Here is a 71,194-nt window from a genome sequence, read left to right as displayed (position 1 = left end):
AAAACTGTGATGTGACTACACTACAGGGAAAGGTAGAAGGTTTACTTGGAAAATTGCAGAGCAGACTCAGAGTGTCTGTCTTCACTGGTAGTTGCCAAATTTCCACTCTTTCCTGTCTTCTTACTGTTCCTTTTCCAGCTGTTCCTCATCAAGTTACACATTAGCACCTCTGCTGCAAGGCACAGAACAGACATGCAATGCACAGCAGAGATGTCAGGGTGCTGGAGGGGGGAGCAGGGCCTCCCTGTGGGCGCCCACGGCCCCTTAGACCACTCCAGCTTCCCTGACTGAGCTGATCTAGGAGTCTAATTTCAGCTCAGCAAAAAGTGTGTCAGAATTCACAGTGCTCTTTCACAACCCAAAGCAGACACAAGTTGGAAATTCTTCTTCTGGTCCTGAAGCTCTCTTTTTCAAACTTCTCTGTAGCGGCACCTACCATTAGACATCAAGGATAGGAGTCCAATCACTGGACTTTGAATGTCTGCAAAGGCAACACCTGCATCTGTGAGACTTCTGTGGAGTGGCTTTGCAGACAGTTGGAGTGACAGATACTCACAAGGCACCTCCAGTAGAGCGCACCATGGGAAGATGGGCTCTTCACAGCCTGGAACTTTTTCATAAAGACAGCAGACTGTGACCAGTTCACCTATGAGCATCTACATCAGCTTTATTCCATGTGCAACCCAATCCATCTCTCTTCTTTTGATCTGGAAGAGGCAAGGCTCCCATGGGGCACAGCCATGAGATCCTGCAGTTACTGTCTATAGCCAATACATATTCACGTAGAACACCCAAATTCGGTCATGTCCTAATTTGGGATGCTTTATTTTGCAATCTTAACAGTTTACTTTAACTAGCGTTTGTTTCTGGGTGCTTTTACAAAGTGATGATAAGAAATCAGGAGATCAAATACCTGACTTCTTTTTGGTTTCTCCTCAGCAGGTCTGCAGCCTTGAGGCTCACAGCATGGAGCAAGTGGGGTAAGTTGGATATAGTGGATATTTCACACAAAAAAGCTGGCAGAAAAGGAAGGCACTTTTCCTTTGTCATATTCTTAGAAATACCTGAACCATTTCGTTTGAAACCATCCCAAAATTTATCCTGAAGCAGATTTTATGCATGGGGTTTTATTGCAAAGACCTGCAGCACAGCATGGAGCAGTGCAGCTGTGAAGTGGGGCAGTCAATACTTGCTTGCTAAATTCCTGTTGGACTACCAGCCTCAATGACATTGTAGGGCAGGAACATCACCCTGAGTTGGGCACTCAGAGAAAAAAGGATTCCCTTTTTGGTTTTGAATTTTGTTCTCTCTAGTTTAATTTGCCTTTTTTTTTTTTTTTCTAATATTGAGAGCCCAGGAGACCAGGAACTGCTCCTCAGGGTGTCCTTTGCACAGAGATACATGAGGCTTTTGTTTGGCTGCATTCTTAACATATTTGTGGAGCACAGTCATTTTAATGTCTAACAAGCTAATAACCAATACCTGCAATGCCCCTCACAGGCCTCCCGAACAACGTCAACCACAGTTCTTGAAGTTCTGGTATTCTTGCTGGTGGCCTAGTCAATAACTAAAATGGATTAAGGAGACATTGTTGGGAAACAATTAAGGAAGACACGTGACAAGACATCCTTGTGAATGGCAGCACACAAACAATAGGACCTGAACACCCAGGTCACCCAGGTGAGGCACAACCCACGCAAGGACACGGCTGCCTGCCCTGTGCCAGCTAATCAGTCACAGAGCAAATCAGCGCAGACTCCTGAGTGACACGGTGGTGATTTTGAGCTTGTTGGTAGTGAGGAAGATGGAAAATCATATCAGTAATCCAGCCCTACTATGACTGTGACACCAGAACAATAGTTCTTAAGCCAGCAAGAGCCAGCAACATGCCCATTCTTCTTTTCACAGCTTGCTTCCATGCCTGAAGGCAGGAGCAGGTTTCTGGGGCAAGGCTTTTCAATCAAGGGATTTTAAGACCTGGAATAGTCTGAAGGATCTGCCACAGACTCAAAGCAGAAGTGAGAGAGAATATAAGGACACTATTTTCCCCCTTGAAATAATTCAAAGTTTGGTTGGGCTTTCAGAAGGCTTCTCCCAGTCAAGGTCATTTTAATTCCAGAACAATGTCAACTGCCATGAGCTGGTATCTGCCTCTAACAAGAGCTGCATTGGGCTAGCACAGGACAAGATATCCTTGCAAAGGAAGTTTCAAAAATAGCTATCAATACAACATCCTTTGATATGGCACTGAGTAAATTTTACATGTGTCATTTTATGTAAAGCAAATATCAGATGTTTTTCTACTAAGGAAAGTTCTTTATAGGGTCACACTAACAGTCATAAAGCAATTCAAGACTCTTGAGTGGAAGGTCCTAAGAAGTGACAAGTGTCCTTATATCATTAACACATTAATAGTGAGATACCTCAGGTAATGTTTAACTGTAGAATGAGGCAGTAGTAATAAAAATGGCACTTAAGCAATCATTAATTATTCTTCTAATCAAGGTACAGTTCCTCTAATTGAAGTATTATCTTCAAAAATTGGAGTGATTAAATAACAGGTATATTTACAAACACTTTGTCTTCAGACAGAGTGTAAGGGTTACCAGCATAGGTGTACATTAATAAATAATGCTTGAGTAAAAATTGTATTTCAGATCAGTTTTCAAATGCTAACTAGGAATAAAAGACTTTAATGGCATTTCATGTCCTATATTCTTAGACTGTCAGGGAAAAATACTATATCTCAATATCATAAAATGTCAATTTATGTAAAAAGAATGGTTTTTAGTGGTCCCAAGAGCCCCAGCTCATTTTCCTGTATGACCAGGCCAGTCTAATCATTGTGTTTGCATTGTTGTTAACTTTGTTTAATGGTTGAATTGGAATTATTTTTAGTGTTCATTTGCATACACATATATATAAATACTCTGGCATAGGCAGACATAGGTACATGTGTGTCCAGGAACTGAGGAGAGAGCTTTACATATTGATTCTTAAGAAAAACAGGGCTTTGTAGCTGCATCAATCAGAGCAGGGTGCCTGGGGTAGTCATCTCTGAATCTCTCCTGCTGAAAATTTAGACATGAATTTGTTGGTGTCTTAAGGAGACAGCCCCTACTCTGCACAAGTAATTTATGCTTTCTACACATTTTGCTGGCACCTCATTCCTCTGCCACAGACATCATGCTCTCATCCTCTCCGAGGAGTTTGGGGTTTTTTTGAGTACAAGGTACATGAGGTCATAGGATGTCACAGATGGTCTTCCACAACCATGTGAAATCTTAGCACTCCATCCTTAGTCCTCCATCAAAGTTTCTCCCCTCTGCACCCCCAGCTGAGTCTCTGGCCCCCATGCTACTTCCACTGCTCCCTAATGGTGGGGACAAAGACAAGGAGGTTGCAGCCATGGTACAGCATGTGCTGGGCTCCTGTTTGCACCCCAGTGTTCCTTCCTGGCAAGGCTCTCCACACTCTCCTGGGGAGGCTGTGGAGGTCAGTTCTCATGTGCCAGCTTTACCAGAATGCTGTGCTGACTGCAGCTCCCTGGGACAAGCCTGGTTCCCCTGCTGTGACTTCACCCTGTGGACCTTCCAAGCTGCTGGCAGGCAGGAGTGCGTGAGAGTGCTGCCATTCTGCAGCTCGGACCCACCAGGGTCTTGCTTACACAACCTGCCTAAATTCCAAACCCTTACCATGGCTTCTGGGATGACTCAAAAGACTGAGTTTAAATATTAACAAAATGCTCTGTGGTGCACAAGGCAGTCAAGGCTGAGTACAATGTTCTGCAATTGGGTTACACCAGTTCGGAAAAATCTTGCCCTTCAATGGCCTCGTGTATACACAACAAAGTTTCATTTTCCAATGTGTAAGCAGTTAGCAAGAGAAGACATGTCTGCTGTCTTGAAGAAATTTTTAAGCTCATATGACTAAATCAAGCCCAAAATCATCTCTTTCCAGCCCAGAACTAGTGCTCAGCTGTTTCTGCTGTCCTGTGGGTTGACAGGAGGAGAAAGGCTAGGAGCAGGGTGGTGGGTACATCTCCCTGCTCCTCTTCTTCAGTGAGGCTGATGGCTGAGCCCTCCAAAGGAGGCTTGCAGAAGGGTCACCCTTCCCCAAGAGCACACAGGCATCTGTGCCATGGTGAGACCTCAGCTGGGGGCACAAGGAAAGTGGTCAGGCCATCCTCCCTGGCCCTGGCCCTCATGCCCTGCTTGCATATGAAGGTGTTGCAGGACCCTGTGGGGGCTGATGCCAGGCTGGGGCTCTGGACTCACCTCCCACACGTGTGCCTGGCTGCAGGTACAGAAAACCCCTCAGGAGCACACAGCCAAGTCCCTCCTTAGGTTAATTCATATTTTCTTGCATCCTATCAGTCTCCCCAGCAAACTGGCTCTCCTGGTTACTTCAGCCATCTCATTCATCTGCATTTCCACCCGCACTCTCCTAAATGTGCCCTGTCTCCTCTGCTTCACCCTGATAATTTATATCAATTGCTGGTATGTCTCATTATAGAGAGTTGGAGTTTAATCATTAGAACAAAACCCAGTCGCTTAGAATTAACTAATACTTACCTTCAGGTGGAAGAAAATTGTTCTAGAAACTTAAAGGAACATCTTAAAGTACATGAGGAAGGCAGAGTGGTTCTTGTGGAGATGGGAATCCTTTTGGTGAAGCCTGTCTTCACACCCAAGAGATGCGGCAGGATGGTTTTCAGGCTTGCCAGCACTAACAGCAGGAGATCTCTTCCCACCCTGGGCTGCTCAGAGCCCATCAGGACCCAGGGTGGTCTGGGTGGTGCAGACTTTCCAACTCAAGCTGCAGCAACACAGCACTTCGGAATATCACGAGGGTCTGCAAAATGTTGTGTGTATCACTTATTTATTGTGATTGCTATTTAGAAGCTGGTACCAATGGGATCAGCAGTGCTGCACCATACCTTGCATCCATAACTCAGGCAACAGGCCCTGCCCCACCTTGCCCTGACGGTGAATCCTGCCGAGCCACAACAAGTTGTAATCTGACTCCCCAGTGCTGTTTAAATCAGGCTCTGAGAACGCAGTTGGGTAAATAAAGGGCTGGATTGGCTAAGGAAACAGAATGATTCAACAAAACAAAGGAATACCCGTGTTTGTGTGGCTTTTTTTCTACAACAGAGGACATTTAATTTGGGTTGTCCTGATTAGGACTTAGACTGGAACCAACTCATCTTTATCAGATGTACTTAGATACATGGGTTTTATTTTAGGCCCATCCCAAGTAATAAATTAAAAAGCCTTTCCAGAAGACCTTGGAAAATATTACATCATGCAAGTGCAGCCAATAGGTAAAAGATAATTAACTTTTGATCATAAAGGGATAATAAAAAGAATACTAACTTTTGAAAGCATTTTTCATTAAAGCCACTATGTTATGAAAGTATACTGAAGTATTTATAATAATAAAGCTTTAAAAGTTAGTTGTAATTATTATTGTAAACTTAAAATGCCTTTGTAAGGGATATGACAGGAATTTCCTCGAACTTGGTGGTACTTTGTAATATTGTTTCAGGACTGAGCTCTAAGCCCCAGAAACACAGAAGTTTTTGGCATTATGGCAAGCAAGCGTTAAATTTCCATTGGCAACTAAACTGCACCATCCAAATACACTCACTCCAAACACATGAACTGCATCACCATTTTTTTCATGAAAACATCTTGAGAAATGAGACAGGTAAGATATTTTCAAGATGGGAAGGAGAGTTTGATGAGGACTGCTTACTTGTCTGCCCATTCTTTGCAAAATCACCTCCCCAGAGCTCCAGCTACACGTTTCCACCCAGCAGACTGTTTGCCCCAGCCAGGAAAACTACGTGGTTGTGCTTGTGGAGACTCCCAGCTGCTGCTGGTTCTCATCTCAAGGGAATTTTTTTCCTCCTCGCCCTTCAAGGAAGAGCCCTGCTACAACTCCTGCTCTTATTCTAGCCTCCTTTTGTTTGCTGTAGATTACCTTCTTCATAGACTTTGATAATTGGCTGGTAAGAATGGGCAGTTCCCCTTTCCCCTCCTCCAATCCGCCAAATGCTTGTTTTCAAGGGACCTGTGTCCAGGATTGTGGTTGTTTTCCCCAATCCCAGTACTGCCCTTCAGACTGACCAGTTTCTTATTGCCTTATTTTTAAGTGTTTTTGCATGAAGCTCAGCATGGCCGAGAATCCCTCTTTATTTTCACCCAAAGGACTTTTTTTTTTATTGCACTTCTGTAGCCCGGCTCTCAGAGCCCAGTGGGTGGTTCACTGGGAATGATGCCAGCTATTGAGAAAGAAGATCATTTCCTGGAGCAACTATCTTTTCCAAGATGGCCTTTATCCTAAACTGTTTAGTCACACTATTTTTAGCTTGTTTGATCTGGCATGATTACAGCCTGAAGCAGCCTGTTGAGGAGCTAAGGGGAGCACCAGCCCTGGCAGCAGGTGCTGTGGCCAGGATCTGTTCCCCAGAGCTTGCTGCAAAAGAAAGTGCCACCACCCAAGTACTGGAGGGTTTTCCCACTGCTGTTACTGCCCACTGTTTGCAAAATGACTTTGCACACCTGGCTTTGGGATTTGTGGCTTCGCAAATTTTTATCCCAGCTGGAGGAAGTGCAGCTCTTTTTACTAATAATGTTGTAGGTAGAAACTACAGTAATGGCCTCTCTGGGGACCAGAGACAACTGTGGGCCTGATTACAGCTCTAGGTGGCCAGATTTCCTCCAGATTTGGCACAGTGAGCTAATAAGCCTCTTTATTTACTGAAAAAACTAGATAAAAAAATAAGAAGTAGGCTGAAACCATAGACTGTATGCAAGTCACAGCTAAGCCCCATAAGCATTGAGGCCTCATACAAGCAGAGGCCAAAGTATGAACTACATTCATTGTGTGGGGCAGGACAAAAATGGGGGTCAGGGCTGGGCTGCCTGAGAGGTGTTGTGGATGAGCCCAGGAGCCCCAGAGCTGGTGGGTTTGGGACTGTGAGCACAGAAATGCAGACATTACTTCAACAAGTGATAAATGAAAATTCATTCAAATGCTGCATTTGTGGTTGTTTGTTTTGTTGTGTTGGTTTTTTTCCCTGCATCTCTCGGTTCTCATACTTGTAAACCTCCTCAAATTAGCACTGTTAATAAGGAGTGCTACGACTGGGATTATATGATATATAACCACTTTCCTACTTCTGCCTTCTCCTGAGCAGACAGCATGCCAGGTCAGGCAGCCTGCTGATCTGCATAAAGATTTCATCATCTTCCTGTGTCGATCTGCAAACAAGCAGATAGGAAGAATATTCAGAGGTGTGAATGCAACAGAGGATACTGTGGGGCTTTTCAACAGCATGAGAGAGATCTCATTTGTAGACTAAGAGGGATGAACAGAATTATGTTTAACTTCTTCTTGCAACTGAACTCACCTCTTGAATTTTACCCTTAATTTGCCCTACTTGTATTTATTATAATAGTATTTAAATATATATATATAAGATTTTATTTGCCACTTAATGCATTATAATATGGTTTTAAAGAATGTGGTACCTGTATGACACAGAGAAGCAAACTTTAAAGAAGTGAAAGTTCGCTAGCACTCATCTGAAAATTAGTCTAAACTACTGATCTTCAGCATGTGGTCTTTGAACCTAGTGTTTTACTTCCAAGGATCTTTGTGACATGAGTAAGAAAGACAGAATTCTCTATGACAGACTTCAATGTATGCCTGGAAGTCTGTATGGAAATGTTTATGAGCCCACAAATGGAAGAAGTTCAGTATGTTAACAGTAAATTGAAAAATAACAAAAATTTCAAAGAATATCAGTGAAATCATTGCAATGTATGAACTGGGGTTCCCTCTCTTAGCAGTTACCAAAATATTCAGGAAAGTGAGGCTCCTTAAATAATCTGAAACTATCCTGATGTAAGCTCAAAAAGACAAAATACTCCATACCCTGTGGCGACTTTTTTGTGCTATTCCAGGGGAAGAGCAGGCTGTTAATAAAAGTGAGTTCAGCTTAAAATTCCCAAATCCAGATGTGATATCAAAGGGGCTATGGACACCTGGATAGCTCTGGAACCAACTCCTGTAAGGGTCTGCAGACCCTAGACCTGTGGAGCCTTGGAGCCTGCAGGTAGGTGAATCCCTTTGCTAGATGAACACAGCAATGTTGCTCCATGAGCAAACCCCAGATCATTTCGTTTTGCACATTCTTGCAAAACAAGCTGATGCTGATAGGAACGCAGGAACTGATAAGGGACCTGGTGAAATATTGGGAAAGACATTTTTCCATGTCACTGTTACCCGAGGGAAACTCCAGGCATAACTCACAGTTTAAGGAATTGCACAGTCTAAAGTATCTGGAGATAGTGGAGTATTTTATTGCAGTGGTATCTGCAAAAGTACATCACACAGGGAGACCTAGAGCACAAACATAAATGATTACAAGGAGATGTCTCTGACAGTGTTTGAGTATATTCTAATGTTCCACCAGCTACCTAGAAATACATTATTTGTTTAGGCTAATTTTAACAGTTTATTTTAAGGTTATTTCAAAATGGATAAGCAAGTAAAAGTGTGCTCAGCTGGACTTTAGAAAAAGAAATTGGGAACAGTGGCCAGGGCTCACCTGTGAAATACGGTGCTGACACCCATTCATGGAAGTTCCTTGGAAGTAATCCATGGAAGTAAAATTCTGCCAGGCAGCATTTTGGCCATTTATAATTAGTTTGGTTTTGCTTTTGCTTTCATGACAATTCAACTTTGTTCCTCTTTAAGAGAAATATTTTGGGATTAATTGAAATTCAGGTAACTGCTGTTGTGGTCTTCAAGGATCATTATCTTGACCCTAGCTTCCCAGAGATGGGATATGCCTAGAGGAGAAATATAAATAGACACTGTATGCAAGCCTGAGGTGGACAGGACACCCTGCAATGCTTCTCCTTTGGCCTGGTGGAACATAGGATGTATTTGCACTCTCACATGGCTGAAAACCCTTGCAAATGGGGGTCCCACAAGCACCTCTGGGGCAGATGTCCCTGTAGCCAGCAGGACATCGGGGTGGAATAGCAGGGCTGAGCCTCCCATTCCAGCACAGCACAAACGAGGCAATCTTTGTCTCTGCTTTATTTCAGATATCTGAACACTCATTACAGTCTGTGTTAAACATAACTCCATGCTCATGTAGTTATGAGTATACACCAGTATCTGTAGCAGTATCTGGCCGTGACACTGAAGATTCCCTGACTCATCTGTGCATCCTCCCAGCCCTGATTCCCAGCCTGGTCGAGTCTCAATGTATTGCTTGATTTCAGCAACTGTAAAAGTAGAGTCAAATGCTGAATCAACAAGTCTAATCTGGTTGGTTGTCTCTGATGTGAGACATTGCTTAATTAATTTTCTTAATGAAATTAAAAGAGACAGCTTTAAATGAAAACAAATTACTTACATCTTAAGCAAAATACGGTAAGTTCATAAGAGGAGAAATAAAATTAACTTTGGATTGAAATATGATACTTTTGTTTTGAGGAATCAAGCACTATTTTTAATGTTGGCAGAGAAGGACGTCAAAACTTTCCTTGTTCTGAAAAGCAATGTGCAGGATTTTGTGTTTGTGCTCTTCATTATGGTGTAATGGAATCATAAAAACACCCAATATTGAGGCCATGATTGCTGGCTTTCAGAGCACAATAACTGTAAAAGGATAATAAAATTACAGAAGTGTAATAAGAGAAGTGTGAATAAAAAGTGAGAGGTATGTGAATATGGCACGAATCTTCTATTGGAAATTTCCGGTTCCACTTTCCCATACACTGGAATAACAGCACTGGGTGCTCCTGCTTATAGTTTGTTCTATACAAAGGAGTGATAACTTTCCATGACCCATATCCTAGCAGGGTGTCAGCTCCTCCTGAAGCACTTAAGCAAAATTCAGACTCTCTTTTTCTACAGGTCTCAATAAATCTGAGCAATCCAGAAATATCATTGTTAATGGAACTGATCTCTTCCCACCTAACCTCACTGCCCTTTCCATTCTTATGTTGTTTGCCTGAAATGTGCATCTTGCCTAAACTTGCTTACTCATCCTCATCCTAATTTTGGTCATCACCACTGAATTTGACCCAGTAATGTGACTGATTTGAATTGGGCTTCAGTGTGCTAGTAGAAGAAACTTTCTGTAAAAAAACAAGGTAGTAGAGACTGTAAGAAGTGAAAAGTGAAATTACATTATGCTTCTTTCTGGCATCAGTGTCCTGAGTGTGTGAGTACAAGGGACAACTCTGCTTTCCATGAAGGTCTCTCAGGGCCAACCAATTTTCCATTTCTTTCCTGGATGTCCCCAGTGGGGGCTTCAAATCTTCCTGAGGATACCATTCAGAGGCTGGGTCCCTGTCCTTTCTCCAAAAGAGGAGAGAGGAATTGGCACCAACCAGAGGTGCATTCCCAAACTGCCTGCTGCACTTACTACTGAGCAAAATATTTTTCTTTTATGTGCTAATCTGCCCAAGCAGAACAGAGCAAAAATTTTTAAATGGTTGGAAGAACTTGAGTTTGGGAGGTTTTGCACCTCTAGCATCACAGCAGATGGTATTGTGAGCAACTTTTGCTTCAGGGTTTTGGGCAGAACCTGGTCAGAAGCTACAGAGGAGAACAGATGGTTTATACAGCACATGGTGAAGGAAAACATTGGGAAACACTAGAAATCTGTATCGGCTGATGCTGTTATCCACCTTCTCAGCCACCTAATCTCCCACTATCGTTACTGGTGTTTATTTAACACTTAAGACAGACGTGGAGCTCTTCACAAGACAAATTCTGCATCTCCAGCAGAACTGTTTTCTTCTTTCTCTGTGAAAAATAGCTTCTTTCTACAGTAAGTCACTGAATTTGTCACTGCTTTATCTCCCTCCAGTCACTTGTTCTTCCCTCTTCATCCTGACCAGGGTGGGAGGCAGCACACGTAAAGCCCTTCAGAGCTCAGCTCACCAAAGGGCTTTCAAGAGCTGTGAGTGTTTTTCAGCTCCCATTAAAACAAAGGGAAGCTGAGAGTGCTTGAGACTTGGTGAAGGATCAGGGTGTGACTGATTTACATCTCTGAACTCTCTGTGTTTACGGGGCTGCCTGGGAGACAGAGCAATCGGGAATTTTCATGTCCTCCTCTGCTCTGCCTAGGCAGAAAAAGCCACACTTCCCCAATTAGTTAGAATTTAGCTGGTTTTTGAGTGTCTGGTATAAAGACATCAAGGATTTGCACAGCTGAACTTCTGCAGTGTGGGACAGAGGTGACCTGCCTCCTGTGTGACCCTTGTGCATTAAACCCCTTCTGCACCATCAGGGGAAAATTATGTTCTTAACAGTAGAAAATTGTGTTCTTAACAGTACTACTGCAAACAGAAAAGCCAAAGTGTTTATTCCCTCTGTCACTCCACATAGCACCTTATTGCTTCAGTGAATTAGTGGAAATAATCCAAGAGTAAAGCACTTACAGGTGGACGTGATGGAGCCAAGGACAAGACCCTACTGACTTCTTCAGAGCCAAGGGTTCCTCCTGCATTTAAACCTAGTCCTTATAAAGCTGTTCTGCTGGTTTATGGTGCAGCTACTTGTGATGCATCCTGAACACAAAGAATTTAAAATTTTAAAGCACTTCCATGATCACACCATGTGAGGAGGGAAACCAAAAGCTGCTAAACTGTTTTGTGGAGGCTTTTTATAATTTATGGTTCCACAGCTTTTTAAATGTTTGTTACTTTAATGGTAAAAATAAAAACCAAAACTGTGTCAGTTTCACAAACTGCAGTTAATCCCTTAAGCCAACAGCAAGTACCAAAACAGGGTCTTACTGACACAGAGAAGGTACAACAGTTTGGGAAGTGACCTGGGATCTCTACTGACTAGATGAGCTTATGGTCTTGGTTAGAAGTGTAGCTCTAACTTTTAAAAGAATTTGAGGTCTCTAATGACTCTCAGGGGGCTAAAGCACAAGAAAGAAATCCTCATTGAATGGTCTAATACAGGTCTCACCTTGTGAGATTGGATATTGGGGTCCTGCTCACTTCATCATTTCTTGGGCTAATAATTGACTGAAATATGGGCAAACCATCTGAGGATAGAATCCCAGGCTCCTCCTACCTCTTCTCCTTCTAGACCCATATGTGTAACAGACCCTGCAGAACACGAAGGGTGCCCATCCTCATGCTGTGACCTTTCACCAGATGAAGAAAACTTTCTTCAAGGACAGGGTCTGTGACTTCAGACCCCTAGAGGTTAAGTCAGAGTAGAGAAGTTCCCTGAGGAGTCTGGCAAACCGTGGTCTTCCTGGTAATATGGATATCAACAGCTAAGCATTTCTCAGTGTTTGTGTCAGTGTGACCTAAGGAAAGGGTTGTAAGGATGGTTTTCATCAGGGTACTTTGGTGCTATGGTGTCCTCAGCACCTCAGCTCTGAAGGTTCACTGCCATCATGAACACAGGCACCTGGAACTGAACTTGCAACCTGAGGACTCAAAATGCTATTTCATGTATCTCCTTAGGTGTTTTTAGGTATCTCAGGGAAATGTTTACAAAGGTTCACTTTGGCCTAGGGAGGATGATCCCCACTGGTTGCTCTATGGGCAGTGGAGGGGAGTAGGAACACCCTGCAGTTCAGTCCAACCCACCCGTGCCATGTCCATGCCCCAGCACACTCGTGTGGCCGCACACATGCTCTGTGCCTTTCCAGTATCTGTCATGGGGTGCCACAGCTGTCAGCTCCACCAAGTCACAGCTGCCCTTTGGAAATCCCTGCAAAGATTATTTTTGGCAATGGTCTGAGAATCCAGAAATTGCTTCTGGAAGGACAGTTTAGGGACTATTAAAGATGCTTTGGAAGAAAGTCAAGGGAGGCACGCTTTGCTCAAACCTGGCATGCCCAGCAGCCCATCTCCCTCATCAATGACTTAGGCTTCTTCAGAAATGAAGGATACCATAGCTGATCTCTGTCCACCACTTCCCACTTCAGCTCAGCAACAACACAGGATTGCAACAGACAGTCCTTCTTATTCATCTCTATTTTCCCATATGAGCTCTGCAGACCAATCAGAAACAGTTCACCAAACAAAGTTAAGCAATATCACAAAGAACTTTAAGAAATTACTCCTTATCACTCCTCCTGAGGATAGGCTCAGTGGTCAAGGCCACAGTGAAATCTTCCTTTTCTTGTAAAAGTTAACTGAAGTTAGTTATTAAAGTGCTGCCAGTATTTAGGGAGGTTCTGAAGAGGAGCACGAGATACCTGCACTAGCTGTGAAAATTTCAGGGATATCTTTATCCAAAAAATCTTGGTCTAGTTTCTTCTGAAGAGCTTCCTGGAAGATTTACCAGGTACAACTTTAAATTGTCATTTTAGGTATGGGATATGTGAAGTAATGCTTGTAAATGAAAGTGCTTCTAGTCATGTGTTTCATTTTGTGTAAAATGTAGAAGTTTCCTTTGTGGAATTTCTTTGAATTTTTCAGATGTTTATATTGTGAAGAAGTTCAATTTGTGAGGGGGTATACACAGATTGAAAAGTGGGATGGACCATGTTAATATTTAATTATTCAATTAAAATTACATATTTTTGTGTACTTCTTAGTCAATATTTAGGATGAATCAATAAAGGGAAAAAAAGTATCCCTTTGTTAATCCTCTCAACAAAATGGCACACGTGAAAATGTGCATTTCCAAAATTTCATAGGGCTGAGGGATTAGCAGTGGAGCTGGAGTTTTTTACATATGAGAGATTGCAATGGTGTTAATTGCTGGCCATGAGAACAGGATCAGAGGCTGTATGGAATAAAACTGAACCAGGATGTTGTCTCTGGGGTTTCAGTTCAGATCTAGTCTTGGTCAATAGTGACTGAAAGTTGCAACCACTCAATAGCTGTGCAGTGTAAGCTTGGTCTGTGCTGGTGTTCCTCGTGAGTGGGTGGACACATTATAGAAGTCATCAGAAGAATTGGTCTTGTCCCCTAAGGAGCCCAAGGCGCTCTAGAGAGGCAGTGTGGGGGTCCTGGAGTACAGACCCATACACTTCTATTTTTATGGCTTATGAACTCTTCGAAGGGTACAAATAGTGCTTCTCGTGCCTTACAGTGTAATGAGCAATACTATTCCACAGGACTTTCAGCAATATTCCTCTTTGTGACATGAAGTATAAAAGGCAGACACACCGACTAGGAAACAGAGCAATTTTAAAACCTTTAATAGATAAAACAACTTCTTGCAAGTCTAAGTAACCATGATTTATCAGGGAATGAAATGAATTAACTAATTTTTTCATTGTAATTTTATCAGCCTCAGTTTTGGAGCTCTGATTCCAACAGAGGGAGGGAGAGTAGTGTAAAATTACAGATCAGAGTATGATTTTAACTGGCTTTGGATCAGTGTTTTGAATAAGCTTAGATTTTGAGCATTTGCCTGCTAGAATAATTACCTGCCGTTTTTTTGGAAAATATTACAGATCTAATTTTTATGTTAAAACAGAGAGTAAAAATGTTTAACCCATTACCAAAATAGTGATTCCTTTGTGAAAGAATAGTATGTCAACAAAACATCTAAGAGGTTCGTTGACATTGTTTGGACTTCTACACACATCTATGAATTTCCACAGAATGAACAACAAGGAAACAAAAATGAAATCACTTCAAATAGGTCAATAATAAGCTCTGAGCTGTAGCAAAGTCTCAAGATGGGATTCACATTTTAATACCAAAATTGTCATGGATTTAAAGCTTTCATCTGTTTGTAACTATGCAAACAGCTTTGTGCCACATTAAAATCTGTACTGTGATATCTCCAAATGTTGAGTACTCACAATTTCTGAATTAGAAATGCATGTCGGGTATTTCAGCAAGAGTCAGGTGATAGACCTGGGCAAGGAACTAGTGCTGGTCAGGCATCTGTCAAGAGACCACCAGCCAGAACCAAGGCAACAAGGAGCATTTTCATTAGGGGAGAGACAACAAGGAGAAAACCCCTATTATCAGTGTCCCAAAAGACTACTTGCTTCCTGCAGTACATCCTCATCTCTGAGTCAAAAGAAAATAGAATAGGATAGAACAGATTAGTTCCAGTTGGAAGGATCCTACAATGATTGTCTAGTCCAACTGTGGCTATGAAGAGCAAGTTCCACAACTTCTGTCTGGGACTAGTACTATATTAAATATTTAATGGTGGCTTCAACTGAGAGAAATGTTAATAGATACTACAGTTTTTAGGTGAATTTAATGTGAGAAGAATGTGTGGCATAATGAGAAATGTAACAGCACCATAAGCAGCACAATAATGGCATCAATTAATTGCTGAAAAGTACCTAGTGGTGTTGACGGAAGTGAATGATGAGCAGATTCATTCTCATGTGTAATGAGGGCTCCAGGGGTCATTTCTGGAGTGACCCAGGACAGTTTCTCTCCAGCACAAACATGCAAATGTCGGTTGGGACAAGGCAATAAGTAGTATTCAGGTAAGACATTGCAACAACTGTTTGTGAACGTGAAGCAGAGGAAAAGCAGTCCAGATGTAGAAATAAATCTTAAAAATAACAAGCAGCAATATCATGCTTTTTTGGTACTGAGCCTGATCCCCTTGTCACACAGATCCAAGACAATGTATTCAGCCTTGTCTCTGAATCCAAGAGAGGATGGCTGAGCCCTGCCTGGGCTCTGCCTTTCCACCCATGTGGGGGTTACAGTGAGCTCCCAGCCCTCCCAGCAGTGCCACAAAGAGAAACTGCTTGGGATCTGCTTGTTTGTTCTTTAGGAAATTAATCTTCTTTGAGGGAGGAAGTTTTTGGTTGTACACGACTGACTCAGAGATAAAGTAACTCAAAAACCATCTTGTCTACTTTTTGGCTGCATCTTTAGAAAGAAATACTTCATGCTCCAGTGAAACGGTGCTCTGCAGTGGGAGGAGGAGCAGGGCAGGAGATCACCTTGGCAAAGTGAAGCGGGTGTCTCAACCATCCCTCTTTTGATCTTCAAAGGTGGTAACGCTCAGTTTGGAGCTCACTCAGCTATGCTATGGCTACTCGCCCCACAGTACATAAAGAGCTAACCCTGTTTTTCATTTCAGGTTTTTAAGTGCCTGGGGCAGAGAGGAGCACACACAAGTCACCATCCTTAGCCTGACATTTCAGCAGAAATGGTTGAACCTGTGGGTAACCATTATGTTATAGCCAGACCCGTGTACTCAGAGAATGCATTCAATGAAGAGCATGAGAAATTGCACAGATACCATAAAACCTTTTGGGATCACCTGAAACTCTATTTTAGGTAAGGAGATACTTTTTTTTTTTTAATAGATCTAAGAAACAGTCCTGACTGCTCTTGGACGGCATGAACTCCATCTTGACAATGCACACCTCCCATTCCAACATAGCAAGTGAAAATTCGTTAACTAAATTCAATGTCAGATTTTTCTAATGGATTTTGACTGCTGTTACCCTTAGAAGTCTTCCTACAGTTGTATCTAAGGTAGCTTCTCTATTTCTGGGTCCCTGGCAGCACAGACTCTAGGAAGACCTTACTGCACCCTTTCAGTACTTAAAGGGGTCTTATAAGAAAGACATACTCAGGCTTTTTACCATGGCCTGTTGCAGCAGGACAAGGGACGATGGTTTTAAACTAAAAGAGGGTAGATTTGGACTGGATAGAAGGAAGAAATTTTTTATGATGAGGGTGGTGAGGCATTGGCACATGTTGCCCAGAGAGGTGGTGGATGCCCTGTCCCTGGAAATGTTCAAGGTCAGAGAAATGTTTAAGGCTCTGAGAAACCTGACCCAATGGATGGCATCCCTGCTTCCTGGGGTGGGGGGTTGGATTAGATGGCCATAGAGGTTCCTTTCCAACCCAAGCTGTTCTATGAGAATTTGGGTAGGACAGAACCTCCAAAGGCCACTGGATATACCTTGAAGCACAGATGGTAGTGCAGGTTGATCAGGGCTGTGTCTGGGTGAGATTTTGATTTCTGGCAGCCAGAACCTGAATCCTTCCCCTTTCCTCACCTCTCTGAAACAGGCTGTGATTCACTGACAAAATTTTGTCCCCTTGTGCCTTTGCAGCTGCTCCCCACAAAGGGTCAAAAAAATTGCTTTGAATTTGTTTCCAGTCATTTCCTGGCTGCCAGCGTATCGCTTCAGGGCGTGGGTCCTGAGTGACATCGTCTCTGGCATCAACACAGGGCTCGTGGCTGTGCTGCAAGGTACCTTTGGGAACTATGTGTCCTGACACAGCCTGCTAAGCCAGGTGCCAAGGCACTGCTGGCTTCAGCCTCCAGCACACACATCACCTTCCCTGGTCTTTACAGGTCTGGCCTTTGCTTTGCTGGTGAATGTCCCCCCCAGTTATGGACTCTATGCAGCATTTTTCCCTGTCCTGGTCTATTTTATCTTCGGCACATCGAGACATATCTCAGTGGGTAAGTTCAGGCACACCACTTACCCTCATCACTGATGAAGAAGTACATGTTGCCCCTTCAGATCTTCTAACAAGTGCCTTGTGCTGCTCAGGTCCCTTCCCCGTCCTGAGCCTCATGGTGGGAGGAGTCGTCACCAGGCTGGTCCCTGATGACAGCATTGGAAATGGAAATTCCACAAATATCTCAGCAATAAATGATGAGAGGGTGATGGTGGCTGCATCTGTAACCTTCCTTTCTGGGATTGTTCAGGTTGGTGAATGTACGTGTGAGTGTACCTGTGTGAACAGATGGATGGTGGCCTGACCTTCCTCTCTGGTTTCTGCTGTTGTAGTCACCAAAGTAATCCTCTTCCACTTTCCATGTAACCGACCCTGGCTCACTGATTAGGAGACATCTGTTCCCTCCAGTGACCAGGCACTCACATGTGCTGTGAAATCCTTGGTTTTGCACAGGCCTGAGCCCACAGCCCACACAGCTGCAACCTCCACCTACAGAATAAAGCAATCTGCTGGATAGGAAAAAAGTAGCTGTGAAAATAATGTGAATGATGCAGATGCACCAAGGGGAGTAAACGCTCTGCCTTGCAGTGGTAAAATATTTGGATTTGTTTTTTAAAAAAAACCAATTTATTCTTACTCCCTAATAACAAATTCCTACAGTTCCTCCCTTCCTAACATACTAATATATTTGTGCTTCGTGAAACACTTGTATCATATGAAAATATATGAACTGAAAACAAGGATGTATATTTTTGCTACGAAATAAAAAGAATGGGTTTTAGTTAAAGCAATTACTCTTTAGTTAAAGCAATTACTCTGACTAGCATTATGCCCTCTGTTGCTAAATCTCAATTTTTATTGCAAGTCTCGTGACAGTACATTCCTTAATCTCTGGATGCATGGGATTAGGTGAAAATCTTTGCTTCCATTTAATATGATTGTCTTTCTTTCAAAGATTGCTTAAAACTGCAAATGAATCCCACTGACCTATGGTCATTTTGTGTTTCAGTTGCTTCTGGGAATTTTCCGGTTTGGATTCATCGTGATTTATCTATCACAATCATTAATCAGTGGTTTCACAACTGCTGCAGCTATCCATGTTTTGGTATCTCAACTGAAATTCATGTTTCAGCTACCTGTCCCCGGATTTAATAAACCATTTGGCATCATCTATGTAAGTGCCACATGTTCATTATTTGCTAATGCTATTGATGTGCCTGCGATGCATTTCTGACTGTGTATCACAAGGCAATAATAACAGAACTCAGCACAAAAACTGCAAGGCAGGAGGAAAAACGAGAGAAAAACAAGACAGATATGTTATTAGTATTTGACCAAATTTTAAATTTATTACCAAGCACCAAGTTACACCCCATTGGGCTAATCAGAAAATAGTAGCTATTTTGTGCTGACGTATTTCAATTAAGCATTCGACTCTGCCTTAAGGATTTAATTATTCATTTTTGCTAGACTGATATTATACATACTTAATTTGCATATGACTCTGGGAGTGCTGTTGGATGAGAAGGGAGAAGAAGGACAGGAAGGAAGGAGTGGAGAGAGGCACCTGCCCAGCAATGCCATTGCTCACATATCCTATCACAGACATGCCTGTTGTTCCAACCGTCCCTCAGGGGAAAATCAGGAGAAGAGGGTCACAAGTTAGCAGAAAGGGTCTGTTGCGGACGCTTCCATCATTTGGCAGATGCAGAAACATTCATGGGGGCTTGCAGTCCACATCATGCCACAGGGAATAAATCCCAGCTAGCACAATCCTTAGAGCCATTCAGATACAGGTTCTTCTGGAAGGGATAGTGCTACTGTGCCAGGGCCCAACTGTTTCTAAAGCACCACATGTTTCTTCCTGGTTCTGCAGACTCTGGAGAGCATTTTCAGCCAGATCACAGAAACAAACGTTGCTGACCTTGTCACATCCCTCGTTGTCTTGCTTATCGTGTTTGTAGTAAAAGAAATGAACGATCGATACAAGGAAAAGTTACCAACTCCCATCCCGATCGAACTCCTCGTGGTGAGTCACTTCCTTTGATTTTGCAATTGCTCCATATTATGACATGGGAAGCAGAGTTTTAACTATTTCTTCTCTGGTTATCCATTAAATGATGTGTTATCATTTTACATATAAGAAAAAATTACAGCATTCAGGAGCTATTGTGAAATGGTTTACCTCCACTTAACTGTTCTTAACTGAACATATCTGTGGTGTGAATTTTTTTCCTTGGACAAATACGGCTCTGACACCAGCCAACTGCATTCTCACTGCTGAGGCCCCTCTGCACCACACCTGCAAGCAACCACTGAAGTCCTGGACATCCATGGCCATGCACAAAATTATTTTGCCCTCCAGCAGCAGAAGGTTTTGCCCACTCTGAGCAGCAGAGGGGTGACGGAAGCCTCACAGGGGCAGTAAGCTCCTAAAATCCTGGACGATGTTATACAGACTCAAGTAGCACTTGTTTTCCCCCAGAGTCATTACAGCATGTTGTTAGAACATACCTGGTTTACTGAGTGGGATGATCTCTGTTGTTAGTAAGATATTCTGTTATAATGTGTAATTTATGAATGTAAACCCATACCTGTAAGGTCATTCAGGAATGACATCTGAACAGCAAAGGGGTGTGAAAACTTGGGGCATAATTCTGCCACTAGTGATAAGGCTGGAGAGTGTGTGGATAAGGCTGGAGAAGGAAGGTAATGGTATTTAATAGATTCTTCACACTCTTGCTTGAATGTGCCTAATGGAGGTGTGGTTTATTATCTTTCAGACAGTCTTAGCAGCACTGGTTTCCCATTTTGTCAACTTTGAAGAAAAATTTAATGTAGCTGTTGTTGGAAAACTAGAGGAAGGGTAAGTGGCTTACCTACAGTTCACCACTGGAGCAAAATGTTCTCTCCAGTTCGGCAGTGTTAAATGAGTTCAGCTATGTTTCTGATTAAAATTATCTGCTTCATCTTCTTTCAGTGGGTAAATAAACATTTTTCGCTCAATGATATGGTACATTTTCAATACACAAAAGTTACTCACTAGAGCACATCTCCTATTCATCAAGGAATACACTGAGACATGAAATAATTGTGTCCTTCACTTTCTGAGACAGCTGTTGAGCAGGAGGTTGATGTTTGTCCTTTTTACTGAACTACTCACCCCTGAACTCCTCCATTTCCCTCACAATACATGCACAGTTCAGCAGCCACCACCAGCCCTGGAAAGCCACCAGGACCCTGCACAATTCTCCTGCCTGATCCCATGACTGGCCACTGGCATATCCTCCAGAGGTCTCAACGTCTGCCCCTCCAGGACTATATCCACATAAAGATTATTTATCCACATATAGAGTATATATCTATATATAGACTTCAGCCGGCTATGCCAGAATTTTGGCATAAAGAATCAGGAGGCACATGTTAAGGTAAAAATAGGGAGGAAGACATTTACTAGGACAGCAGAGTGAGTCTGGGGTGGTCCCTGTAGCCCCAGGGGTGCTAGTAGGTAGAGTTTGCAGAGGAACATCTATTTCTGCTCAAGTCTTCTTTCTTCAGATTTCGGTTCACTGAAAGAAAAGGGGAAAAAAAAGTCCAGAGAGGAATTCTCCCTAGGATCTGCAGAAGACCCTTAGGCGTCTCCTTAATGAATAGAGTTTTTTGTCTCTCAGGTTTCAAACGCCTGTTGCACCTGATGTAGGCATCCTCCAGAACTGCATTGGTGACAGCATTTCCATTGCAATTGTTGGGTTTGCAGTAGCCTTCTCCGTGGCTAAAGTGTATTCCATCAAGCATGACTACCCCTTAGATGGCAACCAGGTAGGTAAATAACGCAGAGATCAACATTTTGCATTTATTAATGGGAGAGAAGTCATTTTAGGAAAGCTTTGCTTTGTGAATAACTGTCATGAACCAGCTTTTAAGAAAAATCTCTTTTTATTTTTATTTCAGGAACTAATTGCTTTTGGGCTGGGTAATATAGTTGGTGGATCATTCAAGGGATTTGCCTCCAGCACTGCTCTGTCAAGATCAGGTGTGCAGGAGAGCACAGGAGGCAAAACACAGGTATAGAAGACAACAGGTCATGATGGCATTTAATGAAAGACAGCTCTTTTTTTCCTCGCTAACCATAATGCCTGTGGGCACCTATTCATTGTGAAATTGTTCTCTCATGCAGATTGCTGGTATTATCTCATCTGTCATTGTTTTGGTTGTGATCTTGGCCATTGGGTTTCTCCTGGCACCATTACAGAAGGTATTCACTGGTTTCATCTAATGCTTCCTCCTGCTTCCCAGAGACAGGGCTGCTCTAGGAGTCATTGGGAGTTTTCATAGACTTCAGTGGGAGCCAAATAGGGTTTGAAAAGCTTGGTTCTTCTTCCCATATTATGCCAGAAAGGACCACTACATCTGGTCACTCAAAGGAAGTATAAGTACCCAAACACCAAAAAACCACAGCTGCATAAGTGGGATTTACAACCTCAAGTCAGACACCTGCACTGCACCACGGCTGGGGATTTTCCAGTAGCAGTGATAAACTGGGAGCAGCTCCCTGGCCTTTCAGCTGCACTTTGGCCCTATTTGTATGATCTTTTAACTCCTAATGTTCAACATTTTCTTTGATTGCTTAAACATGGAGCATGTGTTTTGGTCTTTTTAACAGTCAGTCCTTGCATCCTTGGCTCTTGGCAACTTGAAAGGAATGCTCATGCAGTTCAAGGAAGTAGGCATCCTATGGAGAAAGGACAAGTATGACTGTGTAAGTTGAATTTCACAAGCATCAGAGGTTAAGTGCTCTGAAAAAGTAATCTATTATACAAATTTTCTTTTTTTTTTAATCCCTGTTTTACTTCACTGAACAGAAGTACAATAGTGGCATGCCTTTTTTACTGGTATACCACTTGCTTATGTTTTCCATCTTGTCCCACTTATTTTTGGGTCAATTCTCACTCTTAACTTCATTTTCATCCAATTCCTCAAAATTTATTAAAATAGTGAATTATATAAAGTCAAATAGAGAAGACAGTTACAGAAAATGCTTAAATAACAGAAAATATCCACATAGCTACTGCATTGACTAAGCATTCAGGGACACTTTCTCACAATCACACAATGTGTTATATGGAAGATACACAGCAAAAAACAAATGACAACTGGGACTTGAAGAGTTTACTCCAAATGGTAAAGCTCATGGCTAGAGGGCATGACTGGTTACCTCTAACACTCAGAAAATTTAGGCTCACAAATGGTGCCAGGCCTCAGTTTTCCCAGATATCCAACAGTTATTTGTCCCATGAGAATGCTTTGAGCCCTGTGGCTAAAAGTTATTCAGTATTATCTAGTCATTTATCGATCATGTACATTCACAGCACCTATATTTGAGTATTTACAACTCTCAGCTTTACCAGAATTCTGATTTACTTCTAATCTTGCATTTCTGATGGATTTTTATTGAGCACTTAGTGAACCACCTATCCCATTTCGAGCCTTTATTGTCTAGAAATTGCTATCCCTAGAAACACTCCCTGGTGCTGGAGTGGTGACTCTGGCCCTGTTTCACAAGAAAAAAAACCTCGCCAAAAGCAGATGGAGATCCTGGACCAGACCTGAGATCTGTTTCTGCTTCCACCCTGAGCTCGTGACCCAGGTTCTTGACATGCTCATAATGTCACCATCCACTGGCTCATTACAGGTTATATGGGTGGTGACTTTCTTATCTGCTGTCTTTCTTGGCCTGGACATTGGACTAGCAACAGCTGTGGCATTCCAGCTGCTGACGGTGGTGATCCGCTCCCAGATGTGAGTACTTGTTGAATGCAATGATATCCCAGGGCCTCCTGTTATAGGTTGTCTCCCTCTGTACAGAGAAGGGCAACAGCCCCATCCGTGCCTTGGTCTGTCCAGCAACTGTGTACGGAAAAATTTAGAGGTGTAAATCTTTGGATGTGGGTCTTGCTTCACTCTGCCACCCCAGTTGAGATGGTTTTATTTGATCCTTCCCATCCTCCAAGTTTCGATGTGGGACACCAACAACTGTGTGTATGTTTGTTCACAGTCCAAGCTGCACTGTTTTGGCCAATGTTGGGAGAAGTAACATCTACAGAAACAGGAAGGATTACACTGATGTAAGAAATGTCTCGTTTCTTTTATCATCGGCTTCACATGTGCTTCTACAGCAAACATTGCTACTGACGCTTCTCCTTCGTTTTACAGATCTATGAGCCAGAGGGAGTGAAGATTTTCAGATGCTCCTCTCCAATCTTCTTCGCTAATATTGAATTCTTCAGAGAGAAACTCATCACTGCTGTAAGTGTCTGGGGCTGTCCTGAACATATGAGTTGCTTGACACATTAAGGTGAATATGGTTTCCCAATAATTACTATATATGCAGTCAGTCCACAGTTCAAGGGTGAATTTTCATTAATTATTCAGATATTGTTGCCACTACTGTAATATAATATGTATGCACACACCTCTGAGAACAGCCTGACTCATGCTGAACTTACAACATAGCAATGTTTATACCAGATTTATACTTATAACAATACATATTATGAGAAGAAAGTAGTGCAAACATAGATAATATAAAGGCAAATTATTTGATTTGATTTGATTTGATTTTGTTTTGTTTTTATTTTATTAGCACTTACATTATTTACACACATTGTAAAGAATGTATTGTCTTGGGACACATATTGTCCCAAGAATGTAACCACAACAGTCAGAAGAATGCCAGATGGAATCATTCTATCAAAGAGTTCTTAATGTCTTTCATAACAAACTGGTGAATGCAGCCAGTCTTTCCATAAACAGCACAGAGATCCAGGATTCCCGAGCCCTCACCGTGTGAATGAATGCCCGAACACAACTTGGCACCACACCCTCCCCTTCCCGCTGCTCTTAGTGGGGAGTTGATAAGCAGTGACTATCCCAAGAACTGACAATGAGCAGTTCATTCTTCACATGAGGGACTGAAACTGGCAGAGGAATGAGGGAATCTGATGCATTTGGTTCTCCATGTGCTTGGCTTTCACCTCAGAAGAGCCTGAAGGTTTTTTTTCTGTGAGTGCAGATGTTCACACCACTGTTTCTCTACAAATACAGGTACTTATAATACCTTTCTCCTCTACGCACTAGATGGATGAGGCAGAAGATGTGCAGGAATTTAGTATTTTAGCCTAATTTTATTATTAGCCTAATTTACCTGCCATCTAATTTTGTTAAAACCAGCTCAGAGGTTCAAGAAACATATGCAGCCGACATGACAAAATCTGGCTTTCTTCTTCAGGAAAAACAGTGAGTGAATGACCCTCTCTGCAGTCAGGCGGCACAAAGCAGATACAACCCATGAGCTCTCTGATCTTGATCACCTGGGTGGCCATCACATGATGCAGATGAATAGGACATGCCAGCACTGTGCCAGCCTGCTGGAATTACTGGCCTGTGCTAAGCACTGTCACTGCTATAACGCTGTCCATGTTGGTCTCCTAAAGCAGTACAGATAGCCCTGCCTCATTTGTAGCCATTCCTGTAGCCATCCTTCCAACCAAGAAAGAGCCCTTGTTTGAAATCGTGAAAAGTGGTAGACAACATCAAATTCAAACTATGGTCGTCGTGACTGTAAAGAAAAACCACATGAGATGCTTTGTCTTTCCCCCGGTGTCACAGAGGTATTTCTTGTTTTAATTATTCAAAGTTCTGGTTTTGCAGGTTGGCTTCAACCCACTGAGAGTCCTGAGGAAACGCAATAAAGCTCTGAGGAAGATTAGGAAGATGCTGAAGAAAGGAGAGCTGCGAGTGACACCAGTATGTAAGGCAACCCCTCAGGGTGGGGAGGGAGTTAAGCAACCAAGGTCCCTGGCTTTACATGGCAGAGAAGGCCCTCATAGCCTCCCTTCTTAATTAGATACACTGTTCCCCAAGTTGCCACTTCATGACACAAACACATTTAAAAAACAAGATTTTAAATGGCTCTCACTGTTAGAGACCTACAGATTTACCATGGGCAGAGCTTGTACGTGTCCACTGGAGCTTTGTCTGGCAACAAATAGCAGGCTCAGATCCCACAGAGGTGAATATCATTCTGCATTAATGGTGGGATAAAGAGGGTTTTCTCCCAGCTCAAATCCTGCATGCCTTTTATTGACTTGTTCCAAAATTACTGTATTAAAGTGTATCAGACAACAGACTTCAGGAATAAAAAGCCATCATTAAGTGATTATGATGGTGATTAAATAATTTCCATACTTCTCCAGACAAGGGAGAGACAGAACTTTCCAGGTGGGTCCTGCTCCATCTCATAGGAAGAGCAGTTTTGCATTGCCACTACTCTTGCCCTAGCGTAGGAAGTACCACTACCCTGGCTGGGTCTTACAGAAGAGAACTAACTATGACACTTCTATGTCAACACAGAAAGGCTTGATTTGCATGGCTAACCCTATGTATGAGTCAGATGAAGAATTAGACAACAACAAGATAGAGGAGCTGGACCAGCCCACCATCATGACAGACTTGCCCATTCGGATCAACTGGAGCACTGACCTCCCCCCTGGCATCACTGTACCCCAGGTCAACATCCACAGCATCATTCTGGATTTCTCATCAGTGTCCTTCCTCGATTTTTCTGCCATGACAGTCCTCCGAAAGGTAATCACAATTTGCAAGACAAACAGTGATCATATGAAAGAAAAACTTACAGATGCAGTTACACTTGAGGGATACACATGAGGGAAGGAATGGTGCCCAGAGGGACCTGGACAGGAGTGGGCCCATCTGAACTTCATGTAGTGCAAGGTGCTGCACGCGGATCAGGGCAATCCCCAGTATCAATACAGGCTGGGGAATAAATGGATTGAGAGCAGTTCTGCAGAGGAGGAGACGGGGATACTGGTGGATGAAAAATTGACCCATGCAATGTGCACTCACAGACAAGAAAGCCAATCATATCCTGGGCTGCATAAAAAGAAGTATGACCAGCAGGTCAAGAGAGGTGATTCTTCCCCACTCTCACAAGAGATTCTACTCCACTCTCATGAGACCTCACCCAGGGTACTGTGTCCAGCTCTGGGGTCCCTAGCACAGGAAAGACATGGGCATCTTAGAACAGGTCCAGATGAGAGCCAAGGAAAGGATCAGAGGGCTGGAGCATCTCTCCTATGAGGAAAGGCTGAGAGAGTTGTTCAGCCTAGAAAAGAGAAGGCTATGAGGAGATCTCCATATGGCCTTTCCATACATAAAAGGAGCTTATAAAAAGGCATGGAGAGGGACTTCTTACAGGGATATACAGTGACAGGACAAGATGCAGTGGCATTAAACTGAAGGAGGGCAGGTCTAGATTAGAAGAAATCTTTTACTGTGAGGATGGTGAAATACTGGTTGCCCAGAGAAGCTGTGGATGCTCCATCCCTGAAAGTGTTCAATGGTGAGTTGGATGACACTCTGAGTAACCTGCTCCAGTGTAAAGTGTCCCTGTCCACGGCAGGGTTTGGAAGCAGATGATCTCTCAGGTCCCTTCCAACCAAAATATGATTCTATTCTGTGTTTCTAGTCTGCTTCTTAAAGGCATTGCTATATGGACTGGAAGGCGAGTGGCAAAATTTGAGTTTATGTGAATTTGAATGGACATTTTCTATAGAAAATGTTTAGGAAATTGTTTAAATAATCAATATAAATTGTCTTGGAAATAAAGTGTTGGCTGTGGTACCCTTTCTTCACCTGCTAAGATTTTGGGAAGCTTTACAGAAACATAGATATGAAATATGGCTTTAAACACCCAGCTGGAGTTGGAACATTGGAGTTCCATTTCTGCTCCTGCTGTTGCTTCCCCAGATGACATTGAACAAAGCAAAAGGCACAACATTTTCAAACAGTAGCAGCTACAGTTAACTGTCAGAGACACACAGGGTGTGTAAATCTATTTCCATAGGAACTAAAGACCCACTGTAACAGTGGGAACTGTGGTTCTGCTCAAGTTTCCAGTTATAAAAATCTCCCCAGAAGATTGTGAAGTAATTTTTTTTAGTTTCATCTTGTGCCATGTAAATACAATAAAGCCATACAACCTACGAAATATCACCTACTTCTCTGTGAGCTTAACATTTTCAATTCTGCCCCTTTTCAAAAGGCTTGGCTGTCCCTGTCTGCAGCCATGTGAAGAGACTGTCCTGCCTCTATGTGCAATAGAGTGTGAGTCTAGAGCCACTTACCATCATAGGTCTTAAATATCTTAGAGTGGTCGGTGTACTGGCTGTGGCTAATCACTATAATGGTAATCAGCAAACCCAGCAGTATCTAAATGGTGCCTCCTTCTGGTTTAACAGACTTTGAAAGAATTTGTCCGGCTCAACATTGACGTTTACATTGCTGGGGCACATGGTGAGTACTTGCCTTTGTGTTGGCATCTCCACAGATGCCTTATCCCCTTGCCTCCCCTGTTGATCATTGAGTATGGCTGTGGAGGATCACCCAGTTTTACCTTTGAGTCTTGGATAGCAAAGAGGTCCTGCTGAGTGGAGATGTTGTCCCTTCCATGCTGTCCCCAAAAGGCTGGGACCGTGTGTGATGGCTCCTTTTACCTATGGCCACTGCTGTGCTGTACAGCTCTGGGCTGCAGGACCCACTATCATCCACCCTGGGCATTAAATAAGAAAAGGGGCTCGAATTCCCTCCTGCCTGGCACAGAGCAGGGAACTACTGATAGGCATTTATGTTCCATCCTCTTGACATCTGTAAAGAGGAAGCCATCTGCTCTAATAAATAAAACAGTGCATTATACCAGCAACTCCCATGTTCACTCAGTGGGCATGCTCAGGATACACAATTTCTTCCTTAAGGCCTCCAGGTCTCTTTGTGCTTTGATTTTGTTCCCTCACAGAGGGCCTTCTGGACAAACTGGAGAGAAGCGCATTTTTTGATGAAGAGATTAAACCATCCATGTTTTTCCTGACCATTCATGATGCAGTTTTACACATTTTGCTGAAGAACGACATAGCCAGCTCCCCCAAATTAAAGCTTTCTGAGGTAACACTACAGTCTTCATCTTTCATTACTTTATTGCCTTTCCAGTATTGTCACGCTCCCAAAGTCCCCTGCACAGCTATAGCTGTGTGTGCTACACTGTCTCTATTTTCAAAAAAGATAGTCATTAAAACTCAGCTGGTCTCCAATCAAATTGAAGAGCAAGAGTGGCCCCTGGTTCAGGTGCATGGAAAACTAGTGAAAGGAGTGAATAATTCCCACTGGCAGCTGGCCTGGCTGTGGACTCCAGTTGAGTCCACTCATCTCCTTGGGAAGAACACAGTGTGGGTGAAATTCCAGCCCCTCCACCAGCAGTTCTCTGTGGTCACCCATCTGGCAGAGGCTGCCCCATTTGCTGCAGTGGCTCTTGAAAGGCAGACTTTATGCTGCTTGCATGGAGGCTTTCCAGCCCTGTCCAGCCTCAAAAGGAGTGCTAAAGCAGTGTGGATAAATAAGTACTGCCAGATATGGTGATGGCCTTTCTGGAGTGTTCTTAAATCAAGAGCAAGAGCGGATCCTGCATACAATAAGTGTGTTTAAATGTGAAAGACCCAGAATGCTGCTCACGTGGAAACTGTCTAATCCCGCTTAGCTAAACTGGTCCAGATCTTGGCACTGACCCAGAGATGTGGTGGGGATCATAAAAGGCTGACAAGTGAGAGCTTCCTTCCTTCTATGTCAACTTCCCAGGCATGTTCCAGAGATTTGAAAAGCAAAACCTTCTTTAATGTGAAAGAGGAGAAACAGAAAAAGAGAAGTAATCAATTTCCTAACCCCCAACTTGTTGTGCTCTTTGCAGGAGAAGGGTAGAAGCAATGACAATGTCATCATCCCCAGGAACAGACAGCGCAGCTCGGAGTGCACAGTAAGGCTCTGGCTATGGCCCTCCAGCCCTAGAAAATGCAGCCCAGAGAGCTGCTCCTGGGAATGCCTAGGGCAGATAACAAAAGCATTTTCATCCCTGAGCTCTTGTGTCAGCCCAGGGCAGAAAGCATCCAGAGAGCTTATTGATGGGATTTGACTTAGGCAAAGCCTTATGAGAGTAAGAGGGGTGGGGCTCGGCTCATGAGCCTTGTGGTGTGCACCGAGCAGACGGAAGGCAGGCAAAGGCTGCCTCACCAGGCTGCCTCACCTGCTGTCCTCGCCTGTCCACCACAGCTCCTCCATGATAAAGTCACTGGTACAATGCCCCTGTGGCAGAGAAGTCAACATTAGTCCAGTTTATCTAAATGTCTCAGGCAGAAGGGGAGTCTGGAGACAGAGATAAGAAAGGGACACATGCAGTCTTTTCACCACAGACTTAGAGAGTAGGGTGGTATCCAGCACAGGGCAACCCTTTAAGGAGAAAATGTCAGACCCCAGTCTGTTTTAGAGGATCAAATACTTACACATCATTTACCAGATGACACCTACCCTTACTGTTCCTTACAGAATGTTGATTTTTTTTTTTTAATTCCTTACAGATTCCAACAGAAACAAAATTATAGACAACTTTCTGAGTATAATATCCTCCAGCAACACATCACAGATGAATGTGGATGCTGTGATAAGCATGAAGACAGAAGGATACTTTTAAGTACCTTAAGAAGGATTTACTACGTATAGTTATGTTCCAGGTTTTGGAATGGGCTTGTTAGTTTTAATGTGTCTCTGTATATATAAATGTATTTATGTATATATATGGAGGCTAAAATCACACAGATTTTCTTATTTCATACCACAGTTTGTAGACAACCTGTACAGTTACTTGAGAATCTATAAATATTTGAAATCTTGTATTGTATAACACAGAATAATAGTTAGGACTGATATTTTATCTTCAGAATGTATATAACTTGTATAAAGTTTTCTTGGTGCTTTGTAAGATATTTAGTAGATTGAGTTATTAAACTTGCTCTCAGCTTACTACCACAAGCATGAACAGAGTGTACCTAGTGACTAATGTGTTTAATTATGAAGACACAGGATTTTCAGATCAAAACATGATTCATTGATTTGGATTGGGCTTGTGTAAAGTGCACAAGGTAGGACACATTTATAGTGAACCATTGTATATACATATATAGTGAACCACCACCATTTCAGTGACTCTGTATGGCTGCATTTGTCCAAGCACCACCAGGGTAGCTCATCGTCAGTGAGACCCAGCCTGTGGACAGATGCTGGCCCCACAACTTGGCCAGAGGAGCCATGGGTGTGGAGCTGCCAGGTGGGCAGGCTGAATTGCCTGGATCTATGGACAGATGGGCAGAGGGCTTCAGCTTAAAGAGTCTACTCTGATACCCTGCACAACTGCCATCAATTAACCCCTGCTGGAAGTCTAAGGCTGGAAGATGAGCTGTATCACAGCTTTCAGAGAAAAACACCCAATGCCCAAAGTGACAGAGCTTTTAATTTCACATAACAAGTGCTAGAGGTATAAAAATCTTCAGTCTACAGGAAAATGGAACCATTCCTGGAGTCTGAAAGAAACAGCACTCTGAAATCACACGAGGTGTTAGTTTTCAAAGCCTGGTTTTGACTTTCAGTCAAACTGGGGTGACCAGAAATGTGCATTTGGACTTGAAGTGAAGAAGCGCTGAAGGTAAGGAGAAAGTGTTCTGTGCAAACCAGAATTACAATTTTTATCTTCAGAGTATGCAGGTGTTAAAAACAAAGTCTGTTAAATATTTTCTTTTTTTTTTTTTTCTTTTTTAATCTGGAGTTATCTGATGAACTCTGCTAATGAAACCAAGCTGGAAGTCATTATTAAAAGTGAGGAGATTTTGAATATAGAAAGAATTAGGGGAGCTTGAAGACAGAAGTAGACAAGTTCAGCTTTCAGGAAACACTCATGCATTTGCATATGAGTAACAGGCTGTGATTCTGTGGTGGGTGATGATGTGCCTGACCTGGCATGGGAGATGTGGCCCTTGGTGGCATCACAGAGATGCTGCTTCCTGCAGACACCAGACAAATGGTGAGCAGCTGTGCCAAGTCACTGCTCTTTTGAGTGTGCCACAGCAGATTCACTGTCAAGTACATGTCATGTGCCAGATAATCAGCACAGCAGTACCTGAAGACAGGTACAGTTAGGACACTGCCAAATAGCCCTTCTAATGCAGTCTTCCAAAAAACATAGAGTATAACACAACAGATCTTTCCAGAACAAGAAAGTTATTTGGTCACAACAATATAAGAAAAATACTAAACTATTAGAGAGCATCCAAAGGAGCACAATGAAGATGGTGAAGGGACTTGAGGAGAAGCCATTTGAGGAGTGGCTGAGGTCACTTGGTCTGTTCAGCTTGGAGGAGACTGAGGGGAGACCTCATTGCAGTTACAACTTCCTTATGAGGGGAAGAGCAGGGGCAGGAACCAATCTCTTCTCTGTGGTGACCAGTGACAGGACCCAAGGGAATGGCCTGAAGCTGTGTCAGGGGAGGTTTATGTTGGATATTAGAAAAAGGTTCTTCCCCCAGAGGGTGGTTGGGCACTGGAACAGCTCCCCAGGGCAGCGGTCACAGCACCAGCCTGACAGAGTTCAAGAAGCGTTTGGACAATGCTCTTGAGCACATGGGGTGACTTTCAGGGATGGTGCTGTGCAGGGCAAGGAGTTGGACTTCACAATCCTTGTGGGTCTCTTCCAACTCAGCATATTCTGTGATTCTGTGATACTAATGCTACTGTGCAATGCAGAGGGGAAATTACACTCAAAACACTCTGAACTTCAGGACTGAGCTCTCCAGTTCAAGAAAGATGAAATCAAATGTTAATGAAGAAAATTGCTATGAGGATCTTTGTAAAATGGAGAGCCTGTGTCTAAGGACTGGCAAAAAGAGAAATACATACACGGATTTAACTGAGGAGAGAGGAAAAGTTATGCAAGATAAAAAAAAAATAATATTGTCCTATAAGGGGCAAAAAAATGAACTGGCCAAACTTAAACATGAACAAGATATTAGAAGATGGTTCCTCATTTTTACAATGGTGAGATCCTTTCCAGCTAGAACAAAAGGAGCAAAAAACTAAACTACTTTTAAGATGAGACTTGAACATGTTTATGGAAATCATTATACCACATCATACCAGTGTAATCTGAACTAACTCAAGCTGTTCTTTTCAGTCCTGTGCTCATATGCACCTACACAGACCCAGCCAAACGTTCCTATCAAAAGCAATATATGAAGTACAGTATGTAGTGGTATACCACATACTGCACTTCAAAACCATATGGGATTTGTTGACAGGCTTCAGAACAATTAATTTCGATACTAATGACTCTTCGACACAGCACAGTGTCACAGAGGATAAATCCCCCTTCCAAAACTATTCACCATTTCTTAAATTGACATGGTACATAGACAGCCTTGGCCAGAGAGCTTGACACTCCCATGTCACATGTCCCTACCAGTTACTTGCCATGCTCTTAAATCACCCTACTCCTCATTTGTCAGTGTTGACACCAGCTTTATGAGATATTCCCTTCAGGTACTGGTTATTTCTGCAACTCTCCATTATTCCAGTATTAACATTTTTCTGGGCAGTTTACCCTCGTGCAGATTATAACACAAACATCTTGTGTTATAATCTGCATGAGGTGGTGATGCAGATTTACTGCTTTATTTTGAGACAGGGACCTTCAGAAACCTGGCTATTTAGGTTTCTAAACATCCTGCATTGGGTGCTGTTGCTACTTGGTTAGAGCACTACCATAAAGGGCTTTTTAGTATTTTACTCAGGAATTAAGCAAAAAGGCAAATTCCCTACCTGCTTTATGGAGAGCTGACAGGCATCATGTTAATTCCTTGTCACATATCCTGAGCCTCTCTTCAGCACAGTGCAGATGCTTTGTAACTAAATAACAGACATTTTCCAGCCAGCAAGAGGGATGGAAAATGGAGAAGCCACAGAGCCAGTGATGCTCAAGCCTGGTTACCACTTTGTGGTGCAGTGTGAAATATAGAAACAAAAAATTAAAAAGTGTTTATTCAAGGTCTTAGGCCCAATGGAGAGAGGATTATAACATGCAAATCTGTATTTTTTTCCATTTCAAACAGAGCTCTTATTAAGACAGAAGTATCCTTAAGCACTTTACTGAAATGCTACTCACAGTTCTCTATTCCTCACCCCCATGCTGAATGTGGAGAATTTATTTTCTCAGTCTTTATGCATCTGCTCCCTTCTGCCTCCTAAGATGCCTGAAAGTTTACCTGAGCCAGAAATGGCAAAGAACAAGTTGAGGAACAATCATCAGCACTTACGTGATTTTATTTAGTGGAGGAAATAATTCACCATAAATTGTCTTGGAGGTGCATTCAAGCATTGGTTTTCACAAATAAAACTGAAAAACCTCTTGACGACTGACACATATTCACATCTATTTAGAGTTACTCATTTGTTTGGTTTTTTCAAGAAGTTATGCTGAAGTACTTTTGTGAAACATTACTACACAAAACTGGAAACCTTCCTGTGCACTTGCAGACATTACTCTTCCCATTACCAGAAGTGTATTACAATGAGTCCTAGTGGCACTCGAGCATCACTTGAATTGTATTATCAAAATTACTCACTAAAGTTTCGTAATGACTGAGGTGATTTTCCAGCTTTCTGCTGCTATTCCACCTCACGTTTCTGGATGCTGCATTTTTTTAATATTTTAATCTCTTACACTCATGAACTGAATCTACAATGAAAATGAGTTTTAAAAAGAGAAGAAAATACAACAACAGATTAAGGCCTCATACGTAAGAGAATAAGAAGATCCCATTCAGAGTAGGAAAAGCTAAAACTGGTGTCTTATGGCTAAGTCAAGATTAAAGGGAATTTAAACTCCATTATTTTCATTCACACTGCCCAAACAAATGCAGCCAGTTCAGTTTACAAACTGGTCAGTATGGATCACTAGTGTAATATACCTGAATACAGTGCAAAAGCTCACAATTGCAAAGGCACAATTACTGTATTAAGATGATTTATGAATTGCTAAGAATTGCTTTTAACACCATAAAAACATAAATACAAAGGGAAATACAACTTGTATAGTACTGCTATTTACTTTAGATGTGTAATCAGGATGAAAATTAATCCAAACCTTGCACATTTTTCTGCTGCATTGGACTGTGTCAGATATATATGAAGAGGAAAAGTTCAAATTTATTTCCCATACATTCAATATTCCACTGCAGCTCCAATCCACTGTGCTCCTCCAGTTCCCCAGGCTTGACAGGGCCTTCTGCTGTGAACTTGTGCCGTCTTCTGTCAGCAGCCCAGCAATGGAGAAACACCTCAAAATCAGACAAGTTTTACAGAGCAGAAAACAGTTTAAGAGGAGAGAGGTGTGTTCAGACTTGATCCACAGGGAAAGCGTGTAAATTGCACAATGAGTTTTTGAGAACATCTGACTTTCACCTAAGGGGAAGAGAGTTTTTCTGCCTTGCTATGTGTGCAAATTCTGGAGTTAGGTAATAGTGGAGTTACTTCCACTTCAGTTTTTAACAGCTTTTGACAGTCTTTGAGAGCAGGAACTGAAAAGAAGTGGAAAATCCATCCAGTAAGGTTTTATAATTTTCTTGGACCAGATTTTGAAAAAATAATTCACATTTTTAATTTTTCTTTTATAAAAGGCATGAAAAATATCACTTATCACATGTAAGTAACCAGTCTTTACGTTAATAGCATTAAAAAAACCCCACTGAAAACAGAAAGTATAGTTCACACAATTGGTCCCCTGGTTATAAAGTATGCATGGCTGCAGGCAACCCTTTAAGCAAAGTCAGAGACAGTATCAAGGATAAAGTGTAAGGAGACAAACATCTAAAACACAGATGTTTTCAGGCCATCTGCTGGTGTCCTTTCATTCATTCCATGGTGAACACAAACCATCATCAAACTCTTTTTTGTTGCTTATGTGACATTGTTAGAGGAACCTACAATGGCTGTCAAATTTAAATGTCAGTTCTCTTCCATGTCTGAGATCTCCTTGGCAATGCCTCAGGAAGGAGATCACTGCCACAGACAAGGGTATTTATTCAAAATAAAAGTAATTAATTCAATTCAAATGTTTGTCTTTACAGTAAGAGTTCAGAAGGAATCTAAAGAAATCACAAGTACATCTCACCATTTCTAACACTGTCAATTACACAATTAAATACAACATATGAATTTTGTAACCTCTCAGTAAAATGACCAGGTATTTAAAAAAAAAACAACAACCCAACCAACAAACCAAGGAAAAAAACCACTCTAAAACACACATCAAATGCATAAACAAATTAAAAAGACAGTCAACACAGGGTCTCAACCAATGGAAGCATTTTTAAACTTTGTATATATGAAAACATCAACAGTGCCCTCAGTTACACAAGTATACTCCAGATTTAATAATTAAAAAAATATATTTAGGTCTTCCTCTTACAAGAGGACACAGAAATTTGACTCAAGTCCGAGTTCTGCCTGCATAGGATGACTTTTTGGTTAAGTTCTCCATCACAGACTTTTGGACCATGGTCACTAAACAACTCAGGGGATCCTACTGATTTTTTGGGTAATACATCATTGTCCATGTGACATATGTCACCTCTGTTTCAAATACAGAGAAAAAAATTCTCACATTATCTTCAGTGACAATGTTACAGATACATTCATCTTTTGTGCTTCTTGATAGAGCAAAAACTTCTGTTTTCCCTTAATCAATTCAACTGCCTCAGCATTTTCAGAAAAGCACTTTATCAGTAACTTCAAGAATGGCTTTGAACCCAAAAATATTTTGAACTCTTCATCTGGGTCAAGAGACAGGAGAATACGTAACAGAAGTTTGCAATCCGACTTACTTCAAAAACCCAGCATGATGGAAAGAGTTGCCTCATTTCCTCATCACCTGTGACTGACAGGTAGCGGCTCATTGCAGAATGTCCCATTTTCCCGAACACAGAGCCCTGCTGAAGTGGGTGCTCGGCCCTTCCTCGGGAAGCCGCGCGTGTCCGAGCACAGCGAGCCGGCACCTGGAGCCCTCAGAGAGTCCCTGTAACACAGGAGTGTCGGGCTGAGCCTGGCTGGCAAAGGACAAGAATCAGACATGCAGATTTCCTCCCAGATGAAGTCATGTGCTGTAACGTAAATGTGCCTCCTCCCAGTCAGCTTCACAGTGACAGAAGAGGTCCTCGAAAGTTCCTCCTGTGTTTGTTAGTTACTGAAAGAAAAGAATGCTGGCAGAGCCATTTTTGTCTTCAAATGTATAGAAACAGTAAATTTTCAACCAACCCATTTCATAGCACACTATCACCATCAGCCTCTTTTTCTTCACCACTGTATTTTATTTAAAATTACTTAGTTTTCAGAGCAACCAAACCAATTAACTCTCTCTTAGAAAGAAGTATGTTACAGCTAAGCAGATTTTCAAGCAGTTGACACTTACTGGTCATTTGTATACCCCAGAATTTATTTGTATCCCATCTCTACAGAAGGATTTACTCGAAAGGCAATCTAAAAGATTTGGCTGTGGTCACAAGGAAATCAGTGGCAGTCAAGAACAGAGTAATCTAAAGAGCCCTTGATCAATTAAAAATACGAAGTTTAGACATAAAAATACAAAATTTGGAATGTTGTACTGCCACAGCTCTTTCATAAATTTAACACTTTTGATTCCAGAAAAGAAAGTTTACAAAATAAAAAGTAACACTGAGGCTTTAAGATGGCTCAGATTATTTGAGAACAGTAGGAAACTACAAACTTTAGAATAAACCCAAAGGACTTAATCTAAAAGCACCACTGTCAGAAATGTGGCATTTGGAAAAGCCATGGTTCAGTGCAAATACTGATCAGAAATGCAAAGATAAGGACTCCAACCAACAGATAGTACTGTCTTGTTAGTGCCTGCTTCTGCTACCAGCTACACTAAAAAGGAACCTTCTCATTTTATATTATGTTTCCTCTTTAAAAGTATTCATCTAAAACATAAATTTTGGACAAAAACAGACCTAAAAGCCTGCTTACATTGCTACTTTTTGAGAAAAGCAAAACACCTAATAACTGTTTTTTCAATTAAACCTGTATCACAAAATCAAAACAGATAAATAGTGTAGCCTTTTATTTTTTTTAACTACACATGGGATTTCAGACCACTTCTTTCATATTATGCAAATGGGAAGTTTTCCTACTGTACACATTATATAAAGTGAGAGAGGCAAACATGACTTCCCTACCTAAAAGAAGCTGCTCTTCACAGACATGGCAAGCCAGTTCACAGCCAGTTCCACACAAACACAGCCATAGGTAAACACAGTAGTTTGAATTCAACTCCAGTGAGTAGCTAACATGTAAACAGAACCTTCTGAATCAAAACTAGCTTTAAAACAAACTCCAAAATCCCAAACAAAAAAACCCACAATACATGGTTTCATGTCATGCCTAAAGCTGTATCTTTGATAGATTCATCTTGCTACATAAAGAAAAAACCAGAAAAGCTGGAATGTGGTAAATGCAGAATTCTGCATGTCTGATTTCTAGTGCCAAGAATTCATTACAGCCTGAAATCATTATGAGTAATGGTAAATGGCAGTAGGAGAAATATTAAAGTTCCTTTAATATTTCACTACATTGCCATTTGGAAGGAATTAGTGTTGAAATGGTGTCCCAGAACTATGTGTACGTTAACTTCATATAAAAACTCACCACATTTACAACCATATTTCAATTTAATTATCGTACACAGGTTAACAAAAACACTGGATTTAACAAAAACAATATTCAGAATGGTACAACACGTGTTCATCTTCTCCAGGAAATAATATTACAAGTGATCATCTTAGGACAATTTAGCCACACTAGCGACAGTTCTGTTAAAATGCAACTGTGGTCTACTAAGCCACTTATTTTAGCACTACAGAGTATTTGAAGTTAAGAGTCCTACGGTCAAGGCTTAAAAGTCATTTAAGATTCAAACCTCAAAATGTCTTACAGTCAAAATGACAGTATTTTTAAAAAACCACAACAAAATAACCCCAAAACAATTAATTAAAAGGCTTCTGTATTTAGTTTTATTCTCTTCATGGCATTCTCTATTCATATAGTTGCTTGTATCATTGGTAATAGGGTCTGTATCTGGCTTGATCAGGGTGATGTGGTCCAGGAAGGGGGGCCTGAGCAGGAGGCCCTTGCATCCTTGGAGGTGGAGGCGGCCCCCTTGGAGCTGGCCATATCCCTGGACTCATTCCCCCAGGCTGTGTGAAAGGGGGACTAAGAGTTCCTTGATCTTCACTGAACTGTGGCAAAGAGTTGGGATTATAGTGATGGGGAGGGGGTGCATTTACATTTACAGGTGGGCCTCCATGCTGAGGAGGGGGAGGTCCCGGAGGAGGATGGTTCATGTAGGGTGGCATCTGGGCAATGATGTGTCCGGGCGGCGGGGTTATGGGCGGAGGGGCAGAGGTCATTGGTGGCGGAGGAGCCTGGCTGTACACCATGTGAGGGGTGCCTGCCGCCTGTGGAGGGTGCTGCAGAGGGTGGCTGATGGGCGGGGGCGGCGGCGGGGGCGGCGCATAGTGCTGCTGGGGAGGCATAATGTGATGAGGGTGTGACACCACTGGCTGACCCTGGTATTCAGGATGATGGTGAGCAGGTGCGGGTGCTGGTGGAGGCGGCTCTCGAGCACCTGAATTGGAGTCATCCTGAATGGGGACAGTTATTAAGTTGCTGTGTTTTCTCGTTGAGATGCGGAAGGTGTCCTGGCTGACTGGGCGGGGTGGCGGCGGAGCCATGGACATCTCTGCGGGAGGAGCACGGATATCCTCGTGGGGCTGGTTGTAGTGCTCGTGTGGCACATGCTGCAAAGGAGGCGGTGGCATCATGATGTGCTGCTTCGGCGGAATGTGGCTCAGGTGATGTTTCTCAGGGGGCATTATGAAACGCTCGGGAATTTCAGCCGGCGGTGGGGCAATAGGAGGATGTACGGGTTCAATGGGAGGACGAGTAACAGGCTTCCCAGCTCTCATGTGACGGTGGTTGATGTGAGCTTGTAAGTCCCTCTGTGACAGGTAAGTTCTCTTGCATCCTTGAACAATGCTACACATGAAGAGAGACCCTCGTACACACTGCTCAATTCGCTGCACAGGTTCGTTACAGCTACATCAAAAGAGAATATTGATTTATTGTCATCACAGAGAGCTCAACATACATTTTTCCTTGTAACATAATTAGCCAAATTAGAACTGACAATTTTGCCCCACTGCAGGAATGAAAGAAACTTTTCACTGATTTTGAAGTTTACCTAGTTTTTAAATCTCCAAATATAACTATGAAAGAACATCAAAATTTCATGAGGTAGAATTTTCTAAGTAGCATCTCTCTCTCACACAAATGCATTAAGACTTAATGGGTCTCACACGGGTCATTCTCACTAAGTAAATTAAACTGCTGTTTACTCCTTTTCAAATTAGAGCAATAACAGGTTACCTACCCAAAACCAACAAAGTAAACACTGATCTCTTACAATCCCAAAATAAGGAAGAGGAACTAGAAAGGACAGAGTACTGCCTCTGCTAAATGTACAAAGTAAGAGCTATGTTGATTTCAGTATCTGAAAGAAGACACTTAAGTTACTTTCTTACATTTCCTTGAAAAACAAATCTTGAAATAACTTACCCTGGACACATCTTGTCTCCCTTTTTCTCGTGTAGTATAGCACAGTCATAGCAGAAAACATGTTTGCAAGGTATCTAGAGATAAAAAATTGCTGTTAAGACATCGTGTATAAATATCTATGTCATCCTGCAGGATACAGCTCCTCCCTCCAGTGCACAGCTTATAATAATTACAGTAACTAAGTTACCTATGAGGTGAACAAGCATAGCAATGGTTAACAATTTACAGCATCTTTGCACAGAAACCTTCTAGAACAGTTTATGCTGAGTTTGAGTTTTTTGGAGTAGTACTGTTTGGGGTTAAGTGTTGCTAAAAAACACTTGCAGAAGTTTGAGTCTTGCACTAATACCAATACTGAACATTCACAGAAGCTGCATATGCGATCTGATTACACTTGTCTTGCTGGCCAGGAAGGAAAGTTTTAAAAGCATTAACTGTCAGTAAGTCACATGCTGAAGCCTGTTACATCACACTTAGAAGTCTAAATTAATCTCAGGGATTTTTAAAGGTACATTAAAGTGAACAGTGTCTTCTAACTTCACTGCAAATCTTCAATTGAGAAAAAAAGCTTATTTTGAAATCTAAGTGGTATAAGGTCAAAACCCCAGAAGTTGAAGGTTTTTTCCTTTGTGACAGTGTTCTGTTGGGTTTTCTTTAACATTTTCAGACTTACTTGATTAAATCAGGGGGTAAAGCAAAATCAGCCAGACAGAAGGAACAAAAAAACTTGAGCAGTGAAGGCCTCCAGTTCCATCCTGGTACTATTCTGCTGTTTATTCAGATGCCTGTTGAAATCAGTAACCTCTAAAAGCCTCATACAGACACAGTAAAACCTAATTTTACCTAAAGGGGAACCATGGCTGCATCTTCCACTGGTAATTTCACTCACCATGCGTCCATACATTTTGATGGGCAATCCACACTTATCACAGAAATGGACTGGTGTATCATCCTTTTCCCCCAGCAAGTTTATCTGGTAGGACAGAGAAGGGGGTGAGAAAACAAACCCCAACATCACTAAAGCTTCTCACTTCAGTTATCATCAACATACCCATTATTTCTGAATTAGTTGAAAAGGAAACAAGACCACAAACAGAAGAAAGCAGAGGACGTATTTTCAGTCAGGCAAAAATAACTGAGAAACTTTTAATTGACAAAGTATCTATCATGACTACCTACAGCTTGCTATGAAACACAGGTAAAGACCCATTACTTACCTTATAGTCCCAAAAGATGGGTCCAGGAAATCTCCTTTGATTGGCAAACATTTCACCTCCTTTACATTCGTATCGCTCCTCTTTGTTATAATCAAATTCTTCTGTGGAAAGGAGAAAGAGAAGAAAGACACAAGCCAACCACAACACTTTCATAATTGACACCAGCTGCTATTAAGAGCTTGGGTCATTTACACTGAAATCATCAAATAATGCCACAGCACTTCCAATCTGCTGAGCCCATTCTACAGAAGGTAGAGCCAAAATAGCAAGACAGCCTGTTTTGGAAATGGGCACTACTGAAGCCCTACAGTGCAGCAGTACTTGGAGATTTGGAACTTGTTTTGCATTTGGACAGAACCCTGGACCCTTAAGTCTCTAAGACTGAATAAAGTCTCGAACAATGCTGCAGAATAATACAATTCCCTACTACAGGGAATTTATATTAATTTACCTTCATCACCAGCTTGTGTCTTCGAAGGCATCCTGTTCATATTTCTTGGAGTTCGAGGTGCAGGTTTGGTTTTATTGGTCTGTTTTGAAATAAGCTTTATAGGGATTCTTCTACGGACATCAAGACCACCCAATGATCCTGAACTATTTGTTCCTTGCAAATCATTGTCTGTGAAAGAAAATTTTTTAAAATTATCTAATTTTTCATTTATCTAATAGTCTCTAAAGAGGCTAAATATTAACAGAAATGTTTTATGAAAAATAATTTTTAAAGCCTGCTTAAGACTCATACAACATATCAAAATTTAATCACTAGAAAATAGGTGTCTTCACATACAATTTATTCCAGAAGTCAAGTCACAAAACTGTATTGGGAACAGCCATGATTTTAGGAAATATACTTTAAAAATAAAGCTATTTAAATAACTTAGTTAGTCACTTATTTCTTCACAACAGAAACATTAATCATATAGCTCTTCTCACAGTGTGAAGAGCACTGAAGAGTCAATTCTTTGTACAACCTTGACTACACAGAATTTCTTATGTGAAAATATAATTTTTACAATTTATGTATATTGTTTATTAAAGTAGGAAGGAAACTAGCTTATATATAAACTCAACATCTTGGCGTATTACTTAGAAGTTTATAATAAAGTATCACAAAAATATTGGTACTTAGGAATATGTAGCTGTATCCTTCCTAAACTGAAAATTATTGTTTCCAGCTACATACAGAACTCTCCTTAACCAGATTTAAATCTAAGTACCAGGGTGAACAAAGCAAGAAATAGCCTGACACATGCATCAGCAGATATAGGCTTCAAGAGATAACCCAGACCAGGTAATGCAACAAGCAACACCAATGAAGGTTCATCCTTCACCAATGAAGGGAGGTGTAACTCCCTCAGCCTCCAGCAAGTTTATCTGAAACCACCACACAGCATCTCATTCGTACAAAAATGAAGTTATGTCCTTCACAGATCTTCCCAGCTCACTTGGATTTTAACTGAAAATGCCATTCTGACAGGTGTTTCAAAGCAGGGCATGCTCAGCCTGGAAGGGGTGAGCCCCGAGCAGTTACGACACTCCAGCCCTGGAACGACTGCCAAGGCCCCAAAGGATTGCAGCACAGGAGCACCTAGACACTGAAATTAAGGCCCATTAGTGTAGTTATGCACAATGCCTCACCAACTACTGTCCCTTAAAGTCTATAACCACCACACACAATGCAACAAGTAAAAAGAAAAACAAGAAAAAATGGGATTGCTCTCAGTTTTACAGCACCTACCACCAAAGCTAGGAAATGTGTCGGTTTCAAACTGGGACTGTGCTCTGACAGTCCTGTACCTCCAAATCTAAAGCCCTCTATTTCCTCAGATAGATCAAACTCTTCTTAGCACTGTGGTTGACAGTTTCACTCTAAAAGGCAATGTGCAAAAAGGCAAAAGCAATAAAGCTTGCTTTTACTTCTGGTCATTTGTTATTTCCTTTGGCTGTCCAGATGAACCTGCAAACACTCAACTATGTCACCAGGCTTCCCCAGGAAGTGCTGGACCAACACATCAAAGGTAAAGCTGTCTGTTTTCCACATGTTGGGAAATTCTGTTTTCTACCAGAATACACAAAACCACAGCACCATAAACCACAAACAGTCTCTGCAGCAACTCAGTCCATTTGCAAACAGGGATAACTAAAATTTAAAAAATCAAAAACTTGTGTATTATTTAGTCTGCTGAACTGCCAATAGGTGCTGTAGCTTTTCCTCCTTATAGCCTTGCAAGCCAGGAATATTTACATGAGTTAGCTGCTCAACTAACCCTAACTAGCAAGTTTATTAGTCATTCATGTTTCAAAGAAGGATAATAAATTCCAGTCTGCCTGAGCATAACTTGCAGGATTATGTCCAGAAAAAACTACAACAAACATACCAAACTTGTTAAGACTACTTAGAGAAGCTCTAATTAGAGGTGATGCAACCTACTGAAATGTCACCTTCATCAACCTAAGTTGTATTTTTGCATTTCAAGCTTTATTAAAATTCACAAATAGCGCTCAAATACTTTAAACAGATAGAGTCATAACGCAATCTTTTCTAAGGGAAAGGGAAAAAACCTCCAAAACCACCCAAACAAAAAGCCCACGTTCATTCACTGCACTACGCCAGCGCATTAACTAGCAAAGGATCACAGCTACTCCAGCGCGCTCACCGGTGAACGACCACATTTAAACAACGAAACCAAATTTAAGCACACGAGGAAGTTTCCTCCCGGGCTACAGCTACGGAATCAGGAAACACATTACGGGCACCGATGCCGGGAAACGCCGCGGTCAAACGAGCGTCTCTCCCCCACCTCCGGGACGCCACAGGCTGCATCCGGTGCTGCCGGGCCCGGGCACCCCGGCCCGGCCGGCGCAGTCAGCGGCCGCCGCTCCGCCCGGGACGTGGCGTCCCGCCGGCAGCGGCCCCTGAGCCCGGCCGAGCGCCCTCGGGGCAGCGCCAGGCGCCGCCGAGCCGGAGGTAACACCAGGGCCGCGGCGCCTGCCCGGGGAGGGAGAAGGCCCCGCGACGCACCCGAGCCCCGCCGACGCTCCCGGGGGACGAGCCGGGCCCGCCGCCGCCGCCCCTGCGCCGCCCCGCGCCCGCTGGCCCCGCTTGGCCGCTCCCCGTCCGGCAGCGGGCGCGGGCCCGGCAGACCGGGCACAGACAGGCCCCCGGCCTCCCCCTGCTCACCATTGTGGTCCATGATGCGGCGCGGGGCGCTGTGGGAGCGGAAGGGCGCGGCCGGAAGCGGCGGGGGCGCGGGCGGGGCGCGGGCAGCGGAGCCGCGCTCGCTGAGCCCCGGCCGAGCGGCCCGGTCTGGCTCGGGCTCGGGCGCGGCGGAGTGAGGCCGCCTCGCACCGCGGAGGAAGGGGAACGGCGGCAGCGGGGCCGCTTCACCCCGCGGCGGGAGGGGAGGGGCGGGAAGTGGGGCCTCCTCACACCGCGGCGGGAGGGGAGTGCGGCGGCCCCGGGGTACAGAGCCGCGGCTCGTTGGGGTTGGGAGGCGTGATCCTGGTTTTGGGGGGGAAGGATGAAGTGAAAACATGAGAGAGGTCTCAGTTCAGGAGCCACGGAGGCCCCGTCCGGCCGCCTGTGCAGTGCCGCCTTCAGACACACTGGGAAGACGTGACGCCGCATCGCGGTCTCGGCTGCTGATCGTCAGCCTGAAGTTTTAGCATGGAAATGGCAGATGCCTGACACGCTGTAGAAGTGATGGAACAGCGAATCTCCAGAGCACTCAGAAGCTTCACAGCAATAGAGCTCAATAGCTCAGGAGAGGATTCAATGTTACATTTAGAATTTTGTAATTGCTGTGTAATTCAGTGGGATGCTGAGTGTTTCTATAGCACTGAAGAAAGGAAAGAAAGAAAAATACAACGAAGTCGTAGGTTTTAAGTAGAAAATGGCCTTGAGCAGTCCTTCCACAACCCTGAAGTAGGGGTAACTACTCCATGCAGATTGGTGATTGTCTCACTAAAAGCCTCCTGGAGTGGGATTTTGTGCCCCTACGGACAATGTCTATCTTTGTAGCCTTAACATTTAAAAGCTGCCGTTTAAGTCTAACATTCCTTGTCTTATCCGCACAAGGCAGAGAGAACAGGTTTTCCCTTTTGTCTTTGCTGATCCTCAAAACACACCCAAGGGAAGCATGACACTGATCCTTTATAATATGCTTTATCTCCCCATAATAAGAATTCACAAAGAAAAGACTTAAACCCAAAACCAAACATGAAACTCCCAAATACACAGATGTAAGGAGCATGTTTTCAGCAGGCACAACTTTATTTTCTAGGTAATGGGTACAATTACTTTTCAAATGCAGCTTTTTAAAAGTGTAAAAAACCTTAAAATACATCTCCAAGTTTAATATCTGACATGCAAAGACAGAACAGTAATACTCAAAATGCATACAAAAATATCACTTCTTCATCCTACTGGAAAAAGATGAGCACACCTAGTTACACTACTTATAGGATATTTGAATTAGTAAAAAACTAGAGAATTTTAGCTTCAATCTAAAATCCATTATTTTGGTATCCTTAATTTTGATGGATACATAGAAAATGAAGCACATATCCACTGAGAAAGGTATTTTAATACATTTTGCATATTATCTCTTACCCTTCTATGCCACAGTAGGTTTTGAGAGAAATGCTGTTTTTCAGAAAAAGTTTAATATTTTGTGCCTGTTAAATTAAGAACAACCATGCCTGGAAGAAATACGCAGGCTGTGAGAATAAGTGCATTTTATCATGTTTTATCACAATTAATCCCAGATCAGGTGTCGTATTTGGAAAGGAACTGGAAGACTGTTGAGTATTTAAATGCTTTTTAAATACCTGTACAGAAAAGAACTAGAGAAAGTTCAGAAAATAATGTAAGGGCACTTCTCTGTCAAGTAAGAATCTGTACTCAAACTTCACAGTGCAAATGTTGTCTTGAGGAAAAAAATAATTCACTGCTACCACTTTTTTACCATCTTTTCCATAGAATGTGTCCCACATAACAATTAGCTGAAAGCTCACTTACCAGGTAGAGTATTTTACCTTTTACATAAAATGTACACCTGTTTTAGAAAAGCAATACAGCCTCTAAAAAATGTGTCACTGGCCTCGTGCACTGGCAACTGTTCCAGTAGTCAGATTAACAGGAGTTGGGGCCATGGCCTGATAGGGACTTCAGGCCAGTAAGGTGGGCTGAAGTGCCAACCTCCCATGAGAGACTGGCAAGGGGACAGAAGGAGGACAGGTAGAGTTAAAAGCATGAATTGTCAAATCACAGCCTGGGCTGAAGCATTCGTGTCAATAAATTAATGGTTCCATCTGAAGAGGCACAGAGTGGTCTGATTTGCCTCTTGAACACTTGCCTCATTCTCAGCTGGTGGAGATGCCCGTCCCACAGACAAATGGCCCATACCCATTGTGAATACAATCCTGCTGTTTGCTGGCTTGGACTGGAGCATCGAACATAACCTAAGTTCAAGTGTCTGAAGTGAGAAGCTTCAATGACTTGTGAAGGCTGAAGTCTGTGACTTAACTAGAGAATACAGATGACAGTTTGGTGCTGTTACCTATTATGTAAGATACTGTCCCACTGACTGAAGTTTATAGGATTTTTTTTTTCACTGATTTTGACACAGTTGTCTCAGGTGCTTAGGCCAGAATAATTCACTTAATGCTTAGCTTTTCCACTAGTGTTACCTGCAGCAGAAATCTCTGTGCAGTGTGATGTTGGCAAATTTCTCTGATGTAATCAAATAAGGAGAATTAAATATACTAAAGCTAATTATTCCACACTGTTAAACCTAAAGTCATTTTATACCTGGACATTTCTTAGACTTTAATTTTTATCTGTTTCCTCACCATAGAGGTTGTTTTCCCATTTATAAAATAATGTAGTGCTAAAAAATTTAAGGTAGCAGTCTGTTTTCTGTCAAAATACATTTCTTCTTCATGAAAATTAAGAACATTAGTTCAAGATTAAAGTTTTGCTGGTCAAATCTTTATCTTTTGTAAATTATTGCACTTGTGCATTATGAACTTTCAAATGTAAAAGAACAGCAGCAGTTTGATGTAGAATATTAAAAGAAAAAATCTCTATAAAAATATAACTATTCATTAAACAAAAAATACACCTATATTCCATTTAAAAAACCCACAAACCTCAATACTAGGTCATATTCTGACTTTCTTGCTTGCGCTTGATATCATCCTGTTTTACAGATTCCATTAAGTACCCAGGGACTAAGGTTCTCCTTAATTTATGTCACGATCTGCCTCTTGATGGAGATTATGTAACCTAGCCAAAATAATCTTCTGTCTGTCCTTCATTTAAGAGACGATCATTAATAGTAGTGCAAGACTTGCTACAATGGGATTAATACAGAACTAATGAACCCATATCCAAGGGTCTTTAGAAACTTTTCCTATTTGAAGTATTACAGCAGTTCAGTGCTGTTTCCTGTTCACATGACAGTTTCACCTGTCACCTGTTTCAGCAATCAAACTACCTGCAGCAATTTAAGGAACTGCTTGAAAAAAATGATCATGATACATTTTTCAAGGCTTGTCAGCATCTATTCTCACACTAATGTTCAAAGCCTTGGCCACCTAGAACTCCTGCCCTTTCACTAGGCATTGTACAAATACTGAACAAAAGGCTTGCCATCCAGAGATTTTGGTCTCTTCCACTCTCCAGGGAAGACCACAGAGCAGCTTTTCATCCTGTACACACTGATGAAAGTGTAGTGCAACTTCTGCCTGACTAGTCCCAAAACTGAGTACATCTTGCACAATAGTCTTCCGATTTTCTTTTTTATTAATATGTACCATAGCAGAAAATGCTTGCAGAATCAAGGTCCAGAGTACTTCTGGGATAATGTTAGCTAAAATTTGGAGAGTTATAGAGATCTGTATCATTCAGACAAACAATCAAGGTTTTCTTCAAGTGCAAAGATTGGTTTCATAGCAGAAAATGCGGATATAGATAGTACTGGTGCGTGAATACTGCTGTGCGCTCACAGGCAGGACAGTACCAGCAGTCCTTCAGGAAGCAAGTCGGCGCATAGCCTAGACAAATGGGTTTTGAAAGGTGGAGAGAAACAGGCCATGGTTAGTTCTGAGTATACACCATCTGGGAAAATTACATGTTTGTGTAAACTAAAAACTCAGTGAAAGTATAAAGAAAGTAACTTCTGTAACGTGCAGATTGTGCAAGAAGGTGTCTGCTGTGTAAAAACAAGGATGAAAAGGGGAGGTTGACCATCATTTTGGACTCTGGTGCCTCAAGCCTTACCAATCTTCTTTTAGGCACCCATCTTGTGTTTAGATCTATTTATAAGCCTGTGTAAGGCAAAAGTAGTCCTAAAGCAAGAGAGATGAGGAGATACTTAAGCAGATACAATCTACTACCATCTCAAGAAAAATGTGACTTCCTCGACTTAGTACTGACATTTGGTATCCAGAAACAGTATTTATTTATGGAGAAGGTACCTGTTGAGGGTACTCTCACAGCATGACTCAAGGCTACAGGCAGAGGGATAGACACATTCAGTTCTAAAGTGCATACCTCTTCCTGCACATCAAGTTCATCATCAGGCCGGCTTGCTTCTGTGAACTCTATGGGTTCTTTAGACTCCTGCATGAGTGAAATCTTGGTAGAAAGGAATTAAGAAACATTATGAGTTACATGTTGTCCATATCACTGAAACTGATTTTTTTTTACTCTGAAGTACCTTAAAATAATTTCTACAACTTACAAGAGTCTGGTTTTTACTGTTCCTTGACAAAGATGATGATTTAGTTCAGTTGAGAGGAACTTAAAAATTGCAGAACTTTTGGGCCTGTCTCTGCTTACATGACTAGTTATGGCTTTGTAAATATAATAAAAACTCTATCTCTAAACTTCTGTATAGCATTATAAAAATGTTAAGCTCCACTATAAAATATTAGTATGAAAGAGTTACAAAACATAAGGGTCCTATCCTAGTTATTTATCAGTAATATTAATTGCTATTTATTCATAATACTGTAACAGTGACTGCTAGGAAAGGAATTGTGGTGAAAAGAAAGGAGGACATTATATGACCATTTTCCTAGTGAAGGCCCGTATCTTTAAATGCTACAGAGCATTCTGGTTATCTGAAAAATACAGAGAATACAACAAGGAAATGCACAGAGAAGGGCAGTAGGAATGAACACTAGTGTGGAACAGCTTCTGTATGTATCTGCAACAAGTAGAATGAGATTATAGCTTTGATCAGAAGTCTATGGAGTGTTGGGAAAGGGAGCAAGGAATCATTATTCATTGCAGCTAACAATCCAGAAGTCCAGCAGGCTTAAACCAAGCAGGAAGTATTTGTCACATAATCTAAAATTAGAGAACCCATCTCCACAGGATAGTGTCACGGATTCCAAAAGGAGTATGACAGACACATCGAAGAAAACTCCATCGGTAACAATTAAATATAATGTTCCAAATGCAACCTCCTGCTGAAGAGGTTCTTAAGATGCCAGTCATCAGAAATTACAAATTGTGTCTTAGCATGAAGTGTTTTCCATATGTGCTGTTTCTCATGCTCTTTTCACTAACAAAGTCCTGGAGTTGACAGACGCTTCCTTTAATCTAGAAAAATACTCATGTGCTACAGAAGCTGCCTAATTTACTACACTCCCACTTTTTTTGTACTACAGTTCTAGGTCTAGTTTTCAAATGTGCCACTTCAAGAATGAGTGCTAGATGATAGAAGGAAGGGAAATGTACTGCTGGATATCTTTACCTTCTCAAATATGGGATCCTGGTTGTCACTGTATGTCATTTGATTCCTTATATAGAGCACAGCATCATGGACAGTCAAGAAAAATATGTCTTTTCTAACAGTGTCATCAAAGAAGGCACTCCGTTCCAGCTGAGATATAAGGTTATCTGAATAAAAGAAAGTCATAACAGGTTTATACAATATGAAGTAATTTAAGAAACAAATGTCAAAATACATAGTTGCAATTATCAGAAATCAAATATACAGCCAAATGAATCCATAAATTATAGTTTAGTCTTGAATTTTACTTTCCATATTTCCTTTACATCCCACCATTCTTTGTGTCCCAATGGAGTCAACAATGTTTACCAGTGTGACAATTCACGTATTTATTAGGGCACGTTACCACAGACACATCTAGAGATCCCTTCTCACCTTCATTTTATTCTTTGCATGACTGAAAGTAGAAATACTTGGATATTTACCTTGATATGAAGCAAAGTATACTCTCACATCAATTCTCTCAAACTCTTTAATTATCTAAAAAAAAAAAAAAAAGTTTGCAACAAGGACATCAATAAACAAAGTCTATAAGGAGAAAATACATATATGTGTGTATGTCTATGTAATGTATAGGCACATGCACTTCATTTTTTTCTGATTTTCTTTAATCCACATAGTACATTTTGTTTATTCATCAGAAATAAGGTACTGCTATACTTTGCTATACTTAAGGATCCAGTAGTTAAGTACCTTGTTGCTGAAGTGGCCAATCTTCAGCTATGTAAGTGGAACTACCCATTTTACACACACAAGCACTGCTGCCAATTAAGGTTGTTGCTCTGTTCTCAAAATATGAATAATCATCTCTCCAAGCGAGACCACATGGGCCCGAGCAAGCTTCATTTCCCCCATGTATGTGTGATATGATACAATCATTCATTGGCCCATGCAGATTTTTTACACAGATTTTCCCCTCGTGTAGTGCATCAGATGGACCTGTTCTTGGATGAAAAAGCTACACATGGAGAGTCATGTCAACGGACCCCATATTCCCACATAACTAGTCAGGAGGCTGAAGTAAGGCAAACACTGCTCCTGTATTTCACTTAGTTAAAAGGCAGAAGACTGGAATCCACCCCTGGCTCCCTGGTGGCAGGCAAGCCTCCTAGTGTTTTCAGAGGTGATTACTAATTCCATTCCCTTCTGTTAATTGATAAACTAGAGTCACGGTAAAGATCTGGTTTTATAGATAGGCTGAGTAGTCCCAACTGCAAAATTACATCAGTGAAAGCATCAATCTGAACATACAAAATATCAGAAAATACTAAAGACTGAACAATCTGGTCCTACACACTTGCAACTGGGCACCAAAAAATAAGGGAAATACTTGGCCTTAATCTTTACACCTCATTTCCCTCTTCCTAAACCAGGAATATTATCTCCTTATTATGTACTGTGAGTTTGAAGATTAATTAATGTATGTTGATGAAGCGCTTATATTAACCACTATAAAGAAATGAATCATTCTTCTTTCATAATTAAAATAGTATGGAATGAACAAATAAATCTTGTGGCTAAAGACTGAACAAGGATGGTAAAATGAAATTTTTACTACCTCTGTATTGAGTGAGCATCATCCTGTGCCCAGATTAAAGCAGGAGGCATGTGGAAAGAAAATATATAACTAAATTTTTCATAACATATGCTTACAAGAGGACCACATTCTTCAGTTAAATTTTTTGAGTACTTGACTATGCAAGTTTCATATTGTTCTTTTAATGCATTTTTTCCCACTTAAAAGACACACACCACCAATATTCTACTTTTTGCTGTATACATTTTGATGATATTTTTCAACAACAGACTTTCTAAAACTCAGAAATTAACTTCAGCTAACAGCTCTTGATTTGCATACTGCTGACTAGTTTCATTTTCATAGAACATCAGAAAAAAATGCCCTTACCGTTTTTATTGATCTCACAGCTACAATATCCAAGAAGGTTACTGCTCCAAAATCAAGAATGAGACTGTGAATGGGCACCTTGGGGATGTTCACTTTGACTGGGAGTTCTGAATTCCAGTCCACCTGGATCTCTACTTCTTTGGTGGGAACTTCAAGATCCTGGTTGTCTTCAGGTTCCTCATCAGTCTCAAAAGCTTCATTATTAATACCAGGCTCACTGATGATGCCATTCTAATGTGTAGATAATACATGGAATACAGAATTTAATCATGGGGCAAGTTTTGGAGTTACAGAAAATACTTCCCTGTGGTACCTTCTGAAGGTTGAAGGAATTGACAGGACAGACACTTGTGACCGGTATCCCCAGCTCCCAATCCTGGTACTGTAGTTAGCATAACTAATGCCATTTTATAAGGCAAGAAGCCATTCTCTATGGCCAAGCAAGTCGTGTATTTGTTCCCTTTTCCCTCATTCTCAGGCCCTGAAGGTCCTGTGAACCAATTAAACAAATCAAACATATTTCTTCTTCCTCTCCCTACCAGCGTCAAGATTCCTGGGCACCAGGCTAATCTCTTCCTTCCTTGCTGAAGGTCCCAGGCACGTGGGCAACCAGGTGTAGTTGGTAACCCCATCAGAGAAAAGTGAAGCCTAACAGTGCACAGAGCACTGCCCATGACAAGTCCTGTGTGGGAAATTTGGACCAAAACTGCTGCTGACAGTGAGACCTGTGACACTCCCAGGGGTCAGGGATGCCTCCACTGTCCTCTGTTTTCTCTAAGGTGACTCATCTTCTTTCATGTCATTTTTGAATCTAGATTATGATTGTTATATTGATACATTAAACCATGTATTAAGATCTGACCTGATCTGCAGATGTTCCAGGTAATAAGAAACTCTAAGTCAGGATCTAGGTGATTAAAACTGTAAGTTAAGTTGTGTTATAAATTTTGTATTATGCTACTTATAAACTGTACTACCATGTAGTAAGTCACACTTTTCATCTCTATTTTAAAGATGAATACAGAGTAATTCATATTTAAGCCTTAACTAAAAAGCTCCAACAGTAATCCTTTGTGAAAAAATAGAAATTAATAATTTTTAGAAGGCCTACCTTAGTAGCTTTTAATTTTCCCTTCTTGATTAGCTTTTGTATTTTCCTCAGTGCTTTGAGTCTCTTATTATATACCTTGACTGCATCAAATCCCACCTACAGAAAAAGGACCAAAATTATTTAACTTAACCTAGACATAATTATGAGGAAATCTCAAGGATAGTTAAGAAGCTTCCAAACCCATCACATATCACTTACCGTGGATTTGAGGCTGCTTTTCAGTCCATCAATGTTAGCATAAAAAATTGGACTTGAAAACTTGAGAATCTTCACACCTTCTGGTTCTATAACCTGTTGCCAAAGAGTATAAGGTTATACAGCAACAGTCATATTTCGACTAGTAAGAAGCAGTTTCACTGTTTCAACTACATAGCTAATTAAAAAAAAAAAGAATGTATTTGTTGATGATTGAGGGGATTCCATTTTTAGAAGCTTACAGCCCCAGCATGCAAGATGGTGCAACCAACTGGATGAAGATGCTGAAATTTGTTATCTTTGCAGACCCCACTTCCAAATTCAAGTTGTGTACAATATGCAAGGCACAACCTTTTCTTACACTGACTTCTAGACTGAAGGGAAAAAACTCAGCAATCACTTACATTTTTGTAGTCCTTGACCTTCTTGTAGATGTCTGTGCCAGGAATGTTTCCAAAGCCTCCCCATGAAGGACTAACAGAAACAAAAAGACAGTGAAGGTAAATGTCATACATGGCACTCATGGAATTGAAGGCTTTGCTGCACATACAAAGTGTTTTTGACTCCTGTAGTTTGTTTTCTAATGCCAAGCTAACAGACTTGCAAAAGTATTGAAGCTATTTTGCGTCACTCTAGTGAACGGGCCTTTATAAAAACAAGGTATTTTGGTCTCAGCCTACTTAATCCACCATTTTGATTTAAGAGCTGAGTGAACAACTTGTTCAATTGGTTTCCCAAACCAGAAGAATATTTTAAAAGCAGATTAGTTTGCTTTGAATTAAAAAAACCATTTTTTTCTCTGAAAAAAAATCGATGGTTTTTAAATTTCAAATCAACTGAAATACATTTACATTATTTTCAGATTATGTCAATCTTTTTGTCCAACTTTTAAAATTTTTATTTCAGTCAATAACAAAACCAAAATGTTTTGCAGTTTCCAGATACATATTTAACAGTTGAAGCAAATTGTTTTCAAGTTTTTAAGGGCTCATCTCCCCTTTATATTTTGGTAACATTATCTGAGTTGAACTTGGGAATGTTTTTTTGAGGGTCTTCTAACTCCATTTTTTGTAATCTACTATTCTGTAACAACTTCTGCAAGGCTTTATTTTTATGCATTTGCTGATGGTGAAACTATCCTTTGGTAATGCTAGTTACATTACTCTCTGGACTCCAAGCTGAAAGAGAGGAGTTACGTTGTATTTTCAGATGAAAGATCAGTGAAAAATAACAAGATGACCAAATAACATTCTTCAAATCCACCTTTTCTCACCATTCCACTACCATATATTCTATAAGCAGCAACAAATCAGCCAGAAGCACAAATTTTTTCTTATTCTCGTGCTTTCACTTGCTCTTCTTTTGCAGCCATACAATCAGTCTTGTATAAGCAGTAAGTGAAAAGGTTATTGGCACGTGCAGCATACTGTAGTAGTATTACCCGCTAAGAGTTACTATAATGATCAGCTAATTACACAAGCCATACATCTGTTTCGATTTGATCTAGAATGCTCCTATCCCTTTCCAGAACTCAGCTATGTGTATGCATAGAAAACATATGGCTAAGTACCACCAGAGTGGCCAGCATGATATAAAATACTGATAAAATAATGCAGCTTCTCTTTTATCAGTGTAATTAAATGATAGCACACAAGGAGTGACTTGTTCTAAAAAAACTGGCTTTTTCATTTCAAAATTTTTGTAACACAAGCAAATATTCTGCCACAAATCATCTTACTTTTCAGCTTATTATCTTCCTTTTTCATAATATAAAACTAAGAATTATTTCTGATACTGTATTACTTACAACTGAACTCTCAGCACAACTGTCAGCAATCCAAACAAAAGGCCAGCAAGTAATCCCAAATCAAGTCCCAGAATGATGGATGCTATACATGTAAAAACCCAGATCATCTGGAGAAGAAATAACAAATGTAAAGTGTTTTAGTTTTAACATATGACTCCTGGTCATGCTAAAGAAACACTAGACCAGATAACCTGAGTAGCAGATTTTAACTTTGGAACTGATTGTAGCACACTAGTAATTAGCTGACTTCCACACAAAAGTCTTCTTTTTCCTCCAAGATGCTTTCATCCATCATTATCTTATTAGGCATAGTTAGCTTTTTAGGAAAGAACAGGTTTTCAACATAACAATATTTTTTAAGGATCTGACTCCTTTGGTAAAATTAAAGGAGATATAGTTAAATGTTGCATTTACTTGTTTCTGATGATGGCAATCTTTGTTAATCTTTCTTAAAAATTGGTAAGAAATTTATTTTACCAAGATGTAAAATACTGTAAGGTGCCCTCCCATGCAGACATACAGGGAAGGAAGGGGATTCCTTAGTGATATTTAAGAGAACTGTTGCAAAGAGGTACTTCGTATTAACAGGTTGATGGGACTTCTCTAAGATCTCCACTGAATATTCAGGCAGAACAGTTGAAGTGCACTCCTCAGTTCTTTCCTACATCACTGCCCAGGCAGAACATGCAGCAGACTCAATTTTTTAAAAAGCTGAGTGCTTGCACTTCTCACTGAAGTCAGTGGGATCTTATGCCTGTAAACCAGTAAATGATTGACTAAAATGTCTGAGATCTGTCTAGGACAGGTACTGCCCAATAACACTAACTGTAAAATCTAAGCACAGTAAGGACTGCATGGAAAAAATGTCTTCCATGCAATCTTTTCCTTCTCTAAGAGCTGCAATCAAAGTCTGTTCCACAGAATACACACTGGGAGATGTGAGCAAGTACCCTGAGATATGGTTATAGTGATTCATAAGAGAAGTCTGTTCATACATCCCTTAGCATGCCAAATGAATCCACATTCTAGCTTGGATTAGTCTTGCTACATGAAAATGTGAAAACATATTTTCTGAGGACTATCTGAGATTATTCAGACAAATGGTATGTTCATGCGGTAACAACATAAATGTATGTACATGAATTAAGGAAAGGTCAGCTTTTCTGACTCATTTAAACAGTGCAAAAGATAAAATCAGAATGGTAAAGGTGGCAACAGGCCATCCTTATTCTGCTTTTCAAACCATATCAACACAAGATTTCTGTAAGCTATGGAAATGGATATGAAGGAGTTATCACTGCACACAAATACCCTGATTGGTACCCTTACTGCAGAGTATAGGGAATAAAGAAAATTAGCAGAATACTGACCCTAAAAGGGGAATTTTTAACTGACCTCATGGCAAATGCATTTTGAGAATGCACATAAACATTTTCTGATGTTAACTCCTCAAAATCCTGTTTATGTAGGTAAGAGAAACTTGGTTGGCATTAAAAAGTAAAAAAACCCAAAACCAGACAAAAACATTCAGGAGGAAAAAAAATGAGGTTACTTACAGCATCCACTTTATTCTGCCTCCACAGACGGGGAACATCAAACACTTGCATGAACATCCCTTTCAAGTTAGCTATGACTACAGCTGCCAACACAGACTGTGAAGAAAAATGATGAAAAAGTGGTATTCAGAAGCAAAACTGCACATTAAGATAGTGCTCAACATTAAACATCACACTATAAACCACAGCCCTGTCTGGAATCAGTCACCACAGTTTAAAGAGAGATATTAATCTTGCCCATCATAGCTGAGCATTTGTATCTGATGTGGCTGTGCTGTAGAGGAAGAGTACAGTACCTTTTGTAAGGGCTCTAGCAATTTCCCCAGGGCAACAATAGAAATCAAAACGATCCCAGCTGAGATTATACCAGCAACCTGCAAAGAACAGCGTTTATAGGAAATGAACTTACTATCGTCTGTTTCCAGGATTACAAAGAAAAAGGTTTAAATAGTTGCACATTACATTTCTTTAGGAACAAGGAGACCTGCCAAAGTGTCATTGTGTTTGGGCGTATGTGGGCAACCATTATGCACTTCAGCTAACACACAGGGAACTCAATTAAGCAGGTAGTCTAAACAAACACAAGGTAGTAGCTCTTGGAGGGGTTATGTTACATATACAGATGAAGGGAGCAGTCTGTGAGTCAGCTGGAAAAGGAGCTGCTGGATAAGCTGTAGCTTTTCACTGTTAGAAACCGCACAACTATAGTATGGGAAAACAAAGTCGTTTACTCAACATGACAAAGATGGTCCATGGCTGATGGTGAATGGCAAATGGCAGAGCTGTTCAGGCAAACACATGAGAGCTTAAAGATATCATGGCAAGCTGGGAGAGATTTCCTCCCACATCCTACTGTGACAAGCTTAGTCCTTTAATTGGAAATGAAATTCTGGGGAACTTGAGTTAAAAGATTCTGACCCCTAAGGTAACTCATGCTATATAAAACTTGATTGCCCTCTTCTGGCAGAGCTACAAAAATGATTCACTACTAGAGCTGAGCTGCTAAGACACCTGTGGCTTTCCATGTGCCAGCAACACAATCATTTTAGGACTACTTTCATCCCACAGTGAAATCTGTGCACTACACAAAATTAAATTTACCTGTGCACAGTACTAGTAAGAAGAAGTCGTTACCTGAGTCTTTCCACCAGTACTTTCTTGGACTGCAGTCCGTGAAAGAGCAGTAGTTGCAACAAAACAAGAAAAGGCACCTGAAAAAATGTTGCTGAGCCCAAAGGCAATAAATTCCTGAAAGATACATGAATGATGCTGTAAATACAAGATGCCTGAAGACACTTTTTCAATGGAGAATGACAATAGCTTCTGCAGTAGCTGATAAAGTAGGCAGCACAATAATATTAGGAAGAGTACAAATGAGTAATAGCTGTTAAATGTTTACACAAATGCCTCTTGTGCCAGTGCAGCTACCTCTGTTTGGAAACCAACACAGAGGTTGGTATACTCCCCGTGACATGGACATGCTCATCTGAGTACAAAGGTGTTTAAAGCTTACTTCCATCAATGTTAGCACACCTAACATTTCTAAGAATTACACTGGAATAATTGCATCAAGAAATGGATACTAGAATAAATTTAACTCCCAGGTATCATCAGCTAAACAAATTATTCTGATCAGTACAATAGTCTGAGTTTAGGCAAGCCTTTAACTACGCAAAACATTGTATTATTGGCAGAACTATTAAGGAACTTTGCAATAAAACACTGTTTCACTGAAAAGTTCTAAGAGTTTTTTTTATCTAAGCATCCCAATGAACTCATGCTGAGTCTCAGGCAGCAGTCTCATAGATTTGCCCCAGGGTCACAGATGCTGGCACCTACTGATGCTGGTTGTTCTGCTCAAGTGACAAGGACCCTGGGAGCTTTATGTCCTGGGATCTGGGCCATTTCTCCACTGGGAAATAAAGAATTTGGGAGCTGTCTGCAACCAAACCCATATAATTGACAGAAGCATTGTTTTCACCAAGCTGATACAGGCACAGGAGCTTTTTACTCACTGCAAACTTTTAAAAATATAATTTAATATTTGATTTTGACTGTCTCCCTTCTTTTCTGCAAAATTAAATTTCCTGTAAGTTTTTAATGTAGCTCCAACTACAAGAGCAGGAAGTCATGTTCTTTAACAGAACAGACCTAAATAATTCATGCCTATTCCCATGTAACCACTGTGATCTGTGAGAAAATATTGGACATATGGTTCCTAGTGTTCTTAGGTGTTAATAATCTGGATCTACTAAGACAATATAGACACTGGTAGATAACAGTATCATCCCATCCTTCAAAATTATTTTACTAACTGCTTTTATGATGTTATTTTAACTTCTCCAGATCAAGTAAACTATTTGCCCATCATTTTGGGCTCCATTTAACCTTTCACTACATGTAAAATTCATAACATTGTACTGAAAGGAAGGCACTTTGCTTTTATAAACTAATTCTTCTACTACAATATTTAATCAGTATCTTTGAAGCACACCACTGCTGGCAGAACAACATATTCAACAACAGAACAGCATAAACAGCACTTCTAGGATTATGTTTTCTTCTTTCAGATTTATTAAACTGAAAGTTGGTGCATTTTGGTCAACTTTAAGACCAAGTGTTACCAGATTTGGCCTTTCAGGATTGTAAACTGATAAACAGAAGCATAATTTTCTTATATACGGCAAAACAGTGTTTCCAAAGTCAAACCTTATGTAATCCATTAGTACTGAAATAAAGGACTCATTAAACAAAGTACTCGTCTTATCTACTTGCTGTAGTGAGGCCGTTTTTTAATATGCTCAAAAGATCAAATGAAAAATTAGCATAGATGCAGGACAAGGAAGCTTTCTGACATTTTAATTCCACACCACGGGCAAGCAACATAACACCCGGTGAAGACATTGAACAAATGCAGGAATCCTGTAAGAGCTTGTGATGCACAGCTCATGTCACATTCTAGCTATGTGCCCCTAGAAACCAGTGCTTACAGCAGTTCAGCCATTTAGTGCACACAGCTACTCCAGCACGTTCCTATGCTGGTAGGCATTAACTTCTGTGAAGCTGCAGGACTGATCTATTAGCTTACAAGTGCAGTTGTATTGATGTAACTAGTGTCATGCTGAGAAGTACAATAGTTTATTAACTGTACAGTTCAACCGATTCAAATCCTGCATGAAGACTAAGCCTAAATAAAGCTGTCCAGAGCAACTTCTTAGCTTGACATTGCCTTCACCTGCCCAAGCAACACACCTCAAAATATGCCTTAGAAGTGGAAATGGAAAGTAGGTTGCTAAAGCTGGCCATGTCAACTTGAAATCACCAGATAATTCCCCTATACAGTGCCTAGCCCTTTCAGAGGTACTGCAGTCACTAAACCAATACAGAAGGAATGAGTTAATATGAAAAGCCCATACTGAAGATGGATCTGGCTCATCTCTATGTGGTCATTTCAGCTTTTTTTTTTTTTTTAAATAAGAGTTAAGAGTTGAAAAAACTTCTCCTGTCAGATTTCAGTGCGTGTCTGAAAAATGTGTGTGAATGGTGTTTCTTTCATTTGGCTCCATAAGTCAGCATGTTTTACATTCACTATGTTTATAAACTATTTTGGTGATACATACCTGGTTTCCATCAATAGCATAGTCATACTTGGTTGCATATACCTTCCCCACAGATACAGCAATAGCATAAGCAACAATAGCAATGGAAAAGGAGGCTGCTATCATCTGGGAAAACAGGCTGATGTTTGGAGGCTCAGGAGGCAAAAATCTAGCATTTAGAAAACATGTTAGTGTTACCAGCTTTGAATTCTGTTCTTACCAGAACTGTCAAGGAGTTTGAGGCAGAGGCATACAGGTTGCTTATAATATGAAGTGTAATGTTTCAAGTTAATAAAAAGGTGGAAACAGCCCATTGACATACAGAACACGCTTATCTAGCTCACCACAGCCCAAATCCTGATGCTATTAGTCAGCAACAAAGCTCCCATTGTTCTCAGCATGGCTGAGATTTGGTCTTATGATAGCAAAGTGAAAAACTACATTTTTTGAAGCATCGAATAAAGGATGTATTGAACAGTATGATGAATTACATAAATATGTTAATGACACTTCATACTATTGTTAACATACTTCTTCAGTAAGACCACAAAAGCATTTTGTCTCCTACTGTGTTTCCACAAATTTTAATTAATTAAGCCCTGAATACCAAATGGAATGTGAAGGTTACTACTGTGAAGTGCTCTGAATCTTTCAAGTGAAAGTCTCTACCAGTGTAATCCACAACATCCTTGCTCCTATGAGTATGGAAGTGACAAGGTTGATTGGGATAACAGTAGCGGCATGGATATGAACCACAGTGGGATAACTCAGGATTACAGAAATTAAATCTATGCAGAATTTTGTTATTAAAAATATATATTTTTTTTAACCATTTTCCATAGTCCTATAGTCACTTCATGAGCAGGAAGCAATTAATTTTCAGATGGACTTCATTAATTAGATAGACATTCCTAAGCCCATTTTACAGAAGAAGGAAAACTAGGCAACATATTTAGATGGTATAATTGATAGAGCCAGAAGTAAAACTCAGAAAATCTCCAGATCTGAGTTCTAAACTCAGGTTACAGCTCTCAATGTTTCTTTTATGCATTTTTTCTTACTACTGTCATTTTTAGCCAATTAAAATAATACCTTTTTCCCACAAAACAAAGACACTCACCCTCTTGGAATGCTCTTAACAATGCCTGCATTGTAATTTTTTTCCAAGTCGGCAGCATATGAAATGCCAGTGGCTACTATTGTCTGTAATAAAATAAAACAACAGTTTTAAGACTTAAAAAGAGTTCCTGTCTTCCTGTAGCTAGACCCATCTATTTTATCTGTTTTCAGCTTTTGTTATGCCCCTTTGCTTACCACAATAACTTCTATTGGTATAGGTATAGGTATCTTGTGTTTGAACCGATCATTTATTTCTTTAACTACCATGCAGACAAAAATGGTGAGGAGTCCAGCAATAAGATCTGCAATGTTGGTGGTACCAATTCTTTCAAATGTTTCAACAAGAGTCTGAAAAATAAAAGCGACGACATAAAACATGCCCATGTCCACTTGAAGGATGTGCAAATACTCATGAGATGATCCAGATGCATGGGGTTTTGGAGAACGCCAAGTAACTTCTTCATTCAGGCCTGGAGAAGCCTGAGGATAATGTATTGTCAAGGTGCTACAGAATCAGTAAAGGGATTTAATAGGGAATTTAATGGAAAAAGCATAACTGCAAGAATTGTCCACATAGGGGGCTTCTGCTTCCCGATTTTTAGGCAATTAATACTAAGTAAAAAGAGCTAACTCTCTACCTGTGTTTAACCTCTACCTGTATCAGAGCAAGGAAGGGAAGATCAGTAGCTTCTTCACTTTGACAAATAGCAAGGGAGGTCCTCATTTTTCTAAAGAGAGCTAGCAGACCCCAGTTCACTACATGCCTGGTACATGTGGTCTGTGCATTACATGCTTCCTATTTCCACTGCTGACATACAGAGAATGAGTGTGAAGACACAGGTCCTACCAGGCTGTGGAGAATCCTGCACTTCAGAAAAGCCTCAATCTACACTACATTAACCCTCCCAGTAGAGTTCAGACCCAGACTGGAGCACTCACAACTGGGCTGCAATAGGCAGCTCCCTTCTCTACCCTTCCCGTGCCCTTCCTTGATCCTATTGTTTATTACAAGTAATTGTACAAGAAAACATGAAGGGATGATTACAGGAAAGTCACAAATAGTCCTCTGTCCTCCTTCCTAAGCATCAGGGTAGTTCTCACTTGCTTCCTATCTCCAAGAAAATGTAATTATCCCATGCATAGTGAAGCAGCTGTAACAGAACAGTTATCTGGTAGAAAAGGGGTTAGAAACAGACTTCTTGCATCCTGGTTAGTTCCCCCAGTAATGAGCTTTTGGTTTAAACATAAGAGAAGGTTTGCAGCAAGAGCACCACTCCCACCCTTCTGAACAGGCTTTGGTTTGGAAATACAACATCTAAGTGCTTAATCAGCTATGTTTGCTAAGTTAAAGAAGAAGCCTTCCTGAAACACTGAACCAGACGCCCTCCCTTGGTTGACTGAAGCCATTTCTTGCCCATTCTACTGCTCACCACGGATCCCATAAGAATGGCTGACCACCTCTTGCACTGCTTCACTTCACAGAGGAACAGTAACTTCCTGACTCTGATTGGGGATTCTGCTAATGTTGGATGCTTGGGGTTGCAGTTTGTTAAACAACACTACTGAAGCAAGTCCAAAACTTGATGAAGCAGACAAAGCAAATCACTGGTTGAACAGACCAGAAATAACAATTTCTTTGCTCCACATGCACCTGCAAACACATTGACCTGGCTCACCTGTAAGAACACAGAAGCTTTGAACTTTAACCTAAAAAGTCAGCATCCCATTCAGGCTTGCTGGTGCTGGAAGAACCATGTAGGTCCTTTTAAAAAGTGTATTATACTAAATGTACCATCCATTCAATAAACATAAAAAAGAGATTGAAAAAAATGCTGGAATAACAAGTCCATCACTCTGCCAGGTCTGCTGTAAGGTGTATTATTTAGTATTTTGTCTCATCTAACTTTGCTTGTTCTGAGGGAAAGAGTTTCCATTCATTCTGGAAAGGCTTATAAGATAATACTTTTTTTACCCCCCCAAATAGTCCTCCTGATGTCTTTTTTAATTTTTACCTTGCTGTTTATAGTTATATTCATCCTATTATTGGCAATTTAGATGTCTGTTGTATTTTTTGCTAGTCTGGTTGCCAGAACTGGCATGTAAAATCTCCAAATACATTTTTTTTTCCTAGAACAGCCTCTTTTAGAAAACCGCTGTTCTAATATGAAGTGCTATGGAAGATCTAAAATACTATGAGCCTGGATAGTTGGATAGTTTCATGCTGAAGTCAGTGACAAAACTCTGAATAATTTTCCTAGGAAAGGACACTATTCTGTAATACCAGACCTCTAAGAATTCAGTATTACTGTAATGTAGCCAAAACATTTCTCCATTTGACCATTTTCTGTAAAATCAACAAATGGAGTTGTGATAGTAAAACTCAGCCTCATGTTTGCTGACCAATAGGTACCTGGCCAAAGAGTGGGAATCTGTATCCTTTAGGTATTCACATGCATGGCTACAATGTGAAATGGAGAACACTGCCCTTTACCAGAATGACCTGCTGGTTTAAGTGTAAAGAGCCTTGGGACTAGTCAGCTTTAGGAGATAACCTGACAGTGTTAATAAATGATCAAATGTCCTTCACAATAAGTGAGAAAGCAAGGGATGGGACAAATTGTAGTCTCCAGAAGTGAAGAACTGTTTTGCTGGATAATCACATTTAAACTTTATGTGAAAAAGTGCTCTCTCTGAAAAAGACTTCAAGATGGCAATTAGACTTTCTGTCTGGAGAACCCCAAAAGCAGCTACTTAGAGCCCCACAGCTATAAATAAACAGCTGCAGCTCTTCATTAAATTGAGAACTAAATGAATCCCCTATACTTACCACCATATATATGAACCACCCCAGTGTGAAATGGAAGCAGAAGATAAGCAATTATATGAAAATATCTGTCATAGAACCAAAGCAGATTAGAAGGGCATACTTACATATATTATGGAAAGGACACCATTATAATTTTTAGTCGAAACATTCAGAACTATTTTCAGTTGTGACACAAGCACTTGAAAAGCAGCTGCAGTTGTGAATCCTCCAACTAGTGGATCTGCAAGGTACCTCACAATGAAACCGATCTGGAGGACTCCAAATATAACCTGGAAAAATCATAAAGAATAACAGCTCATTAAATAACAAAAAGGTACACATTTATTTGGAGATTTCTTATGCTTTGTTTTTTCTCTTTGTTGATGCAGAGTCTTAGGACCTTATTTCCCCCATTTCAGCCTAGTGGAGCTTAGTACCATCCACCCAAGGAAATAAAGGAGACCTGAAGAAATGCGTGAAAGGAAGCTCCAGGATATGCACTATTAGTACTCAGTTTCATGAAGGTCTTCTAGTCTGCAATCACAGGGCTATTCTGCTCTCTATGCTCCCAGCCATGCTGTCACAGACTCTGCACAGGGTAAGTTGTTCTGAAAAGTTTGGGTTAACTTTCCTTCATTTTTGTGTTTTACTACAGGAAGATATCTGACTGCCCTAGTAGGTATTTTCCCGCCATTAACACTACAGCAGTGTCAACCTTGTGCCTTCAGGTCAACTATTTTACCTGTAAAATTCCAACCAGGAATGTGAGAGTACTAGCAATCAGTACTCTCTGTGCATCTCTGGATTCAGTGTCTATCAGTGTCCCAGTGCCATTTGTCCCTGTAGCATTACTGCCTTCTATGAGAAAATTCTCATCAGGGGCCATGCTCAATACAACAGATCCCACCATCAAACTGACTACTGGGAATGGACCTGTAATGACAAACAGACCACATTAAAGTTTAATATGCATTGAAAAAAAGCATATATCAGAATAGGCAAGAAACTCTAAGTCAGAAAAACCATGTAATATTGTAATTGGGGTACATTAATAGTGTGAGGGGCCAAGCACCACAGGCACTGCATACATGACACAAAAATATTGCTCCTTCTTTAAATACCGCTCCCTCTTTAAATAAGTCACATTGTACATACAGGTACAGGTGCAGTTTCATGCTTTGCTTGAGGCAATTTAGGGCTGTACCAAGGCCAAAAGGGGCAACATGTTCCAACACGCTCCAACCATCTCCCTTGTATCAGCATCACAACCAGACAACATGGATCACCAATCCAGGGGAAAGCAAAACTTGTTTCTTTAAGTTTTGGAGTTTGTTTATTTGCTTGAGTTTTTTTGGTTGGTTAGGTTTTTGGGGGTTTTTGTCATGGTTAGTTTTCAGCTGATCCAGCGTGCCACATGATCAGGGATCCCAACACCATGGTTGAGGCAGGAACATGATCCAATGGGTAGGACCACATCTTTTGGCAGTATTGTGCTATTACATTGGCTAAAGATGACTGAAACTATACTTTGGGCAAGATACAGAGAAAGTGATCATTGTGTCAGCAAAACACAATCAAAAAGTAATATATTTGTTGCAGTTATTTACTAAAATTATGCAGAAAAGGAAAATGTCACGAGAGGTCTTAAGAAGAGTAAGTTAAAGTTTACAGATTTAACTTCAGATTTTTAAGTTAAATTTTACAGATACCTTAGGGGACACTTCATGAATAAGAGCATTGGGAAAAGCATAAAAAAGGAGTGTTTGATAATCTAGAAAGTAGGAATGCCACCATAAGTAGGCATAACAAGTCAGATCTGGATAGTCAATGTGGGGTGCTTGGTAGGGTAGGAAGAGGCTAACAAAGTTAAGAAAACATATGGAGACACTTGATGCAGCAGAGAAGAAAGCCGATGAAAAAGCGTAGTATCATGCCAAAGCTCTGGGAGGAGAAAACAATGTGTTCTTGGTACAAGAAAACAAGGAAACAAGGAACAAGGAAAGCCTAGATTTGTTAGAATGAAGAAAAAGGAACTTCAGTGACCGAGCTGTAACAAGACTTCTAAATGTAAGAACTGACAGGAAACAAACCTCATATTCTAAAGAAAGTATTCAGAAAGAATCAACAAGGTTTACCCATAGCCTTGATGTGAGGACCTAGAGTGAGGCTGGAGTGGATACACAGGTTCTGGGTCTCCACAACAGGCAAGAAGAAGATACTGTCCACAGTAATCAAAAAAGGATGCAGCAAGTAAGGCTTGTAGAGAAGACTAAAAGAGCTCTGTTTTAGCCATCTTGAGCTTTAGCTGATAGACAAAATGTCTGTCATTCTTACTGCCTACTGAGGCCTTGATCTTGTCGTTTCTCGCATAGAGTGTAGCCCAAGACAAGATTTAAACTTCAGCACAAATTCAAGCAAAAAGCAGGGGCACAACTGAAGTTAGCTATTATGCACAATTGCCTGTATAAAGAAGAAATAAACCTTAATTTCCCCAGATCCACCAATATTAATATTCACCATAGCCAATTTGTTTCAGAAAGTAGTTATATTGTATGAAATATGAATGTCTGCAGTAAGGATTAACACTCTGTAATAGATAATTCACTGTAACTTGAACACATGCAGTTACCAACTGAGATGTGCCTTGATGTTCCCAGGAAAAAGTATGTCAGGATGGGGAAAAAAGCAGAATAGAGACCATATCCAACAGGGACTGCAACCAGCAAAGCATATGCCAAACCTGAAATGATAGATCATCAAAACATCATATTTAAAATCTCTCAGCAATCTACTGTCTTGTCTAGAATAGATTTTCAGAAAGATTTACTGCTTTTGTCCAGATGCAATTTAGAATATGTTTTGTCTGTAAATCAGTTGCAGGCACACATGTGAGTATCAATGACTGTAAATGACTGTATATCCCATGCTGGTAGTTGGATGAGTAAGTACTGAAAGATGTTTCTATATTTGCATAGCCCAATACACAGACTGAGATAGGAAACTTAAGTGGAGAACATTGTTGCAAGAGTGTGCCTCTTGAGAGAAAAGGGGGATATGTGAAGGTTCTAGTTACAGACAGAAATTTCAAGCACAAAACTGAATTACTGTGCTACACATACGCTTCAGTATCTTCAGCTCTTGTGAAAATAAGGCCACTTCTTTTCCCAGCAGCAGCTTAAAAACTAATTACCAACGTAAATCATACATTTGAGAGCCTTGGTTCTTCTTCCTTTGCATACCCATGCAAGCTGTCAAATCCAGCAAACAATAAAAAAGTTGCCTTCAGAATCATATCCCAGTTAGCCCACGCTGCAGAGTATAATATTCTCCTTCAAGGATTCTCCAACACACATAGTTGCTGGGAATTAGGGATTCCAGGGACCTCAAGATCTCAGAAGCCTCTCTTTTTTTTTGCAAATATTTTGGCCAATTTTTCCTGTAATGCATGTTTTAAAATTTCAGATTTTTTAAAATTATACCTAGGTTTAGATTTGCACTAATTTGGGCTTTCCCCCTTTTTTCTACCTTTTTTTTTTTTTTTTAAATGCACAGGTGGGAGACCAGACAGTATATTTCAGAAACTGGTTTTACAAATGGATTCTGATTAATAGACAATCAGGCCACTGAAAACAAATAAATGAGGGGGTTATAGTAAGAGCATAATAGCTGTTTTAAGTAATATGAAAAGTCCATCTAGCCCAGTTCATTTTCAAAAGGCACAGGGATCCTCTAACTGTACTACTACCTTCAGCAAAGATCTTCCAGCTCTGACACTCTCTTCAGAACTTTCTTTGGGAAAGAATCACTTTCTGTATTTCTCAGGTCACCCCCTGCCTGGGGCAGAAGTTTGTAATGCCTTTTTTCTGCCAGTCTCTGCCTTCCTAGCATGCTCCAAGGGAACAGACAGGAGGGAATACTTGGGGCTAATTGGGAATGCGTAAACTGCTTTCTTTGTTCCCAATGTAAATCTTTGTCCCCTTCTGCAACCACTTAATTTCCACTGAGGGAAAGTGTGGGCTTGAAACGCCTAGTTTTGCCTGCTGCAGTCCCGAAAAATTTGTGAAAATAGCCTAAGAGCTCTACTGAGATGAAAGAAATGAGTGTGGTTGGTGTGTCAGGGTTATAGTTAGTCTTGTTTTAGACAGATGCTGCCTCAGGCAGGATGGCTCTGTCCTCTGAGTCTTCCTTAAGTAGCTTATTTTAACTAATTTCTGCTTATTTCTGCCACTTTCCTATTTATTCATCTACTGAAAGCTTTACTAATAAATGGAATAAGGAAGTAAGGAAAACTTAATATTGCAAGCCATGTACTGTAAATATCCATCAAGTTTAATTTTTTTTTAAATGTGAATACATCACCATCTCCTTGAGGGTTGTCTTCTGCACCTGAACAACCTTATGAGATGAATTTTAAAGAGGAGTAGATATCAAGGTTGCATTATTTTAGGGGAATAACTAGAATTTGCATGCAGTTACAGGAGAACTATAGGCTTAGACAATCAAGAAAGAGAAATAAGACCACACAACCTATCTGATTTATCACAATGTAATTAAAATTTTAAATACCAAAATGAATACTCTGAATAAAACGCCTGGAAGAAAAGTTAAGTACATCTTGATAGCACATCACAAGAAATTTAAATCTTCTAGCCAAGGAAAGAAAAAGGAATAAATTAAAACCATAAATTATTTATTGCAAAATAATACCTAATATCTAGTATTAAATAACAAGCCTCAGATTTGTAATTCCATCTGCATAACGTCCCTGTGCTCAGCCGGCTCCCTTATAGGAACGTCCTGGGGAGGGGAGCGGAGCGCCGGCATGCCTGGCTTTACCTTGCAGAGTGGCAACGAGGCCGGTGCTGAGCCCCGAGATGATGTCGCTGACCAGCCACTCTTTCACCCGGTAGTTGGGCAGCCATTCCAGGATGGGCAGAAAGGACTTGGCAATCTGAAAGGCCCTTTTCCTTGAACATCTGCGAGAAAACAAGTGATGAACGCACCCAACTGCGCTGCAACTGGAGCGCTCCAAAACCCCCAAAGTGATCGAGAGCTGAACTGATGCACATTTAAATTTAAGGGGCAGTGACTGTCACAGTCCTGTCTTCCAGACAGGGACGGAGCACGTACTGGTCTCAAAAGCGCACTCCCTGAAGGAAGCACCCTGTGGGCAGCTGCGACACGCAGGGACGCAGGGATGTGTTCGCCCGCGGTCTGGCGTGTGGGCCACTTCATCCCTCGGCGGGTGGAGTTTGCGAGCGCCGGGACCGCGCGTCCGCCGGCGCCCCCCGGCTCCCTCCCGCCGCACGGACCCACCTGCAGGCCGCCTGCGCCCGCTCGCGGAGCGTGGGCGGCAGCGGCGGCCGCCGCTCGTTCTCCTCCTGGAAGCCGGGCTCGCTGTAGATGGGCCGCGCCACCACGTAGTGGCTGAGCTCGGCCAGCGGCTCGCCCGCCCGCCCGCCCGCGGCCATGGCCCCGCCTGAGCCGGCGGGCGGCGAGCGCGGCCCCCCCTGCCGGCCCCGCCGCCGCGCCCGCGGCCCCGCAGCGCTGTCCGCGTCCTGAACCGCGGCTCCGACGGCTCTGCCCGCGCCCGCTCCCCGGCCTGGGGCAGGGCGAGCCGGCCCCGCCGCAGCTGCACTTATACGGCCGCCCACGGCCCGGCGCTTTATTTACGGGGAAACAGAAAGACCCGGCTCCGGACCGGCCCGGGCGACGCCTCCGTCCGCCCTCCCCCCGCCGCCCCGGTGCCCCCTCGTCAGCCCAGCTCGGGCCGGCGCTCCCCGGAGCGACCGCCCCGACAGCGCCCGTCCCCTCGGGCGGGGGTTGCACTTCAAAGGCGGCGGCCCGCGGGCAGGCGTCGGGGGAATGACTCTGGGGCGTGCGGAGCGGGGCTGGCTGCACGCACACGAACCCCGCCGACAGGTGATGGCCTCTGCCCCTCACCAGCTGCCCCGCAGAGCCACCTGCCCGCCGGCGGCCGGCCGAAGTGCTCGCTGTTAAGGCGAGCCTGAGGGAGTGAGATAGGACCAGCCACTCCGCACACTGCTTGGCCCACACGGAAGCTTCCTTGGAGTTCCCAAAGCCCTGCTGCGTCCCATGACCCAAGTTTTAGAAGTCATATCTATGCATAGATACAAGTGCCTAATAACAGCATCTGCTCTCCAAACCACCCCGAGCTCATCCAGGAGCTTCGGTGGGAAGAAGTGGCTCAGAGCCCGCAGGCTCTTTGCGTCACACCTGAAAGGACAGAAGGTGCCCCAGGGCTGCAGCTTCTGGTTTGCTCAAGGAGGCTCGTAGGGAATGAGCTCGTCGTCAGCCCTGCTGCAATTTAGGATTACAGATAGGACTGGAGCTGAAGAAGTCACTCCTGCATGCTGAAAACTGTTGGCTACATTTCAGCTCTTCTACCTTACATACAGAAGACAACCTAGCAAAGATCTCGCAGGAGTGAAGCGAAGCACATGTCCTCCTCACCTAGGAGACTTCTTGAAATAAGAATGAGTGCCACTGTTTCAGCCAACACCAAAGATGTGCTGAGGGCACACACTGACGGTATGGCATCAAGCAAAATATTTTTTTAATGAACTACTCAGGCATGGAGTTAGTTTCAAAGCAATTAAGTATAGTCCTAACTTCAGACATGTCGAGCATTACTAAACTGCAAAAAAGCTATTTACTGGAATTACTTTTTGTAGGGTTAACACAGTTCAGGTTTCATAATTCTGCAACTGGCTTCCCATCTGCTGCACTGTAAGGAAATCTGGGTAAACTGCGGAACTGTTTTGATCTGAGCAATGTTGTATCCAGCACTGAAGCAGCCAGCCTGCCAAAATAAGTCCCAGTGTTTTGTAGGAACCTGTGAGCATGGCACTCTAGCCAGTAAAAGCTGCCTCAGGAAAGTGGTCGGATATAAATGTTACTTAATTCAGGGTGGGAAAGCTTTCAGATTTTCTCATTAGAAGATAATACCGTGGGGAAATGGAAGTAATATTGGAAAAGACGTATTA

The 71,194-nt window shown here is 41.5% G+C and overlaps 3 protein-coding genes across 9 annotated transcripts; 1 reads left to right on the top strand and 2 right to left on the bottom strand.

Moving 5' to 3' along the window:
* The first annotated feature begins 16,106 nt into the window (after window positions 1–16,106).
* SLC26A3 (solute carrier family 26 member 3) lies at window positions 16,107–30,359 on the top strand. The gene is made up of 20 exons (XM_019283533.2): window positions 16,107–16,286; window positions 17,075–17,214; window positions 17,320–17,430; window positions 17,522–17,679; window positions 18,439–18,603; window positions 19,306–19,458; window positions 20,213–20,295; window positions 21,101–21,248; window positions 21,381–21,494; window positions 21,607–21,684; window positions 22,093–22,188; window positions 23,122–23,228; window positions 23,485–23,554; window positions 23,643–23,735; window positions 25,140–25,235; window positions 25,842–26,075; window positions 27,749–27,803; window positions 28,303–28,448; window positions 29,245–29,310; window positions 29,909–30,359. Exons 1-20 carry the CDS (start codon window positions 16,156–16,158, stop codon window positions 29,930–29,932), a joined length of 2,268 nt encoding a protein of 755 aa, XP_019139078.1. The 5' UTR covers window positions 16,107–16,155; the 3' UTR covers window positions 29,933–30,359.
* Window positions 30,360–33,677: 3,318 nt separating this feature from the next.
* On the bottom strand, window positions 33,678–44,535 carry CBLL1 (Cbl proto-oncogene like 1). Of its 5 annotated transcripts, none has more exons than XM_019283659.2 (6): window positions 43,939–44,109; window positions 41,733–41,900; window positions 41,282–41,382; window positions 40,954–41,037; window positions 40,065–40,138; window positions 33,678–39,545 (listed from the first exon to the last, which is right to left on the bottom strand). In XM_019283659.2, exons 1-6 carry the CDS (start codon window positions 43,952–43,954, stop codon window positions 38,504–38,506), a joined length of 1,485 nt encoding a protein of 494 aa, XP_019139204.1. In that variant the 5' UTR covers window positions 43,955–44,109; the 3' UTR covers window positions 33,678–38,503. The 5 variants fall into 5 exon arrangements, with proteins under 5 accessions (XP_019139204.1, XP_019139206.1, XP_039427132.1 ...); XM_019283661.2 differs by lacking the exon at window positions 43,939–44,109 and adding an exon at window positions 42,727–43,915; XM_039571198.1 differs by lacking the exon at window positions 43,939–44,109 and adding an exon at window positions 44,463–44,535 and having other exon boundaries at window positions 38,504–39,545; window positions 41,282–41,379.
* A 989-nt stretch (window positions 44,536–45,524) lies between these two features.
* On the bottom strand, window positions 45,525–69,658 carry SLC26A4 (solute carrier family 26 member 4). Of its 3 annotated transcripts, XM_039571483.1 has the most exons (20): window positions 69,504–69,658; window positions 69,024–69,163; window positions 66,817–66,927; window positions 64,930–65,120; window positions 64,313–64,477; window positions 61,577–61,729; window positions 61,383–61,465; window positions 60,284–60,431; window positions 57,798–57,911; window positions 56,960–57,037; window positions 56,664–56,759; window positions 55,108–55,214; window positions 53,705–53,774; window positions 53,304–53,396; window positions 53,106–53,201; window positions 51,995–52,225; window positions 50,514–50,568; window positions 50,050–50,195; window positions 48,840–48,923; window positions 45,525–48,340 (listed from the first exon to the last, which is right to left on the bottom strand). In XM_039571483.1, exons 1-20 carry the CDS (start codon window positions 69,656–69,658, stop codon window positions 48,317–48,319), a joined length of 2,340 nt encoding a protein of 779 aa, XP_039427417.1. In that variant the 3' UTR covers window positions 45,525–48,316. The 3 variants fall into 3 exon arrangements, with proteins under 3 accessions (XP_039427417.1, XP_039427418.1, XP_039427419.1); XM_039571484.1 differs by lacking the exon at window positions 69,504–69,658 and adding an exon at window positions 66,323–66,405 and having other exon boundaries at window positions 66,817–69,113; XM_039571485.1 differs by lacking the exon at window positions 69,504–69,658 and having other exon boundaries at window positions 66,323–69,113.
* Between the last annotated feature and the right edge of the window lie 1,536 nt (window positions 69,659–71,194).

Source organism: Corvus cornix, chromosome 1A, assembly GCF_000738735.6.
Source record: "Corvus cornix cornix isolate S_Up_H32 chromosome 1A, ASM73873v5, whole genome shotgun sequence".
Classification (NCBI taxonomy): domain Eukaryota; kingdom Metazoa; phylum Chordata; class Aves; order Passeriformes; family Corvidae; genus Corvus; species Corvus cornix.
Note: the sequence above shows the minus strand (reverse complement) of the source record. Positions and strands in the feature narration are given on the sequence as shown.

Bases quoted from the DNA above. Each gene is read 5' to 3' on its own strand.
- SLC26A3 (XM_019283533.2), top strand. From the start codon at position 16,156: ATGGTTGAACCTGTGGGTAACCATTATGTTATAGCCAGACCCGTGTAC. The intron at 17,431-17,521 runs GTAAGTTCAGGC...TGTGCTGCTCAG, and splicing joins ATCGAGACATATCTCAGTGG to GTCCCTTCCCCGTCCTGAGC. The intron at 27,804-28,302 runs GTGAGTACTTGC...GTTCCCTCACAG, and splicing joins TTACATTGCTGGGGCACATG to AGGGCCTTCTGGACAAACTG.
- CBLL1 (XM_019283659.2), bottom strand. The intron at 41,383-41,732 runs GTAAATTAATAT...TCCTTTCCACAG, and splicing joins GACACAAGCTGGTGATGAAG to AAGAATTTGATTATAACAAA. The intron at 39,546-40,064 runs GTAAGTTATTTC...CTTTTGATGTAG, and splicing joins GGAGACAAGATGTGTCCAGG to CTGTAACGAACCTGTGCAGC.
- SLC26A4 (XM_039571483.1), bottom strand. From the start codon at position 69,658: ATGGCCGCGGGCGGGCGGGCGGGCGAGCCGCTGGCCGAGCTCAGCCAC. The intron at 66,928-69,023 runs GTAAAGCCAGGC...CTATCATTTCAG, and splicing joins CCTCGTTGCCACTCTGCAAG to GTTTGGCATATGCTTTGCTG. The intron at 61,466-61,576 runs GTAAGCAAAGGG...ATTTTATTACAG, and splicing joins TACCAATAGAAGTTATTGTG to ACAATAGTAGCCACTGGCAT.